Source organism: Phyllobates terribilis, unplaced genomic scaffold, assembly GCF_046119375.1.
Source record: "Phyllobates terribilis strain yellow unplaced genomic scaffold, ASM4611937v1 Scaffold_244__1_contigs__length_2968133, whole genome shotgun sequence".
Classification (NCBI taxonomy): domain Eukaryota; kingdom Metazoa; phylum Chordata; class Amphibia; order Anura; family Dendrobatidae; genus Phyllobates; species Phyllobates terribilis.
The window spans coordinates 1,169,059-1,241,147 of NW_027363004.1; the positions used below are offsets into that span (position 1 = coordinate 1,169,059).

At 49.2% G+C, this 72,089-nt stretch overlaps 1 protein-coding gene across 1 annotated transcript; it reads left to right on the plus strand.

Moving 5' to 3' along the window:
- Positions 1-24,892: 24,892 nt before the first annotated feature.
- Positions 24,893-52,520, plus strand: LOC141217699 (protein kinase C-like 1). The gene is made up of 2 exons (XM_073665836.1): positions 24,893-24,983; positions 52,263-52,520. The coding sequence occupies exons 1-2, from the start codon at positions 24,978-24,980 to the stop codon at positions 52,518-52,520; spliced, it is 264 nt and encodes an 87-aa protein (XP_073521937.1). The 5' UTR covers positions 24,893-24,977.
- Positions 52,521-72,089: the final 19,569 nt, after the last annotated feature.

The following is a 72,089-nucleotide window of genomic DNA, read 5'->3' on the forward strand; positions in this document are numbered from 1 at the left end:
AGAAGTCTGACATAGTCAACGCCTAGAGACGATGGTACAGGAGTATCTCCAAGTAAACATTGAAGCCATGACTGTGTCACTGGACCCTTGCTCTTTTTGGGCTTCCAATCTGGATAAATAGCCGGAGCTTGCCACTTACGCCTTGGAGATCTTGTCATGCCCCGCAGCCAGCGTTCTGTCTGAACGTGTGTTCAGCGCTGCTGGTGGTGTGCTGACAGATAAGCGCACGGGGCTCTCCACTGATAATGTAGACAGACTCACGTTCATAAAGATGAACAAATCATGGATCCGAAACGACTTTTCTACCCCTGTGTCATGCTGGGGAGAGTAAAAGCTTGATGATTTGTTAAAATCACCTCACCAACCGTTATAAGCTTTCAAATTACTAATCATGTTTATCTGTATCTTGGCTGGAAAATAATTTGGGCCTTGTAGCTGTGTGCAGTACTGATTCTATTAGACCATCTATACTAAGCTCCACCAGCTTTCAAATTAATAATAATTTTTTGCTGCATCTAGCCCGGAAAATAATTTTGGGGCTCCGAGATGCGCAAGACACATGAGTGCCTTCTTGCTGCACTACCTGCAACATGACCCTCAGATTGTCAGATTTCGAAATAATCCTGACTACTGGGTTGCCACACTCTTAGATCCCCCACACTCTACGATCAACCTTTTCATTTTAATAAAGAGCAAAAAAATGGTCATTTTTGAAATTATAAGCATTAGCCGGTTATTACAAACTGTAATCAAACAGTTTTCAGCTCAAAACTTTATTCTAGGTGATGTTACATTTGCACATAGGACCCCTTGTTCGAAAGGAGCTTCTGAACTCTCTCGTCCATTGAATTTGTCAGGTTTTGGATGGTTTCTGCTTCAATTGTTTTGCATGAGGACAGAATACCCTCCCAGAGCTGTTGCTTAGATGTGAACTGCCTCCCGCCATCATAGACACTCCTTTTGATGATGCTCCAGAGGTTCTCAATGGGGTTGAGGTCAGGGGAGCATGGGGGTCACACCATAAGTTTGTCCCCTTTTATGCCCATATCAGCCAGAGATGCAGATGTGTTATGTGCAGCATGAGACGGTGCATTATCATGCATGAAAATGATCTTGCTGCGGAATACACGGTTCTTCTTCTTGAACCATGGCAGGAAGTGCTGTTTGAGAAACTCCACATACATTATGGAGTTCATATTTACCCCTTCAGGGATCCTAAAGGGGCCGACAATCTCTCTCCCCATGATTCCAGCCCAAAACATTACTCCACCTCCTCCTTGTTGGCGCCGTAGCCGTGTTTGCATGGGGTGTCCATCAACCAGCCATCCTCCACTCCATCCATCTGGACCATCGAGCGTTGCACGGCACTCATCGGTGAACAAAACAGTTTTGAAGTCCGTCTTCATGTATTGTTTGGCCCACTGTAGCCCTTTCTGCTTGTGTACATTAGATAGAGGAGGTCGACAGGATAACTTACGCACAGCTGCAAACCTCTGAAGGACCCTGCATCTTGTTCGGGGGACGTTGGAGGCACCAGCAGCTTCAAAAACTTGTCTGCTGCTATGACGAGGCTTTTTTGCCGCTGCTCTTTTAACCTGACGTAATTGCCTGTAGGAAAGAGTCCTCAATTTTCCCTTATCAGCATGCACACGTGTGTACTGTGAATCAGCTACATACTTCTTGATTATGCGATGATCAGGATGAAGTGTCTTAGCAATGTTGATTGTAGTCATGCCTTGACCTAAACACTCCACAATTTGTTGCTTCTCAGCAGCCGACACATCCTTTTTCTTTCCCATTTTGGCAGAAAATGTAGGCTGCTTAATAATGTGGGACAGCCTTCTTAAGAAGTCTTGCCTTTCATTGGACACCCCTGCCAAACTAATTAGCACAGGTGTCTGCAATTGCTTACAGTGATATAAAGAGCCCTGACACACATCACCATCAATGAGTTTAACTGACAAACAAACAAATTCTTCCCTTATCACTCCTAAACACTTTTTGCATAATAATTTGGAACACAGTGTACATGTGCTTTTCCACAAAACACCAGTGGTTCACCTAGTGAATCTTACAGTTCTAACTTGCCAACCGTGGTCTGTATGGAGTTGTTCAATAAAGGGCCCAAAATTAAGATAACATAGACGGGAGAGGTCTCTATGAATACGAATTCCTAAGTATTTGATACCCTGTGAGGGACAGGCAAAGGGAAAGTTGGACTGAATGGAATCCTGTATGGATTTGAGGAGGGAGACATCGAGGGCCTCAGACTTCGCTGCATTGATTTTAAAATTTGACCATGTAACAAAGTGATCGATTTCAGCCATAACAGCAGGGATGGATATATGTGATTGAGTGCTATATACTAGGACATCATGAGCAAATGCAGAGCACTTGTACTCTGTGCCTGCCACCTCAATCCACCTGATATTGGGGTTATGGCGAATTGATGAGAGCAGGTGCTCCATCACTAGGATGTATAAGAGAGGGGACAGAGGACGTCCCTGCCTTGTCCCATTGGTGATTATGAAAGGTGATGAAAATGTTCCATTCATCTTCAGCCTAGGTGACGTATTGCGATACCGGGCTGTGATTTTGCCTATGAAAGGGTCCCCTAGATCCCTACCCCAAGCTTTTTAAGAGAATAATATATGGCGTGCCAGGAGACTCTATGGAATGCTTTCTCAGCATCCAACGAGAGTATCTAATTACAAATTTTTAACTGTATCTAGCCCAGGAAATACTTTGGACCTAGTAGCAATGTCTGCTAGTCAGCTTATTATCCCAACTGTTAAGCAAGCTGCACCACCTGTAGTTTGGACACTTAATTTTTTCAAAGGAAATGCTTCGGGCCCCCGGGACACTCAGTGAAAAGCATCGGGGAGGCACCCCAAGGCATAGGGGCTGGGACTGGCGGTAGGACGCTTTGCGGTGGACCGCCAAGCTCAATCCTTATAAAAGCTTTTTAACTGTAGCAGCTTTAGTGGACGCTACTGGAGCTGGAATTACGCGGCTGCTGGCATCAGACTTGCCCTCCAATAGATCCTTGTAAAAGGATTTAAAGTGTGCTCATTCAAATTACAGAGACAATTTAAATTAAAAAGCTTAGACCTGCCTCCACCGCAGGGGGGCTCGCTCGAGCCACCAGAGGACAGGCACCAGTATTGGGAGAGGGGGGGCTGGCCGTCAGGTTCCACCGCAGCTCTGGCGCAAACCCCGCGACACGGAGGTCGCACGGGCAGGAACGGACTGGCCGTGTTAGCTTCGCATTTTTGGGGTTTTAGAAGGGCATGACATGCCTATATCTGTGTCTCCCCCTCCTTTTACTCCTCCACCTCTTTTCTTTTCGCATGACTATATGTACTTGTCACTTTTACATGTGTGTGTTGTGTCCTCTGAGCAGTTTGTCAGCTTTTGGACACCTTTTGAAGGTGTTTTCTACGTGTTTCTATGTGTTTTTGTTTGCCTGCCATTGGTTTTAACGGTGTTCGAAGGTGTTCGGCGAACATACAGGTGTTCGACGAACCGAACTCTAACACTACGGGGGTGGCTCAACACTACTTTTCAGATCATATATGGAGAACCTAATGGTAAACCCTGGATAAATGAAGCTTGTGACCTGGTTCCTGTTCCCCACTAGGTTTCTGGCACTTCTGATAAGACAGACGAGCAGCAGTACCCCGACACTGAGAAGTTTGTTCCCTACAATCCTGCAGGTAACTTTTCCACACTTTGCTGTACCTATTGCCTGCCATTAGCCACTGGCCTTTACATTTAATTTTGAGCATCAGAATCAATTCTAATACTTGCATCTGAAGCTGGATGGGGTTAGTGAATTTGTCACCAGGATTTTGCTGCCCCATCTGAGAGCAGGGTGATTTAGGAGCAGAGACCCTGATTACAGTGATGGATCGCTTGGTGCAGTTGAGAGTAAGGCTATGCTCCCATGCTGTGGAAATGAAGCAGAAATTTTCTGCTTCATTTCTGCATGTCCTCTCCCGGATAAACGCATGTGGAATTCCGCACGCGTTTATCATGCTTTTATCGTGCAATTTCCACATGCGGAATTGCCTTGAGTTTTTAATTGTACTGCAAAGGCAATTCCGCTTGCGGAAACGCAAAATGAATGAACATGCTGCGGATTTTTCCCCGCAGCAAAATCGCTGCGGAAAAAAACGCAGCATGGGCATTGAACTTGCGTAATCACATTGGGGACCATGGGGGGCGGATAACATAGCGTTAAACAAGCCTTTACGCTGCGGAAATTCTGCAGCATATCCGCTTGAAAAACGCTACGTGGGCACATACCCTAACTGTGTCTGCTGCAGATCTACAAATTCTCTGAATGCTGGGCTCTGTATAACCCCACCCACACCACTGATATGCAGAAAGCTACCAATGCACAGTGTACAGAGCTATTCATCAGTTGTGGGGACAGGGTTGGACTACATGGCAGCAGCTTTACTAGTCCTCTGGTGGCAGTCTCCTGCTGGTGGAGGATCACTTATCAAAACTACATCAGTCAGCCCAGAGAGCAACACGTCGCTGGAATTGGGGATCTTTGTCCCCACGTTGTGCTGTGCTCAGATCAGGTGGCAAGAAACCTGGTGACATTCCCTTTGTCAGGCAAAATGTATTTTTGTCCTAGTTTTAAAAATGTTGAAAGGACAGCCAGAGATGTCTTATATCTCCGCCCCCTGTTCACTTGGAAGGGACCTCCATAGAACTCTACTCTTGCTTCCCCCAAACAAGGAATTTTTATAACCGCCATAAACCTCAGCCCAGGGCAAGCATACTGGTATACACTGGATTTCCCCTCCAAAGCCCTATTGTGTAACTGTACAAACTTTTAATGTCAAGTTTAATAATGCACATGACGGTCACAAACACATGGACCACATTTTTGGGATGCTCGCCTTTTTCCAGTTATGATGGTGTATCTTTCATAACTGGGAAACCACCAGAAACCTAGGAAATGGTTTCTGAGCTTCTGAACGTCATAGAAATATCATATTTGATATCAATCTACGTCAATATTGGTGACGGCAAACTTTCCTTTGGAAGTGCATTGAGGTGAAGGGTGCATTGCTGGAAAAGGGGAAAAAAACAGAACAAAACCTCTTTAAATCTCTTAATTTGCAAGTGTGAACGAGCTGAGTGTGACCAGAGCATAAGTGCGAACGAAAGTAAGTGTGTGACTTATTTTTCAGTGACTTGGATTCAGGAAGTTTGGAAGGGAGGACTTTGGACTGAATTGCTGTCTGCATTTCATTAATTCTTTGCTTTTCTTTTTACTTAACATTCTGTCTATTGCAATCCCCATTAGGAAATGAGCTCCATTATTGACAATGCTATCCAGTGTACATCTTGCCACATGTATGCAATCCTGAACAGCCGGTCGTGGTTGCTTACTGCTGCGTGAGATGTGAGCACGTTGTGCTTTTGGAAGCCCAGATACTGGATCTAAATGAGCAGCTGGCAACACTGAGATCCATTGACAACATGGAAAGGAGTCTGCTGCTCACTGAGCAGCATCTCACTGGGGTAGATGTGGGGGAGGGTGGTAGTCTGGAGCTGCAGGACAGTGAGGCCGTTAGTTGGGTGACAGTTAGAAGGGGGGGTAGAGGGAAGAGTGCAAGGGAGGCTAGTCCTGATCTGGCAAGTTTGCAAAGTTGGCAGATGAGGGGAGTGACGGTACAGGGGTAGCACTGCTGCAGCAAGGCATGTCCCCTGAAAGCCGGAGGAGTGTTTGCTCCAGTAAAGAGGGAAATAGGAGAGTAGGGCAGGCCAGGCAGGTGCTGGTAGTGTTGGACTCAATTATTAGGGGAACAGATAGGGCAATCTGTCACAAAGACAGGGATCATCAAACAGTGTGCTGCCTACCTGGCGCTCAAGTCCGGCACATCGCTGATCGGGTTGACAGATTACTGGGAGGGGCTGGTGAGGACCCAGCGGTCATGGTGCACATTGGCACAAATGACAAAGTTAGAGGTAGGTGGAAGGTCCTTAAAGATGATTTCAGGGAATTAGGCTGCAAGCTGAAAGCAAGGACCTCCAAGGTGGTATTCTCTGAAATACTTCCGGTACCGCGTGCCACGCCAGAGAGGCAATGGGAGATAAATAAGTGGCTCAAGAACTGGTGTAGGAAGGAGGGATTTGGGTTCCTGGAGAACTGGGCCGACTTCTCAGTTGGCTACAGACTCTATACTAGGGACCGGCTGCACCTTAATGGGGAGGGTGCAGCTGTGCTGGGGGAGAAAATGGGTAGAAGGTTGGAGGAGTGTTTAAACTAGGGATTGGGGGGGAGGGTGTTCATTTTATAGGTGGGGAAGATAGTGCAGATAGTGACCTGGGCACAAATAAATTGGGGGTGGGGTTAGAACAGCCAATAAAGTAAGAAGGAATAGAGGTACAGAGAGATACATAAAATGCATGTACACTAATGCCAGAAGCCTCACCAACAAAATGGAGGAATTAGAATTAATTTTGTTGGAAAATAATTATGACATGGTAGGAATATCTGATACGTGGCTGGACGAGAGCCATGACTGGGCAGTTAATTTACAGGGCTATAGTCTGTTCAGAAATGACCGTACAAACAAGCGAGGGGGGGTGTGTTTATATGTAAAATCATCCTTAAAACCTGTCTTGTGGGAGGATATATGTGAATCTAATGAAAATGTAGAGTCCCTGTGGGTGGAGATAAGGGGAGGGGGAAAAAATAATAAATTACTGATAGGGGTTGGTCTCCAAAAATAATGGAAGTAGCAGAGAATATCCTCGTAAAGCAAATAGATGAAGCAGCGACTCAAGGAGAAGTCATTATTATGGGAGACTTCAACTACCCTGAAATACATTGGGGGACAGAAACATGTAGTTCAAGCAAAGGTAATAGGTTTTGACAACTATGAGAGACAATTACCTTTCACAACTGGTTCAGGACCCAACAAGAAGGGGGGCACTGCTAGACCTAATATTAACCAATAGGCCAGACCGCATATCAAATATACGAGTTGGGGGTCACTTGGGTAATAGTGATCACAAAATAATACGTTTTCATGTAACCTTTAATAAGATGTGTAGTAGAGGGGTTACAAGGACACTAAACTTCAGGAAGGCTAATTTCCAACGGTTGAGAGATGATCTTAGTGCAATAAACTGGGACGATATCCTGAGATATAAAGCTACACAAAGCAAATGGGAGACGTTTATTAACATCCTGAATAGTACCTGTGCACAATATATACCCTTTGGGAATAAACATGCTAGAAATAGGAGGAAACCACTATGGCTAAATAGAGCTGTAAGGGGCGCAATAAGTGACAAAAAGAAAGCATTTAGAGAACTAAAGCAAGTAGGTGGTGATGAGGCATTAAATAAATATAGAAAATTAAATAAATTATGTAAAAAGCAAATCAAGGCAGCAAAGATTGAGGCAGAGAGAATCATTGCCAGAGAAAGTAAAAATAACCCCAAAATATTCTTTAACTACATAAATAGTAAAAAACTAAAAAATAATAATGTTGGCCCCCTTTAAAAATAGTCTGGGTGAAATGGTGGATGAGGATAAGGAAAAAGCCAATATGCTAAATGATTTTTTTTCAACCGTATTTACACAAGAAAATCGCATGACAGAAAACATGATTAGTGATAACAAAAATTCTCCATTAAATGTCACTAGCTTAACCCAGCAGGAAGAACGGCGGCGTCTAAAAATCACTAAAGTTGACAAATCCCCGGGCCCAGATGGGATACACCCGCGAGTACTGCAGGAATTAAGTAACGTCATAGATAGACCATTATTTTTAATCTTTAAAGATTCAATAATAACAGGGTCCACAGGACTGGCGTATAGCAAATGTGGTGCCAATATTCAAAAAGGGGACAAAAACTGAACTTGGAAATTATAGGCCAGTAAGCTTAACCTCTACTGTGTGTAAAATCCTGGAGGGTTTCCTAAGAGATGCTATAATAGAGTATCTGAAGAAGAATAACCTCATGACCCAATATCAACATGGGTTTACGAGGGACCGTTCCTGTCAAACTAATCTGATCAGTTTTTATGAGGAGGCAAGTCCGGGACTGGACCAAGGAAATGCAGTGGATGTTGTGTATATGGACTCTTCAAAAGCTTTTGATACGGTTCCACACAAAAGGTTGATACATAAAATGAGAACAATGGGGATAGGGGAAAATATATGTATGTGGGTTAAGAATTGGCTCAGTGATGGGAAACAAAGGGTGGTTATTAATGGAAAACACTCAGACTGGGTCTCAGTTAACAGTGGGGTACCACAGGGGTCAGTATTGGGCCCCCTTCTTTTTAACATTTATTAATGACCTTGTAGGGGGCATACAGAGGAATATTTCAATATTTGCAGATGACACTAAACTCTGCAGGGTAATCAATACAGAGGAGGACAATTTTATATTACAGGAGGATCTATGTAAACTAGAAGCTTGGGCTGATAAATGACAAATGAGCTTTAATGGGGATAAATGTAAGGTAATGCACTTGGGCAGAGGAAATAAAATGTATAATTATATGCTTAATTGTAAAACACTGGGCAAAACTGTAACTGAAAAAGACCTGGGTGTATTGGTGGATGACAAGCTCACGTTTAGTGGCCAGTGTCAGGCAGCTGCTGCAAAGGCAAATAAAATAATGGGATGCATTAAAAGAGGCATAGATGCTCACGAGGAGAACATAATTTTACCTCTATACAAGTCACTAGTGCGACCACACTTAGAATACTGTGTACAGTTCTGGTCTCCGGTGTATAAGAAAGACATAGCTGAACTAGAGCGGGTGCAGAGAAGAGCGACCAAGGTTATTAGAGGACTGGGGGGTCTGCAATACCAAGACAGGTTATTACACTTGGGGTTATTTACTGTGGAAAAAAGAAATGCTTAGAGGTGATCTTATTACTATGTACAAGTATATGAGGGGACAGTACAAAGACCTTTCTACTGATCTTTTTACTCTGAGGCCTGAGACGGGGACAAGGGGGCATCTTCTACGTCTGGAGGAAAGAAGGTTTAATCATAATCACAGACGGGGATTCTTTACTGTAAGAGCAGTGAGACTATGGAACTCTCTGCCGCATGATGTTGAAACGAGTGATTCACTTTTTAAATTTAAGAAGGGCATGGATGCCTTTCTTGAAAAGTATAATATTATAGGTTATAAATACTAGATTCCTTGATAGGGCGTTGATCCAGGGAACTAGTCTGATTGTCGTATGGAGTCGGGAAGGAATTTTTTTCCCCAATGTGGAGCTTAGTGTTTTCCACATGGTTTTTTTTGCCTTCCTCTGGATCAACATGTTAGGCTATGGGTTGAACTAGATGGACTTAGTCTTCCTTCAACCTTAAAAAAAAAAAATAAAAAAAATGATGTATTCATCTTGGATGTGGGCCCCCCCCCATACCAAGATATGGAAGATGAAGGATTTTTATGTCTTGTGCAGCTGGGTGGGTTCACAAAACAGAGCCCCGTGTGAGGTAAACAACATGGGTGTGTCCTAGTGTTTTGCCTCCTTACTAAAAACCAGAACGTCCATGTTGGCTCATTCCAACCCAGGGACGTCAGATGCAAGCACTCCTCGTTGCGTGGAGGAATCACACCTAATTTCCGGGGAGCCGTCACCGCCACAGAATCTGAGACCATCACCTCGTGGCGCAGGTTTTGCTATTATTTACCCCTTTTATTTTAATAACTGTTTTATGCATATATGTAAATTGTCTCTTTTATAATATCTTGTATATCTTTTGTAAACACTGCCAACTTTCGGGAGTAAATTATTATTTACCAGCTTCGTTCTTCTTGTCCTATGTCGAGCAAACACGTTCCTCACCCGCTAATTCACGTTACCTAACGGGTACCCAATCCACCTGTTAAGAGATCGGTGGTGGCAGCATACGGTGTATTTATGTGATATTGTGGTTGAGGGTGGTGGGATTTAGGTATATATACGTTCCTGGACTGAACTGGTGGTATATATACGTCCTGTCACATCACGAGCCACAATAGTCGACATAAATGAGAGCAGCTGCGCCCTGTCGCTTATCCTCAGTCAATACCGTGTTTGACCAGCAGGATAAGGGGGCGCCAGAGGGCTGCAAAGTCTGACTAAGTTTTCCTGACACCCTTTAAATGCAGTTTAGGGCCATCTCTGTTGCACTCTTACTCTCTATTAGCTGCAGTGTCCCATCTGCCTAATGCTGCCACAGATCTCATGGCTGCAGTATCCAGATCTTCAGCAACTTGCTGACATCGTGTCAGTTAATCCAATGAGTGTTTGCAGTGACAGCAATGTCTGTTAGCTGGGTTTCTGATGTTGCTCAGTTGTGGAGGAGACAAGACAGATGTCAGTGTGGTGTTCGGAGGCTCCTGAGGCCCCTGCACATGACCTCATGAGTGCCAGAGATCCAGCATGTGATCTTGTGGTCTTGGGCTCCAGTATACAGGTGGGACTTTGCAGCTATTTGGGGGGGCGGGGGAGAAGGGCACAACACTGACGTGTGCAGTGAAGGTGGTTAAAGTTCATTGACGCTAGATGACTCATTTTGGTGCATTGACCCCATAGGCAAACTAGGAATGTCAAAGAACCAATCAAGAACAACCGAACAAAATTGTCAAATTATGCATAAATAGGAAATTAAAAAACCTATAATAAATACACGGTTAAGTAAGACACCATAGAGACAGGCACTCACACCAATGTACATACAATAGTTAAAATAGAAAAATATAGAATAGATGTATACTACCAGGAGTAGTTCTAGAACCGCCCACCAGGGGTAGTTCTAGAAGCGCCCACCAGGAGCAGTATTAGAACCGCACACTAGAAGAAGTTCTAGAACCGATCATGGCACCAGGGGTAGTTCTAGAACCGCCCTCCAGGGGGTAGTTATAGAAGCGCATAACGGCATTAGGGGTAGTTCTAGTACTGCACACTAGGAGGACTGCTAGAACCGCCCACCAAGGGTAGTTCTAAAAGCGCCCACCGGAAGTTCTAGAATCGCTCACGGCACTGGGGGTGGTTCTAGAACTGGACACTAGGAGTAGTTCTAGTAGCGCCCACGAGGGTAGTTCTAGTAGCGCCCACGAGGGTAGTTCTAGTAGCGCCCACGAGGGTAGTTCTAGTAGCGCCCACGAGGGTAGTTCTAGTAGCGCCCACCAGGGGTAGTTCTAGAAGCGCCCACAAGGGGAAGTTCTAGAAGCGCCCATCGGCACCAGGGGTAGTCCTAGAAGCGCCCATCGGCACCAGGGGTAGTCCTAGAAGCGCCCATCGGCACCAGAGGTATTTCTAGAACCGTACACCAGGAACGAGGGTAGTTCTAGAAGCGCCCTCATGGGGTAGTTCTAGAAGTGCCCACCGGCACCAGGGGTAGTTCTATAACTGCTCACTAGGAGTACTTCTGGAACTGCCCACCAGGGGTAGTTCTGGAACTGCCCACCAGGGGTAGTTCTGGGACTGCCCACCAGGGGTAGTTCTGGGACTGCCCACCAGGGGTAGTTCTGGGACTGCCCACCAGGGGTAGTTCTGGGACTGCCCACCAGGGGTAGTTCTGGGACTGCCCACCAGGGGTAGTTCTGGGACTGCCCACCAGAGGTAGTTCTAGTAGCGCCTACAGACACCAGGGGTAGTTCTAGTAGCGCCTACAGACACCAGGGGTAGTTCTAGTAGCGCCTACAGACACCAAGGGTAGTTCTAGTAGAGCCTACAGACACCAGGGGTAGTTCTAGAAGTGCCCACCAGGGGTAGTTCTAGAAGTGCCCACCAGGGGTAGTTCTAGAAGTGCCCACCAGGGGTAGTTCTAGAAGTGCCCACCAGGGGTAGTTCTAGAAGTGCCCACCAGGGGTAGTTCTAGAACCACCCATCGGCACCAGGGGTAGTTCTAGAACCGCACACTAGAAGTTCTAGAACAGCTCATGGCACTGGGGGTAGTTCTAGAACCGCCCACCAGGGGTAGTTCTAGAAGAACACACCGGCACCAGGGGTAGTTCTAGTACTGCACACTAGAAGTACTTCTAGAAGCGTCCACCGTCACCAGGGGTAGTTCGAGAACTGCACATTAGGAGTACTTCTAGAACCGCCCACCAGGGGTAATTCTAAAAGCGCACACCAGGAACAGTATTAGAACCGCACACTAGAAGTTCTAGATCCGCTCACGGCTCTGCGGGTAGTTCTAGAACTGCACACTAAGAGTACTTCTAGAAGCGCCCATGAGGGGTAGTTCTAGAAGCGCCCATGAGGGGTAGTTCTAGAAGCGCCCATGAGGGGTAGTTCTAGTAGCGCCCGCCAGAGGTACTATTAGAAGAGCCCGCCAGTGGTACTTCTAGAAGCGCCCGCCAGTGGTACCTCTAGAAGCGCCCGCCAGGGGTACTTCTAGAAGCGCCCGCCAGGGGTACTTCTAGAAGCGCCCGCCAGGGGTACTTCTAGAAGCGCCCGCCAGGGGTACTTCTAGAAGCGCCCGCCAGGGGTAGTTTTAGAAGCGCCCGCCAGGGATATGACGCGCCCCCTGGGCCTGTGTTGTGCATGGGAGCCCGGAACCGGGCCTGTTGTAGAATGCTGGGGGTTGTAGTGTCCGTGTGGCGGTGACCCGGTCCGTGCCCACGGTGGTCAAACCAGTGGCAGTCTTAATGTATAGCAAATGTCCGACTACGCCACCCGTGGATTGCGGTCAGTGGGGACCTCCGCTGCGCTGCCGACCGCTGAGGCTGATGTTGTTTGCGCAGCCGAGTATGGGATAACTCCCCATGGGAGAAGTATTGCCTCAGGGCAGCTAATGTGAGAGATGATGGGAGTGATGGTGTGAGGGTCCCAGTGCTAATGGTGCTGGTGCGGCAAGGAATCACAGAGACGTGAGGTGCAGTTCAGGGTCTTTACTGATGGTACAAGGCAGACCCTCCCGGGAGTACTGGCTAGTATAAGGGGCCTGGTCAGTCTGCGAGCAAGCAGGAGTTCCCCTGGCCAGGTGGAGTTGTAGGCCTCCCCGTTTATCTGCACTCTTCCTGGCTACCTTGCTGTCAGCGGTTTCAAGTAGCCCACGTCCCTGAGTATACCGTGTGGTGCTCACCCGTATGGCTGGTGACTTGGGGCCTTCTGTTAGCCTCCGCTCCTGGATGGCGGCGCTGGTCCCTTCTTTGTGACTGAGCCTCCGGGCTTCTATGGCCAGAGGACCTGGAATCCCCTGCCGGCTGGTTTCTGCTGCTGGGTATATATCAGTCCCCACAGCCTCGGACTCCTGTGTCCGGTTTTAGTAACTTCAGCCAGGGCGAGCTATATCTCTGCTCACAGCCCCTGGCCTTCAGCTGCTGCTCCTACAGAGCTCCTGGTTCTTACTTCCCCTCTCCAGGCTCTGACTCCTCTGCTTGTTCTGCAGGCTCTGTCTCTGTCTTCACTCACTAATCCCACCCCAGACCCAGTTTATAAGGGAAGATTCCTCCCCTCCCAGGTCTGGGCGGACCGTGTTGCATGCTTAGGGCTCCTGACCAGAGAAACCTCCCACTTGCTCTCAGACATAATATCTCTATTACTGTGGCAACCAGACCCCTGGGGTGTCACATTCCCCCCTAGTAAATTTTAGTACTCCGGGACTAAACATATTTTTAAAGAAACATAAATACAGGGTATAAACAATAATACGATAACATATTTACAAGAAGCTTTAGTTCTTTAAAGGTCACGGCGTGTCCGCAACCGGGTGTCCATTTCACCCAAGGTGAAGTTTGTGAAACAAGAGGGTGTCCATGTCACCCAAGGTGAAACTTTAAGCGAAGTAGGGGACCTGTCCAAAGCAAACCCCTTGCGTTGGCCCTGGGCGTGGCTGCAAGGCTGGAGCTAGCTACTTTGGGCCGCAAGTAGGCCACGCCAGACAGGTTTTCTCTTCCGCGGCCGTCTTCACAAGAGGCACCAAGGTGCAACTATCTACAAGAATGTTTCGGTTATCCAGTGTCCATAACCTGTTAGTCCAAATAAATCTGCAGGGTAACTGAGAAACATAATTAATAACAGGCAACAAACATAAACCATAAACAGTTAACAGATAAATTCACAGTGCATTAGTTTAGATTATCCAGCGAGCGGGCATCTGACCTCTAGTGACTCTAGTGGTCCTACGGAGCTCACTAACTGGTTCTGCACTACAGGATGTAGGAGGTGTTATGGGTAAGCTGGGCAGCTGTCTGCGCACTCTTTGGCTCACTAGGGGCACGGCAGGCTCACTACTAGCAGAGGGTTGATCCTCCTGTACTGCTGGTGTGGACTCTTCTGCCTCTTGGGCCGGCTGCTCTTCCAGCTCTACCGGTTCCTCTGTAGGCACTTGCGGGGCTGGCTGGAGAAAGGTGAGGACGGGTACCACGACAGCGCCGTTTACTTGTGTCCAAGACCGGGGGAAGTCTCCGAGTACGGTACTGATCATTTCTTCCCTTTCCTCTGCGGGTTGAGGGTTTTCTTGATCTTCTTCAGGGCTTTGCAGCTGCTCGGGACACTTCTTCAGGTGGTCTCTGGAGACAATGGCTGTGGTTTCTCCATCCTTACTGATTACGCAGATTTTTGGGTTCTCATGGCTTGATGGCAGTACGGTGTACGGGTCCTTCTCCCACTGGTCGTCCAACTTGTGGAGCCGCCTCTTCAAGACCTGCTCTCCAGGTACCAGGGGAACAGCGGGAGCATACTGGTTATAAGCCTTCTCTTGCCTTTCTCTAGCTTGAGACAGACTTCGCTCGACGCTCTCCTGTACTTTCCGATACTGCTGCTGCCGTTCTGTATCCCAGTCTGCCTCTGGCGAGGTGTCCTCAGGCGTCAGGACTCCCATATCCATGTCAATAGGCAGCTTACCAGGTCTTGCTCTCATTAGGTAAGCCGGGGTACAGTTGGTGGAACCTACAGGGATGTGGTTATACAGGTTCACCAGATCGGGCAGTTTCTCAGGCCACAGACTGCGTTCTTCCAGGGGCAACGTTTTTAGCAGATCTATCACCACCTGGTTCATCTTCTCACAGAGTCCATTGGTTTGAGGGTGATAGGGCGTTGTTCTTATCTTCTTGCAGCCATACAGGTTGCAGAACTCCTGGAAGACCTCCGCTTCGAAGGCTGGTCCTTGGTCTGTCAACACTTGGTCCGGGTACCCGTGTGGACGGCAGAAGTGCTGCTGGAAGGCTCTAGCTGCTGTTTGAGCCGTTAAGTCCTTGACCGGGACCACCACCAGGAACCGGGAGTAATGATCTACGATTGTGAGGGCGTAGACATACCCAGATCTGCTTGGAGCCAGTTTCACATGGTCCAGGGCTACCAGTTCCAGTGGCTGTCTGGTGATGGGCTGCAGGGGAGTCTTCTGGCTGGCTCGGTCTTTTCTTCTCAGGTGGCACGGGCCACAGTCTCTGCACCACCTCTCGATGGCTCCTCTCATGCCTACCCAGTAGAACCGTTCACGCAACAAGAACTCCAGCTTCTTCCATCCGAAATGCCCTGCTCCATTGTGGTATGCCTCCAGAACCATAGCCGCGTCTCGTCTTGGGGCCACTACCTGCCAGGTCAACTCATGTGTTCGAGAGTTAACCATTCTCCGGCACAGCTTCTCCCTGTAGAGGAACAGCTTACTTTTCTCCTTCCACAGTTGCTTGGTCTCCTCCGGAGCATCTGGGTCAAGACGGGCATCGGCCTGGGTCAGTATTTCCTTCACCAAATGGACTGCGGGATCACTGTCTTGCGTCTCCGCCCAGTTGTAGTGGGGCAAGGGATTGAACGTCACGGAGCGCCTGTCCTTCACACGGTGGGAATACAGGGTAATCCCATGACGGTGGAACGCAGGGAGCTCAACTTCTTCTGGATCTTCCCCTACGTCCGGTAAGTTTGGCATTCTAGACAGGGCATCCGCGTTGGCATTTGAGCGTCCTGCCCGGTATTTGATGGTGAATTCAAAGTTGGACAGGCGGGCCATCCATCTCTGTTCCAGGGCACCGAGCCTTGCAGTGTCCAGGTGTGTCAACGGGTTGTTATCCGTGTACACGGTGAATTTGGAGGAGGCAAGGTAATGCTTGAAACGTTCGGTCACTGCCTACACTACTGCCAGGAACTCCAGCTTGAATGAGCTATAATTCTCAGGGTTCCTCTCCGTGGGCCGTAGCTTTCGGCTGGCGTAAGCGATTACCCGTTCTTTCCCTTGCTGGATCTGGGACAGTACGGCTCCTAGCCCGATGTTGCTTGCGTTCGTGTGGAGGATAAAGGGCTGGCTGTAGTCTGGATATGCCAGGATTTCATCCCCCGTGAGGGCCATCTTCAGCTGGCAGAAGGACTCCTCTTCCAGCTTTTCCCACCTAAAGGGCGGCTTCTGGTTTTTGGCTTTCCGAGATTGACCTATCAGGAGGTCCTGCATAGGGGCTGCCATTTTGGTGAAACCGGGAATGAATCTTCGGTAGTAGCCTACCAACCCGAGGAACTGCCGCACTTCCTTTATGCTGGAGGGTCTTGGCCAGTCCTTAATCACTGTGATCTTATCAGTGTCAGGAGCTACTCCGTCAGCACTCACCACGTGTCCCAGGTATTGCACCTTTGGTTTCAGGAGGTGACACTTGGAGGGTTTCACCTTTAGGCCGTAGTTTGCCAGAGCTTCAAACACTTCTGGCAGGTGTTTCAGGTGGTCCTCGTAGGTCTTGGAATAGACGATGACATCGTCCAGGTATAACAGGACCGTCTCAAAGTTCCGGTGTCCCAGACAGCATTCCATCAACCGTTGGAAAGTTCCTGGTGCGTTGCAGAGCCCGAACGGCATACAGTTAAATTCGCTGAGACCCATCGGGGTGGTGAATGCGGTCTTCTCCCGGTCCGCCTCTGCTACAGGAACCTGCCAGTACCCGCTAGTGAGATCCAAAGTAGAGAAGAAGTTAGCAGATTTTAATGCAGCTAAGGACTCTTCTATCCTTGGTAATGGGTACGCATCTTTGTGTGTGATACGGTTGACCTTCCTGTAGTCTACACACATTCTCATGGTGTTGTCTTTCTTTTTCACTAAGACTAGTGGAGCTGCCCAGGGGCTACAGCTGTCCCTGATTACCCCAGCCTCCTTCATGTCTCTAAGCATCCCCTTGGCGTGTTGGTAGTGTGCCGGGGGTACGGGTCGGTATCTCTCCTTTATGAGAGGATGGTCTCCCGTGGGGATGTGGTGTTCTACCCCCTTTACTCGCCCGAAGTCTAGCGGGTGTTTACTAAACACTCTCTCGTACACTCGAACCACCCGATCACTCCCTCACACCAAAAACAGGGAGTCTGAGTCAGTACCCAAATGCAGTTGCTGACACCAGTCCTCCATTGGTTTCTTTGAGCCGTTACCTTCCTCTGGTTGAGATGGAGGCAAGGGTTCCACGGCCTGTACAGAGTTCTGGTTGATGGTGAACAATTTGGCTAGCGTGGCATACCGGGGCAGGTGTACTTCTTTCTCCCCGATATTTATGATGCGGACGGGCACCCTCCCATGGCGTACATCGACCACCCCCCCGTGCTGTCAAAATGGTGGGCCTACTGTCTGAGTAGACGGGTTCTACCATTGCTTGGTAGTCTCTACCTCTTAGACCAATAGCTGCCCGGCACCAAATCATCATCTCACTTTTTGGGGGCATGGCAATAGGGAACGGGTCGCACATTCTCACGCTACCTATCTCACCACCAGATAGTTCCACCTGTTGCCGCTTCATTAGTGCCCGGATCTCTTTTTGGAGCACACGCTGCTGGCCGGAACTGGCGTTCTTGGCAACCTGCTGTAAAATGAGAATCACCTCTGCAAGACAATTTTCAATCACATTACTTCCCAAGGTTATTCTAGGGTGACTCTCATGACGGTCTATGTCCACTATAATCAGTCCTTGTGCCGCCAGTTCGACTTTACCGATCTTAATGGTCACCTCTTTGAATCCCACCTGCGGCACGGGCTGACCATTGCTGGCGATGATACTCAGGTCGTCATCTGGGTAGCGGGTTATGTCCGAGTCATTCCAGTACTGTTTAAAGAGCACGTACGGGATGGTGGTCACCTGTGACCCAGTGTCTAGTAGGGCACTCATAGGAATGCCATCCAGTACCACAGGCAAGATTGGACGTCCCCCTACATATTTATCACGCCAGTTTGATGGGCCTGATGGTCTTATGCCTGGGGGTTGGCCCTCTACCCCAGGTTGTGCCCGTTTAAATGACAGTACCTTGCCACATGTCCGGGTTGATTGCAGCGGCGGCAGATGGGTCGTCCGTCCTCGTTGTATCTGTCGCTGGGTCTTCCTCTGGCCGGTGGGGTCCTCCTCAGTCGGCGCCACGGGACGTCCTCCAGTCCGGATGCCAGCTGGATCTTTCCTGGAGAAGAGACCTGTAAAGACTGCACAGTTCTGGTTAGCGCGGCAACGCTCTTAGGCAGCTCTTGGACCTGATGGTGCAGGTCTGTAGTCGGGTTATTGTTCAAAGCCTGCGCATCAGCTCCCACAGGCCCTGCAGACAAGGGCGCCGTCTCCTGGTGGTAAGTGATAGCAGGGCGCCTGTGGGTCACAGCGCCACCTGGTGCCGGTTCTCCGAGCACCCGGATGGCTCTGTCCTTGAACTGTACAAAGTCCAGGTCAGAGTCCTGTAAGGCCATTGCCCGCAACTGGGTTCGGTGGGCATTGCACAGTAGACCCTCAATAAATTGTTCAGTCAACAGCTTATCTTCATTTCCCACGCTGTCAGGGTCTGCCTGCTTAATGGCTCTCAGGGCCTCTTGTAGGTTTAGAGCATAGTCTCTTATACTCTCATGTGCCCGCTGTTTACACCCGTAAAATCTGAGCTTTATTTCGGCTGAGGTGCGGGTATCAAATGTGTCTTTCAGCCGGGCTAGTATTTCTCTGACAGTCCTCTTCTTCCCAGGTGGCCAGGACTTTACCTCCCTTTGGGCTGCTCGATTAATTGGGCCACCAGGATGCTCACTTTTTGCTCTTCTGTGAGGGGGTACACCTGGAAGAGGCTATCCAGTCTTTCGCTAAAGTCATTTAGAGTATGTGACTCCCCTGAGTACTGGGGTAGCCAGGTTGCCCCCGGGATATAGGGCATAGTGAATGGCATGACTGCTGCAGCGGTTGCGCTGGCGGTGGCTGTGGCAGTGGAGCTCCCCTCGGTATCCGGCATCCTCCTCCCCCCTAGTGGACCGTGGCCTACCTTGCGATGCTCTTCTTCCGTAGGCCGCGGCTCCGCAGTCAATCGTCGGGGTTGAGGACCTGGCGTCGCGCTCCGATGACGTCAGCGTCGCTCTTCCTCCCTTCCAGGACCTTGCGCAGCGTCAGAGCGTGGGGCGGAGCTTCGGCGTCCACGCCCCTCTTCTTCCCGTGCGGCGTCCCGAAGATGGCGTCCGAAGGCGGGAAGCAGCTGCGGATGGCGGGAAGAAGGCAGAAGACGGCGGGAAACGGTCCAAGATGGCGTCTGATGGCGGGAATCGGCTCCGGATGGCGGGAAACGACTCCGGACGGCGGGAAACTTAACCACAGGTAAGTATAAAAGTCTCTTTTTCAGTCACGCAGTATCCAGTGGTTGCGGGCACGAAATCCTGCCGACTATGCCAAAGTTGACGCGCCCCCTGGGCCTGGGTTGTGCATGGGAACCCGGAACCGGGCCTGTTGTAGAATGATGGGGGTTGTAGTGTCCGTGTGGCTGTGACCCGGTCCGTGCCCAGGGTGGTCAAACCAGTGGCAGTCTTAATGTATAGCAAATGTCCGACTACGCCACCCGTGGATTGCGGTCAGTGGGGACCTCCGCTGCGCTGCCGACCGCTGAGGCTGATGTTGTTTGCGCAGCCGAGTATGGGATAACTCCCCACGGGAGAAGTATTGCCTCAGGGCAGCTAATGTGAGAGATGATGGGAGTGATGGTGTGAGGGTCCCAGTGCTAATGGTGCTGGTGCGGCAAGGAATCACAGAGACGTGAGGTGCAGTTCAGGGTCTTTACTGATGGTACAAGGCAGACCCTCCCGGGAGTACTGGCTAGTATAAGGGGCCTGGTCAGTCTGCGAGCAAGCAGGAGTTCCCCTGGCCAGGTGGAGTTGTAGGCCTCCCCGTTTATCTGCACTCTTCCTGGCTACCTTGCTGTCAGCGGTTACAAGTAGCCCACGTCCCTGAGTATACCGTGTGGTGCTCACCCGTATGGCTGGTGACTTGGGGCCTTCTGTTAGCCTCCGCTCCTGGATGGCGGCGCTGGTCCCTTCTTTGTGACTGAGCCTCCGGGCTTCTATGGCCAGAGGACCTGGAATCCCCTGCCGGCTGGTTTCTGCTGCTGGGTATATATCAGTCCCCACAGCCTCGGACTCCTGTGTCCGGTTTTAGTAACTTCAGCCAGGGCGAGCTATATCTCTGCTCACAGCCCCTGGCCTTCAGCTGCTGCTCCTACAGAGCTCCTGGTTCTTACTTCCCCTCTCCAGGCTCTGACTCCTCTGCTTGTTCTGCAGGCTCTGTCTCTGTCTTCACTCACTAATCCCACCCCAGACCCAGTTTATAAGGGAAGATTCCTCCCCTCCCAGGTCTGGGCGGACCATGTTGCATGCTTAGGGCTCCTGACCAGAGAAACCTCCCACTTGCTCTCAGACATAATATCTCTATTACTGTGGCAACCAGACCCCTGGGGTGTCACAGATACTTCTAGAAGCGCCCGCCAGGGGTAGTTCTGGAAGCGCCCGCCAGGGGTAGTTCTAGGAGCTCCCGCCAGGGGTAGTTCTACAACCGTGCACCGGCACCAGGGGTAGTTCTAGGAGCGCCCACCAGGGGTAGTTCTAGAAGCACCCACCAGGAGTAGTTCTAGAACTGCTCACTAGGAGTACTTCTAGAACCACCCACAAAGTGTAGTTCTAGAAGTCTCCACAGTCAACAGGGGTAGTTCTAGAACCGCCCATCGGAGTAGTGCTAGAACTGCACACCAAGGGTTGTTCTACAAGTGCACACGAGGGGTAGTTCTACAAGCGCCCACCAGCACCAGTAGTTTCAGAACCACCCACCATGGGTAGTACTAGAACTGCCCACCAGAGGTAGTATTAGAAGCGCCCACAATGGGTAGTTCAAGAACTGCATACTAGGAGTACTAATAGAACCGCCCACCATGGGTAGTTCTAGAAGCGTCCACCAGGAGCAGTATTAGAACCGCACACTAGAAGAAGTTCTAGAACTGATCATGGCACCAGGGGTAGTTCTAGAACCGCCCACCAGGGGTAGTTCTAGAAGCACACACCGGCACCAGGGGTAGTTCTAGTACTGCACACGAGGGGTAGTTCTAGTATCACCCACGAGGGGTAGTTCTAGTATCACCCACGAGGGGTAGTTCTAGTAGCGCCCACGAGGGGTAGTTCTAGTAGCGCCCACGAGGGGTAGTTCTAGAAGCGCCACGGGGGGTAGTTCTAGGAGCGCCTGCCAGGGGTAGTTCTACAACCGCGCACCGGCACCAGGGGGTAGTTCTAGGAGCGCACACCAGGGGTAGTTCTAGAACTGCAAACTAGGAGTAGTTCTAGAAGCGCCCACCGGCACCAGGGGTAGTTCTAGAACTGCTCACTAGGAGTACGTATAGAACCACCCACAATCGGTAGTACTGGAAGCGTCCACCAGGGGTAGTTCTAGAAGCCTCCACCGTCAACAGGGGTAGTTCTAGAACTGCACACCAAAGGTTGTTATGCAAACGCACACGAGGGGTAGTTCTACAAGCGCCCATCAGCACCAGTAGTTTCAGAACCACCCACCATGGGTAGTACTAGAACTGCCCACCAGAGGTAGTTTTAGAAGCGTCCACCAGGAGCAGTATTAGAACCGCGCACTAGAAGAAGTTCTAGAACTGATCATGGCACCAGGGGTAGTTCTAGAACCGCCCACCAGGGGTAGTTCTAGAAGCACACACCGGCACCAGGGGTAGTTCTAGTACTGCACACGAGGGGTAGTTCTAGAAGCGCACACTAGGAGAACTAATAGAACCGCCCACAATGGGTAGCTCAAGAACAGCAAACTAGGAGTACTAATAGAACCGCTCATGAGGGGTAGTTCTAGAAGCTCCCACCTGACGTAGTTACCGCTCACGGCATCGGGGTAGTTCTGTCCCGGTGGGCAGAGGCGGGCCCCGATCGCCTGTCCCGGTGGGCAGAGGCGGGCCCCGATCGCCTGTCCCGGTGGGCAGAGGCGGGCCCCGATCGCCTGTCCCGGTGGGCAGAGGCGGGCCCCGATCGCCTGTCCCGGTGGGCAGAGGCGGGCCCCGATCGCCTGTCCCGGTGGGCAGAGGCGGGCCCCGATCGCCTGTCCCGGTGGGCAGAGGCGGGCCCCGATCCGATTTCAAAGGTATAAAAATTTAAGACGCGGAAGTAGCATTTAATCATTTCGCCATATAAAAATGTTAAATTATTGAACCCATAATATTAGCTCCATAGCAATTATTTACCCCTTTAATAACCATATAACATACCCAAATAATGATTTTAAAAAATAATCAAAATCTTCTTTGTTCTCTAAACTTTTGTCAATAAAAACATGAGCTTCACTCACACAAACTAAATCCTCATTTTGCTTTACCAATAGGAAAATATTTGGCCACAGGAAATAGTGGGAAACGAGTTATTTTCTTTGTTGCAAAATGAAATAAAATAAAATGTTTTCACCACTAAGATAAAAACAAACTATACAACTATATATTTATCATATGTCTGGAATGTGGAGAGAAACAAAATCTGTGTTGGGATGAAATGAGATAAAAGCAATTCCACTATTGTCTTTTAAGGATTTGTTTTTAGATTATAATATAATTCTCCAGGTCATTGAGATAACCGCAATACCAAACTCAAGGTGTTTTATCTCCCACGGTGGTTAAACAACTATGTAACAACACTAAAGAAATTGGTTTGGGTCACCATATTCTGAGACCTTTTACATTTTTTTTTCTGTTGATGGACCTTTGTGAGGGCGTGATTTTGCGTAGCTTTTATTGATACAATTTTGGGGTATATTAAAAGGTTTGCCCAGGTTTGGGGCGCCATCTGCAGTCAGACTTGTGGCTCCTTAAAGTGCACAGTGTGCGAGCGGACAGAATTTCTCTAGTACTGGCGCCGCAAGATTGCAATTTGCATACACGCTATCACGTGCCGACTGGATGTGTTCAGCCTCTCTCAATACAAGTGAATTGATCCGTTTTTGATACCTTTTTGGGTTGCATTAAATGTCATTGCTTTTGATTGTGTTTTTTTGTGAAGAAGAGCATTTCATTTTTTGTTTTGGGGGGTATTTTAACATAATGGTTGAAGTATAATTTAAACGTTCATATTTTTCAAAACTTTTTCAATTTTTACTTTATTTTTAAGTTAACTTAGTGGACTTGTGATCATTTAACCCCTTATACTATATTTTGTATTATTGCAGTATATACATGTAGTTTAATTGACATTCTCTTGTGAAGCCGAGCTTTATAGGAGTACTAAGATGGCAGTGATTGAATCCTTCTTTAAGGCCCCTGACTGCCATGGTAAATCTTCGGCAATCACTTCTATGGGGCGATGGGAAGAGGTACATGAGTGAAGTAGCTACCAGGACACTTAAATGCCCCTGTTAGTGATTAACCATGGTATTGACTGAACGGCAGCATTTAATGCTCCCTCCCTCCTGCATCTGACACAGCGGGCACGATGACGACACTTCATCGCACTCCATGCTGTGTCAGATAGTGTAGCTGCTGAGGTGAGTATATGCGCTGCAGAGACTGAAGCAGTGGGGGAACAAGGAGCGGTGAGTATTGTATTTTTCTTAAATAAAATCAGTGAGTACGTGGTGCCCATAATACTGGAAAACTGTGGGCTGCATTTTACCCTATGGGGGGTGGGGGGGGGTTGAGCTTCACCCTATGGGGGGGTGGGGTTGCGTTTTACCCTATGGGCGGGTGCATATTACTGTGAGGAGGACCATGGGGAAGTGAATTATGCTCTGTGGAGGACTATAGTGAGTATTTTATTGTATGGAGGATTATGGTGGCGTGTTATACTATGGGGGGCCATTATAATATTTGAAGGGTTGTGTGGGGCCATTATACAGTATGCAAGCAATTATACAGTGTTAAGGTTTGTGTGGGGTCCATCATGCTTGGATTGAAGTGAATATCCAGCTCCAGTAAAAAAAACAAATGGATTGTTGTGACACCATTTAGCTGTAGTTGGGGGTTTGGAAGGTGTAGAAAATGTGCAACACCGAACGCGTTTTGAACACTCTGCATGTTCTTAGACTCCTCTTTTGTGCATCTTCCAAACCCCCAACTACACCTAAATGGTGTCACAACAATGCCATTGTTTCAATCGTTCTTATAAAGACTTTTTTTGTACTGGATTTGGATGCACCTTGCTTCTACATCTGGCAGAGACTGGATCCTGTGCTTCGTTATATGGAACCCGCTGGGAATCCTTCAAGGGTGAGCTGAATATTACTCTGACCTATGTGGTGTCCATCATACTGTTTGGAGGGCTAGTGCAGACTATTGTACAGTGTGGGGCCTTTATACTGTATGTAGGCCCATTACACTGCATGGAGGGCTGTACACTGCATGGAGGGCTGTGTGGGGGTCAAAGTTGGGGGATTACTGTGTTGTGGTCACCTTACTTTGCCTTGGGAGTTGAGGGGGGGGGGGCACAGTTTGATGACCCTACTGTACATGTGGAGGTTAAGGTAGAGGAATTCACCATGGGGGGTATCATACTGTTTTTGGGGGGCACTTTTGTTGGCATCATACGTTATGGTGGCAATGAGAGGGGAATCTAGGACTTCAGCAGGAGGAAAATTACTATGTAAAGGCTGGAAAGTTGTGACACTGACAAATATAATTGTTTTATTCATTTCTTTTGAAGGGAGAGACCTCAACTCAAACTTCTGCTATGGGCCCGATGATTTCTATGTACGCCCCTGCCCCACGGCATCAATATACGCGCACAGCACTGCTACAGCAATACACAGAATTAACAAAATGAAGGTGAGTGACCCCCTAACCTATTAGCCCCCTGTGCAGCTGCTCTGGTTGCACCAATGATATCCACTTAGTCTAGTAAAATCTGTCATCCCTCATCAAAGCTGAGCAACAAACTCTCCTAGTTACCCATAGCAATCAGAGATTAAAAGGGTATTCCCATCTCCAAGATCCTATCCCAATATGTAGTAGGTGTAATAATAATATTAGCAAAAACCTCCAATTAGAAATGTAGAATAGTTTTTCTGCTTCGCTGTGTCTCTTCCCTCATGTGCAGGCATTGCAGGACCTTAGGTATCCATGGTTACGACCACTAGCAACTAGATAACTGGTGGTTGTAAGCATGGATATCTAATATTATTATTATTATTACACCTACTACATATTGGGAGAGGATTTTGGAGATGGGAATACCCCTTTAATAAAAGCTGAGCTCTGACTGGTTGCTATGGGTAACAAGAATAGTTGTAATGTTGCTACATAATCTACATAATTTCTCCCCTTTCTCATCAGTCAGGTGGATGTGACGGGGTCCTGGGTCTCCTCCTCCGCTTCCATCCGCTCAGTCTTGTCATGGCTCAGTGAAGGCTAAGAAGCGGGTTATTCTGTTCTTGGCTTTCTCCTGTCCCTGTTCTCCAATCGATTCTTCTTGCCTTCCTTGTGGTTTCTAAGCTCCTGTGTGTCTCCTCTCACCTGCGCTTCTGTGTATATAGGCGCCTGCCATTGTGATGTCATCGCTATGTCATAAATTCCACATTCCGGCACCTCCCATTGTGATGTCATCGTTGTCATAGATTCCACATTCCGGCACCTCCCATTGTGATGTCATCGTTGTCATAGATTCCACATTCCGGCACCTGCCATTATGATGTCATCGCTATGTCATAGATTCCACATTCCGGCACCTGCCATTGTGATGTCATCGCTATGTCGCCATGCTTCCACATGCTGGTATGTGCCTCTGTGATATCACAGCTTTGGCCAATATGGCTGTAGTCCTGGGGCAGCATAAGTCACATGACTGGTACAAGTCATATGGTTCAGGACATTGCAGTCCAATTGAAGAAATCATTGCTTGATTACAATCCGGTTTTCCACACCATTTACCTCACACACATTATTTACACCAGTGCATTATTAATGGCCGTACAGAAGTAGGCCTCAAAAAGGCTGGGTTTATTGAGGTCCTGACAAGACCAGGTAATGAAGGGTTTATTACAGGGTTTGATATGGAGGTTGGATGTGGAACTAGGAATGTGATAGGCTGGTGGAGTTATAGTGAGATTTATATAATAGGAGGGCAGCCATCTTTGGCGTGACATTCAGCGCTGGCTTCACTTTCCTCTCCTACAGACAACATTGACATCTGGAGGAAGTGGGAGAGCAGCTGCAGCGGTCAATTCCTCCAAAGTACGAGAGAGTGAAGATGACTCGCCCCCTGGGCCGCATGGGGAACCCGGAGCCGGGCCTCTGGTGGGATGCTGGGGGTGGTAGTCTCAGTGTGGCGGCGACCCGGTCCGTGGCTCAGGGTGGTCAAACCAGTGGCAGTCTTAGTGTAATAACAAATGTCCGACTACGCCACCCGTGGATTGCGGTCAGTGGGGACCGCCGCTGTGCTGCAGGCCGCTGAGGCTGATGTTGTAAGCGCAGCCAAGTATGGGATAACTCCCCACGGGAGAAGTATTGCCTCAGGGCAGCTAGTGTGGATGATGGGAGTGATGGTGTGAGCGTCCCAGTACTAATGGTGCTGGTGCGGCGATGAAACACAGAGACGTGTGGTGCAGTTCAGGGTCTTTACTGATGGTATAGAGCAGACCTTCCCGGGAGTACTGGTTAGCAGTAGAGGCCTGGTCAGTCTGTGAGCAAGCAGGATCTCCCCCTGGCCAGGTGGAGTTGTAGGCCTCCCCGTCTATCTGCACTCTTTCCTGGCTACCTTGCTCTATGCGGGTAGAAGTAGCCCACGTCCCTGAGTATACTGTGTGGTGCTCACCCTTATGGCCGGTGACTTGGGGCCTTCTGTTAGCCTCCGCTCCACGACGGCGGTGCTGGTCCCTTAGTGTCTTCAGCCAAGGCGAGCTATCTAGCTTCCAGCCTCTGGCACTCACTCCTGCTCCTACAGAGCTCTTGCTGTATCTTTCCCTCTCCAAGCTCTGACTCACCTAATCCCGCCCCAGACCCAGTTTATAAGGGCAGATTCCTCCCCTCCCAGGTCTGGGCGGGCAGTGTTGCATGCTTAGGGCTCCTGACCAGAGAAACCTCCCACTTGCTCTCAGACATAATATTTCTATTACTGTGGCAACCAGACCCCTGGGGTGCCACATTCCCCTCTAGTAAATTTTAGTACTCCGGGACTAAACACATTTTTAAAGAAACATAAATACAAGGGTATAAACGATAATACAATAACATATTTACAAGAAGCTTTAGTTCTTTAAAGGTCACGGCGTGTCCGCAACCGGGTGTCCATATCACCCAAGGTGAAGTTTGTGAAACAAGAGGGTGTCCATGTCACCCAAGGTGAAGCTTTAAGCGAAGTAGGGGACCTGTCCAAAGCAAACCCCTTGCGTTGGCCTTGGGCGTGGCTGCAAGGCTGAAGCTAGCTACTTTGGGCCGCAAGGAGGCCACGCCAGACAGGTTTTCTCTTCTGCGGCCACAGTGTGCAACTATCTACAAGATTGTTTCGGTTATCCAGCGTCCATAACCTGTTAGTCCAAATAAATCTGCAGGGTAACTGAGAAACATAATTAATAACAGGCAACAACAAAAACCATAAACATTTTCAAGAAACAGGTAAATTTACAGTGCATTACTTTATATTTTCCAGCGAGCGGGCATCTGACCTCTAGTGACTCTAGTGGACCTACGGAGCTCACTAACTGGTCCTGCACTACAGGGTGTAGGATGTGTTATGGGTAAGCTGGGCAGCTGTCTGCGCACTCTTTGGCTCACTAGGGGCATGGCAGGCTCACTACTAGCAGAGGGTTGATCCTCCTGCGCTGCTGGTGTGGACTCTTCTGCCTCCTGGGCTGGCTGCTCTTCCAGCTCTACCTGGTCTTCTGTAGGCACTTGAGGGGCTGGCTGGAGAAAGGTGAGGACGGGCACCACGATAGCGTTGTTTACTTGTGTCCAGGACCGGGGAAAGTCTCAGAGTACGGTGCTGATCATTTCCTCCTTTTCCTCTACGGGTTGAGGGTCTTCCTGATCTTCATCCGTGTTTTGCAACTTCTCGGGGCACTTTTTCAGGTGGTCTCTGGAGACAGTGGCTGTGGTCTCTCCTCCATCCTTGCTGATGACGTACACCTTTGGATTATTGTGGCTTGAGGGCAGTACGGTGTTCGGGTCCTTTTTCCACTGGTCGTCCAACTTATGGAGCCGCCTTTTTCTTTTCAAGACCTGCTCTCCAGGTACCAGGGGAACAGCGGGAGCATGTTGGTTATAAGTCCTCTCCTGCCTTTCTCTTGATTGACAGAGACTTCGCTCGACGCTCTCCTGTACTTTCCGATACTGCTGCTGCCGTTCTGTATCCCAGTCTGCCTCTGGCGAGGTGTCCTCAGGCGTCAGGACTCCCATATCCATGTCAATAGGCAGCTTACCAGGTCTTGCTCTCATTAGGTAAGCCGGGGTACAGTTGGTGGAACCTACTGGGATGTGGTTGTACAGGTCCACCAGATCGGGCAGTTTCTCAGGCCACAGGCTGCGTTCTTCCAGGGGCAATGTTTTTAGCAGATCTATCACCACCTGGTTCATCTTTTCGCAGAGTCCGTTGGTCTGCGGGTGATAGGGCGTTGTTCTTATCTCCTTGCAGCCATACAGGTTGCAGAACTCCTGGAAGACCTCTGCTTCCAAGGCTGGTCCTTGGTCTGTCAACACTTGCTCCGGGTACCCGTGTGGACGGCTGAAGTGCTGCTGGAAGGCTCTAGCTGCTGTTTGAGCCGTTAAGTCCTTGACGGGAACCACCACCAGGAACCGGGAGTAGTGATCTACGATTGTGAGGGTGTAGACATACCCAGATCTGCTTGGAGCCAGTTTCACATGGTCCAGGGCTACCAGTTCCAGTGGCTGTCTGGTGATGATGGGCTGCAGGGGAGTCTTCTGGCTGGCACGGTCCTTTCTTCTTAGGTTGCACGGGCCACAGTCTCTGCACCACCTCTCGATGGCTCCTCTCATGCCTACCCAGTAGAACCGTTCACGCAACAAGTACTCCAGCTTCTTCCATCCAAAATGTCCTGCTCCGTTGTGGTATGCCTCCAGAACCATAGCCGCGTCTTGTCTTGGGACCACTACCTGCCAGGTCAACTCATGTGTTCGAGAATTAACCATTCTTCGGCACAGCTTCTCCCTGTAGAGGAACAGCTTACTTTTCTCCTTCCACAGTTGCTTGGTCTCCTCCGGAGTGTCTGGGTCAAGACGGGCATCGGCCTGTGTCAGCATTTCCTTCACCAGACGGACTGCGGGATCACTGTCTTGCGTTTCCGCCCAGCTGTAGTGGGGCAAGGGATTGAATGTCACAGAGCGCCTGCCCTTCACACGGTGGGAATACAGGGTAATCCCAAGACGGTGGAACGCAGGGAGCTCGACTTCTTCTGGATCTTCCCCTACATCCGGTAAGTTTGGCATTCTAGACAGGGCATCCGCGTTGGCATTTGAGCGTCCCGCCCGGTATTTGATGGTGAATTCATAGTTGGACAGGCGGGCCATCCATCTCTGCTCCAGGGCACCGAGCCTTGCAGTGTCCAGGTGTGTCAACGGGTTGTTATCCGTGTACACGGTGAACTTGGAAGAGGCAAGGTAATGCTTGAAACGTTCGGTCACTGCCCACACCACTGCCAGGAACTCCAGCTTGAATCAGCTATAATTATCAGGGTTCCTCTCCGTGGGCCGTAGCTTTCGGCTGGCGTAAGCGATTACCCGTTCTTTCCCCTGCTGGATCTGGGACAGTACGGCTCCTAGCCCGATGTTGCTTGCGTCCGTGTGGAGGATAAAGGGCTGGTTGTAATCAGGGTACGCCAGGATTTCATCCCCCGTGAGGGCCATCTTCAGCTGGCAGAAGGACTCCTCTTCCAGCTTTTCCCACCTGAAGGGCGGCTTCTGGTTTTTAGCTTTCCGAGATTGACCTATCAGGAGGTCCTGCATAGGGGCTGCCATTTTGGTGAAACCGGGAATGAATCTTCGGTAGTAGCCTACCAACCCGAGGAACTGCCGCACTTCCTTTATGCTGGAGGGTCTTGGCCAGTCTTTAATCACGGTGATCTTATCGGGGTCGGGAGCCACTCCGTCAGCACTCACCACGTGTCCCAGGTATTGCACCTTTGGTTTCAGGAGGTGACACTTGGAGGGTTTCACCTTTAGGCCGTAGCTTGCCAGGGCATCAAACACTTCTGCCAGGTGTTTCAGGTGGTCCTCGTAAGTCTTGGAATAAACGATGGCATCGTCCAGGTATAATAGGACCGTCTCAAAGTTCCGGTGTCCCAGACAGCATTCCATCAACCATTGGAAGGTTCCTGGTGCCTTGCAGAGCCCGAACGGCATACAGTTAAATTTGCTGAGACCCATTGGGGTGGTGAATGCGGTCTTCTCCCGGTCCGCCTCTGCCACAGGAACCTGCCAGTACCCGCTAGTGAGGTCCAAAGTAGAGAAGAAGTTAGCAGATTTTAATGCAGCTAAGGACTCTTCTATCCTTGGTAACGGGTACGCATCTTTGTGTGTGATATGGTTGACCTTCCTGTAGTCTACACACATTCTCATGGTGTTGTCTTTCTTTTTCACTAAGACTAGTGGAGCTGCCCAGGGGCTACAGCTGTCCCTAATTACCCCAGCCTCCTTCATGTCCTTTAACATCCCCTTGGCGTGCTGATAGTGTGCAGGGGGTACGGGTCGGTAACTCTCCTTTATGGGAGGATGGTCTGCCGTGGGGATGTGATGTTCTACCCCCTTTACTCGCCCAAAGTCTAGCGGGTGTTTGCTAAACACTCTCTCGTACTCCTGAACCACCCGGTAGACTCCCTGTTTTTGGTGTGAGGGAGTGGAGTCAGTACCCAAATGCAGTTGCTGACACCAGTCCTCCATTGGTTTCTTTGAGCCGTTACCTTCCTCTGGTTGAGATGGAGGCAAGGGTTCCACGGCCTGTACAGAGTTCTGGTTTATGGTGAACAATTTGGCTAGCGTGGCATACCGGGGCAGGTATACTTCTCTCTCCCCGATATTTATGATGCGGACGGGCACCCTCCCATGACGTACATCGACCACCCCCCGTGCTGTCAAAATGGTGGGCCTACTGTCTGAGTAGACGGTTTCTACCATTGCTTGGTAGTCTCTACCTCTTAGACCAATAGCTGCCCGGCACCAAATCATCATCTCACTTTTTGGGGGCATGGCAATAGGGAACGGGTCACACATTCTCACGCTACCTATCTCACCACCAGATAGTTCCACTTGTTGCTGCTTCATCAGTGCCCGGATCTCTTTTTGGAGCACACGCTGCTGGCTGGAACTGGCGTTCTTGGCAACCTGCTGCAAAATAAGAATCCCCTCTGCAAGACAGTTTTCAATTACGTTAGTACCTAGGGTTATTTTTGGGTGACTCTAGCGACGGTCAATGTCCACAATGATCAGTCCTTGTGCCGGCAGTTCAACTTTACCGACCTTGATGTTCACTTCTTTAAATCCTATCTGTGGCACGGGCTGACCATTGCTGGCGATAATGCTCAGGTCGTCATCTGGGTAGCCGGTTATGTCCGAGTCATTCCAGTACCGCTTGAAGAGCACGTACGAGATGTTGGTGACCCGTGACCCGGTGTCCAGTAGGGCACTCATAGGAATGCCGTCCAGTACCACAGGCAAGACCGGACATCCCCCTACGTACTTGTCACGCCAGTTCGATGGGCCTGATGATCTTAGGCCTGGGGGTTGGCCTTCTACCCCAGGTTGTGCCCGTTTAAATGACCGTACATTGCCATATGTCCGGGTTGATTGCAGTGGCGACAGATGGGTCGTCCGTCCTCGTTGTACCTGTCGCTGGGTCTCCCTCTGGCCGATGGGGTCCTCCTCAGTCGGCGCCACGGGACGTCCTCCGTTCCAGATGCCAGCTGGATCTTTCCTGGAGAAGAGACCTGTAAAGACTGCACAGTTCTGGTTAGCGCGGCAACGCTCTTAGTCAGCTCTTGGACCTGATGGTGCAGGTCTGTAGTCGGGTTATTGTTCAAAGCCTGCGCATCAGCTCCCACAGGCCCTGCAGACAAGGGCGCCGCGTCCTGGTGATAAGTGATAGCAGGGCACCTGTGGGTCACAGCGCCACCTGGTGCCGGTTCTCCGAGCACCCGGATGGCTCTGTCCTTGAACTGTACAAAGTCCAGGTCAGGGTCCTGTAAGGCCATTGCCCGCAACTGGGTTCGGTGGGCATTGCACAGTAGACCCTCAATAAATTGTTCGGTCAACAGCTTGTCTTCATTTCCCACGCTGTCAGGGTCTGCCTGCTTAATGGCTCTCAGGGCCTCTTGTAGGTTTAGAGCATAGTCTTATACTTTCATGTGCCCGTTGTTTGCACCCGTAAAATCTGAGCTTTATTTTGGCTGAGGTTCGGGTATCAAATGTGTCTTTCAGCCGGGCTAGTATTTCTCTGACAGTCCTCTTCTTCCCAGGTGACCAGGACTTTACCTCCCTTTGGGCTGCCCCGATTAACTGGGCCTCCAGGATGCTTACTTTTTGCTCTTCCGTGAGGGGGTATACCTGGAAGAGGCTATCCAATCTTTCCCTAAAGTCACTTAGGGTATGTGACTCCCCTGAGTACTGGGGTAGCCAGGTTGCCCCCGGGATATAGGGCATGGTGAATGGCATGACCGCTGCAGCGGTTGCGCTGGCGGCCGGTGTGGCGGTGGAGCTCCCCTCGGTATCCAACATCCTTCTACCCCCCTAGTGGACCGTGGCCTACCTTGCGATGCTCTTCTTCCGTAGGCCGCGGCTCCGCAGTCAATCGTCGGGGTAGAGGACCTGGCGTCGCACTTCGATGACGTCAGCGTCGCTCTTCCTCCCTTCCAGGACGTTGCGCAGCGTCAGTGCGTGGGGTGGAGCTTCGGCTCTCGCGCGCTTTCGGCGTCCACGTCCCTCTTCTTCCCGTGCGGCGTCCCGAAGATGGCGTCCGATGGCGGGAAGTGGCTGCGGATGGCGGGAAGACTGCAGAAGATGGCGGGAAACGACCCAAGATGGCGTCCGATGGCGGGAAACTACTCCGGTCGGCGGGAAACTTCACCACAGGTAAGTACAAAAGTCTTTTTCAGGCACGCAGTACCCGGTGGTTGCGGGCACGAAATCCTGCCGACTACGCCAAAGTTGACTCGCCCCCTGGGCCGCATGGGGAACCCGGAGCCGGGCCTCTGGTGGGATGCTAGTTGTGGTAGTCTCAGTGTGGCGGCGACCCGGTCCGTGGCTCAGGGTGGTCAAACCAGTGGCAGTCTTAGTGTAATAACAAATGTCCGACTACGCCACAGGGCAGCTAGTGTGGATGATGGGAGTGATGGTGTGAACGTCCCAGTACTAAGGTGTTGGTGCGGCGACGTGTGGTGCAGTTCAGGGTCTTTACTGATGGTATAGAGCAGACCCTCCCGGGAGTACTGGTTAGCAGTAGAGGCCTGGTCAGTCTGTGAGCAAGCAGGATCTCCCCCTGGCCAGGTGGAATTGTAGGCCTCCCCGTCTATCTGCACTCTTTCCTGTCTACCTTGCTCTATGCGGGTAGAAATAGCCCACGTCCCTGAGTATACCGTGTGGTGCTCACCCGTATGGCCGGTGACTTGGGGCCTTCTGTTAGCCTCCGCTCCACGACGGCGGTGCTGGTCCCTTGCTTGTGACCGTGCCTCCGGGCTTCTAAGGCCAGAGGACCTGGAATCCCCTGCCGGTTGGATTCTGCTGCTGGACCTGGATGTCCCCACAGCCTCGGACTCCGTGTCCGAGTTTAGTGTCTTCAGCCAAGGTGAGCTATCTAGCTTCCAGCCTCTGGCACTCAATCCTGCTCCTACAGAGCTCTTGCTGTATCTTTCCCTCTCCAAGCTCTGACTCACCTAATCCCGCCCCAGACCCAGTTTATAAGGGCAGATTCCTCCCCTCCCAGGTCTGGGCGGGCAGTGTTGCATGCTTAGGGCTCCTGACCAGAGAAACCTCCCACTTGCTCTCAGACATAATAATTCTATTACTGTGGCAACCAGACCCCTGGGGTGCCACATTGACACCTCTGATTGGCCGCAGGGATTGCGGACCCCGGGAGAGCCAGTGCTGACACTGCTGGAATGGCACAGAGTAGAATAGTTATTATTTTACTGAGGGGAAACAGTGATTGAGAAGTTGTCTGAATAGTGGAAAAGCCTTTTAAGTTTGGGGGTGGCGCGTTCTCATGAAGCCTCAGCGCCACCTGATGGTGTTTAGGTTTTCTACAATAGGGGGCTAGTTAATGTTGTGACTTCATTGCCACCTGCTGGTCATTCAGTGCAATGCAGAAGAGTTTACTTTATTATTATTATTTTTCATTATTGCAGGCTTCATCAGAGGTCGTTAATCCAGAAGATACTTTGCATCAGGTCCTCAGAGTGCCCAGAGTCAGTTAGGATGGACCATTAGTGGGTTGTGGTGATGACCTCCGGTGAGACATGCCAGTTACACGCTTTCACACCTCACGTACGGTAACCTGAGTACATCTTTTAGGCCACCGGGTGTTGCAGTTGGGACAACAGTGTGAGGGGCCTGTAGCAGCATGGTCTGTTAGGGTTGATGATGCGGAAGGATGTGTTGGGACTTGGCCAGTGGCAGCAGAGACTGTTACCAAAAATAGGCTTGTCCGTCTGCAACAAAGTCTGACTTGGGAGCGTGTGTGTATGCTTTCAAGGACCATTAGGGCCTCATTTAAAAAATGGAAGTTAAAAATATTTGGAAAAGGAAAACTGCAGCTATATCTACTTTACTGCCTCTTGAGTGTTTCATCACTGAAATGTGGGAGCAGGGAAAAAGCATAGGGAGGTGGAGGGTGAGCAATGTAGGAGGCACTTTTGGAAATTGGCTACAGGCATTTATTATTCTCGGCAGGGTGCTAGGTGAGGAGAATCCTGAGCACTGTTCAGATCTGTTCTGTAGTGATAAGCTAACGTGCTCCGATAAGGCGTTATCCGAGTATTCTCGGGTGCTAAGAGTATCTTCGGCGTGCTTGAAAAATATGTTTGCGTCACCGCGGCTGCATGTCTCACGGCTGTTAGACTGCCGCAATACATGCTGGGCTTGCCAGTTTGTGTGCAGCCGCGGCGGTGTGAACATATTATTAGAGCACGCAAAAGATAATCTGTTAGCACCCGAGCATGCTCAGATGACACCTTATCCAAGCACGTCTGCGCAACACTACTGTTCTGTTATCTTGATGCAAATTGGGAGGATTATAGTGTGTATAATAATGATGATGGCCACTGGATGCCATACCATAATGATACTGGCCACTGGATGCCATGCCATAATGATACTGGTCACTGGATGCCATGCCATAATGAAACTGGCCACTGGATGCCATACCGTAATGATACTGGCCACTGGATGCCATACCGTAATGATACTGGCCACTGGATGCCATACCATAAAGATACTGGCCAATGGATGCCATACCATAATGATACTGGCCAATAGATGCCATACCATAATGATACTGGCCACTGGATGCCATACCATAATGATACTGGCCAATGGATGCCATACCATAATGATACTGGCCATTGGATGAGCTTGAGAGCAGAAGTCGGTGCAGACTTCTGGACAAACCAGGTCTTCATAGGTAATTGAATAAAATGGAGGTTAATTTAGAATAAACTTACAATTAAAAAAGGTATAGATAAGGCTAAGATATAAAAAAAACTTCTACAGAAACCTCTAGGAATGAGCAGTGGGTCGGCCTTCTTGCAAAAGGGTGAAGTATATAAATGTAAATTTCTCTCATGCATGTGTAGCACCCTGAGGATTCGGCTGCTACAGGGGTATTGCACCTCAAGCCAGAGGTGTGGTATTCCACTCCCGGGTAAGGATGGAGTGTGGAACTGAGCTCAGTAGGCTGCATACACTACATACATCCCATTTCCGGGGGACAGATCAACGGTACTCCCACCAGTTTATGTGCAGGTACGATAGTGTCTGTCCCTGGCTGGAGTGGGAGGGGGGTGGAACATCCCAGTAGTGTAGGGGCAGATAGGGGGAGCAGTCTGGGTAAAGCTAGGAGCTCATTGGGTGCTGGTCACCTGAGCTCACACATAGAGGGAGTATATAAGGTGGGAACCATCTTAGATCAGGGTCAGACAGGCAGACAGCTACTAGTCAGTCTGTTGTAGAGGGTCAAGCAGTCCTGAAAGAAGGAAGAGAGAGAGGAGTCAGAAGGACCCAGAGGGGAAGAAGAGGGAACCCCAAGAGCCCAAATACAAGCAACAGGGTGAAGGGTTGGCACAAGGGTACCGGATCCCAAGCTGGTGGAGGGCACTAATCCTCAGCCAGAGACCGGAGGTTGTGGGCAGGATCTGCCACGACCCCCCACTATATCCACCCGAAAGGCAGACCAAGTATAGGGTCAGGGAACCCAGAGGAGGTGTACCCACCAAGAGACCCGAGGGAGCCGGACATAGGTGGATCCCTGGTGGGGAAGGCCAGAGAAAAGGAACGTCAGAAAGGGAGCTCAGGATCACGCTCCAGAATTACCTGGGGGTTGGCCGAGTCCAGGACCTGGTGGACGCAGCACGGCTCGGGCGGTCACTCAAGGCCGGAGTGACCAGAACAACAGCAGTAAGTAAACACCCTGAACTGCACAGCCCGACTCTGAGTCTTAATACCATCCTCACTGCACCACCACAACCACCACCCTCTACAACTGACCCCCTGAGGCTATACCCCTCCCGTTGGGGGTTATACCACCAGAAGCTGCACACACACCACCAGCCTCAGCGGACCCTGCTGCAGCAGCGGCCGTATTGACCGCAAATCAACGGGTGGCGTAGTCGACACGAAAGAACATCCAGCAACATCTGTAGGACTGCCACACACTGAGCTTGACACCCTGGGTACGGACCGGGTCACCGCCACTCGGAGACTACAACCCCCATCTGATCCGGCTCCGGGTATCCCCCAAACAATACTGGCCCAGGGGGCGCGTCAACTTTGGCGTAGTCGGCAGGATAACGTGCCCGCAACAACCGGGTACTGCGTGCCTGAAGAAAAGTTCACCGTTACCTTAAAAAGAAGTCTCCCGCCGGTTCCGGAGGGTCCCCGCCAACGGACCCCATCACAGGTCGTTTCCCGCCGGTTGTCCGCCATTTGCAGCTTTTTCCCGCCATTTCCAAAGATTTCCCGCCTTGGAAGAGCGGACGCCATTATGGGCGTGCCAGAGGGTGGCAAGAGGCCACCTCCCATCGTGGGCCAGGTCGAAGAATGGCGCCAAAAGCGGAAACCGCGCCCACCAACAGAGACTGTGATGCTGGAAGTGTCCATCAGCGTAAGAGAACTGCCCCTGGAACTGACAATCACAAAGTTGCCCCGGGACCACCCTCAATGTGGGCGGAGACTGAACAAAAGAACGAAGATGGGTGCAGCCTGGAGGAGTCTGGAGAGAGCGCACCCGGAGACAAGAAGTCTGGAGAGGACTCCGGAGAAAGCGTACCCGGAGATGGAGGGAGAGACAGGCAGCACCGACCCAGTGGTCAGGAGCCTGCTGCAAGCAACAACCCCACTAGGCTTAGTGGAGATCCTGGCACAGCTCCCCCGAGACCGGGAGTGTGCACAGACCGCGCTGGAGGGCCTCGCACGGAGGATGGCCCAGGTGCAGCAAGACACGCTGACGGAGTGGAGCCGTGAGATGGCCCAGCAGACCGGAACCCGTCAGCGGAGCACGCCACCCGAGACGAGGAGACAGACCGCCTCTGAGGATGGTGCAGGAGGAGTGAAGGCCGGAGACGGCGCCGAGGAGGGAGCTGAACGGACGGAGGCAGGTAAAGGGGACGTCTCTACCCCGAGCCGAGAAACCGTGTACCTGTCCCAGCTCCCCGTCGCAGAGCCCGAAATTCCCCCTGCCGTGCCCGTCGCTGCATCGTCACCGTGCCGGACTAGGCCTCAAGCAGAAGCCGCGGCCGCGACCCCTGTGACGTCACACGCCTCGACCCTGAGCGCGACCAAACAGGAAATACCAACGGCCTGGTCGCAAGGTCTAGTACCTCCGGGCGCCGCAATTCCAACAGCGCCCCCTACCTCCGCGGAGCCACCGGCCTGGTCGCAGGGCCGAGTACCCCCGGGCGCCGCCGTCCTTACAGTGCCCTTTACCTTTAGGGTGCCCCAAGCCTGGTCGCAAGGCCTGGTCAACCCGGGCGCCGCTACCATCAACGCGCCCTCAACATCTCGAGTGCCGCACCTGGGCGAAGATCTATTTGCCAAGCACACGTGCCCGGATGGGCAGCCCTTTGTATGGCCCCAGGAGTACTACCAACTGGAACTCCGAAGAGCAAGGCCCCTGTGCGAGCCTCTGATTCCGGCTCCGAAGCCCGTCAGGAGAACCCCGCTCCCGCTAGAAGAAGCACAATTCGAGTGGAACCCCACCGGAGGAGACCTCATGGGGTTCACTCAAGAAACGCGGGCAGCTGCAGCAGAGCGAGTGGAGTGCTGCCGCCAGCAGTTGGCAGACTTCGAGCGAGAACGGAAAGAGAGGCGGATCCGAGAGCAGCGGCTGCAAGAACAGAGCGCAGGGCAGAAGAGCCGGACCAGGAGGAACCCCCGTGCAGCTCATGGTCCCCGTACCACCGGGACTGTGATTAAATTCAACCTGCAGCATGGGTGGGGCTTCATAAGAGACCATCATACCCCCGGCGACGTCTTTGTAACCCGCAGAGACGTAGAGAGCCATCTGCCGGAGGGACACAGAGGTCGTGACCTGTACGTAGGGGACGAGGTCACGTTCACCCGGCACAAGTGTGCCAAAGGACCCTACGCCCTCCATGTACACCGGCTGACGGAGGAGGAGCTACGGTGTGAGGAGGAGCAAGAGGACCCGGACGGGTCTGAAGATAAAGAAGGAGCAGGAGGACGCCGTCGTTAAAGTACGGTAAAGAGACTGTAAATAGTTACCCGCCGGGGTACAGTGAACTGTTGCTGCTTTAAATATGTCCCCGTTGGGACAAGTTTAAACTGTTACCCGTATTTCCCTTAATCCAACTGACCGAGGACTGAGAGCGGTCATTCCTTCCTTATACCTGGCCGAGGACTGAGAGCGGCCATACTTTCCCCTGTATTTAGTTGCGCTTTCTAAGGCGCCCCCTACCGGTTTTATAGGAAACTGTTGTTTTTCTTGAAGAGACTGTCGCACTTTACCCGGTCACAAGTTGCACCGTGGCCGGAGGAACAAGAATGTTATTTATGAAAAGTTTATGCTGATATATATACTGTTTTATATGTTTATGTTTTATGGAAAAAAATTTGTATGTTTTGGATGTTTATTCTCTTACAGCCCGAGGACGTGCTGTGATTTACCAGGGGGGAATGTAGCACCCTGAGGATTCGGCTGCTACAGGGGTATTGCACCTCAAGCCAGAGGTGTGGTATTCCACTCCCGGGTAAGGATGGAGTGTGGAACTGAGCTCAGTAGGCTGCATACACTACATACATCCCATTTCCGGGGGACAGATCAACGGTACTCCCACCAGTTTATGTGCAGGTACGATAGTGTCTGTCCCTGGCTGGAGTGGGAGGGGGGTGGGACATCCCAGTAGTGTAGGGGCAGATAGGGGGAGCAGTCTGGGTAAAGCTAGGAGCTCATTGGGTGCTGGTCACCTGAGCTCACACATAGAGGGAGTATATAAGGTGGGAACCATCTTAGATCAGGGTCAGACAGGCAGACAGCTACTAGTCAGTCTGTTGTAGAGGGTCAAGCAGTCCTGAAAGAAGGAAGAGAGAGAGGAGTCAGAAGGACCCAGAGGGGAAGAAGAGGGAACCCCAAGAGCCCAAATACAAGCAACAGGGTGAAGGGTTGGCACAAGGGTACCGGATCCCAAGCTGGTGGAGGGCACTAATCCTCAGCCAGAGACCGGAGGTTGTGGGCAGGATCTGCCACGACCCCCCACTATATCCACCCGAAAGGCAGACCAAGTATAGGGTCAGGGAACCCAGAGGAGGTGTACCCACCAAGAGACCCGAGGGAGCCGGACATAGGTGGATCCCTGGTGGGGAAGGCCAGAGAAAAGGAACGTCAGAAAGGGAGCTCAGGATCACGCTCCAGAATTACCTGGGGGTTGGCCGAGTCCAGGACCTGGTGGACGCAGCACGGCTCGGGCGGTCACTCAAGGCCGGAGTGACCAGAACAACAGCAGTAAGTAAACACCCTGAACTGCACAGCCCGACTCTGAGTCTTAATACCATCCTCACTGCACCACCACAACCACCACCCTCTACAACTGACCCCCTGAGGCTATACCCCTCCCGTTGGGGGTTATACCACCAGAAGCTGCACACACACCACCAGCCTCAGCGGACCCTGCTGCAGCAGCGGCCGTATTGACCGCAAATCAACGGGTGGCGTAGTCGACACGAAAGAACATCCAGCAACATCTGTAGGACTGCCACACACTGAGCTTGACACCCTGGGCACGGACCGGGTCACCGCCACTCGGAGACTACAACCCCCATCTGATCCGGCTCCGGGTATCCCCCAAACAACACTGGCCCAGGGGGCGCGTCACATGGAGTTTCCACGCACGCCCAGACAATATAATGAAATGACATGGAAATCTGTATTCCAAGCAAAACATCCATATTCACAGGTGATTAGAATGAGAGAAAAATGTATTTTGAATAATAGTTACAGTTCAGAGATGGAGATGAGACATAAATTGTGTATACAGGACCCCTATGAATGAGAGAGGGACCTACTCTGTTACAGAAGAGTGCAGTATCTAAACCAAAGTTCTGGCTCACAGTAACAAAGTTTCCATGCATGTTCAGATTAAACATTACAATTCTTAGTTCTCAAGGATAAGTCTGTTGCAGGAGACCTCCAGACACCTGGTTTCTGTGAGTACATTTTATCCATAGAATAACATGGTACAGAACTTTCTAACAATATCTGCAGGCTCAGCCTTGATTTCCTTTACAGAAACAAAACATGATTTACTAAAGCTAGACTATATCAGACGTATCACAAGTAATATAACATATTGGAATATTATGGATTATAATTACTGTATTGATTATTTTCTTTATTAGAAATATTTAAAGTAAAATATAATTAGTTCTTAAGCATAAATCTGACAAGGAGGCTTCCAGGCGGTTTGTTTTTGGAAGAATATCTGATCTATAGAGCAATGTCTTACAGAACCTTCTGACCATATCTGCAAGCTTAGCACAGAGGCAGATCTGTTTTCCGGCACCCGGAGCAGGAATTCAGTTTGGCGCCCCCCACACACACCGCTCATGCAGTTTGAATAGTAGTCATGTGACCGCTCATCTACGATTTGCTTTTTGACAGTCACGTGACTACCTACTCTTCCTAATTCTCTCAATTTCAGTCAAAAACTACAGCCTACAGGCTAGTTGTCACATAACCGTAAGTATGAAAATCACATACGAGTGGTCATGTGGTGTCTGCTGGACCCAGCTAGCAGAGCTGAATCCTGACATTGAGTATATTACACGCTGTTAGGATTGGGCATGCTACAGTACTTAATTGTATAATTAAAAGGGTTGTCCAGGTTTGTGAATAAAGTCGGAAGAACTCTAGGTGACTGCAGACTTCTGAATACTCGCAGCGCATGCACTGCACACTTTCACCTTTCCTCCAGTACAGGAGAATCCTGAAAGGTCATGTGAGTCCAAGTATGAGATTTTCATATTTCTGGCCACATTCCAACTAAACGTGACCAGCCTCACTCAAGTAATTTGTATAGAATGAGGCCACGCATGTCTAGTCGGCATGTGACCATTAGAGATGAGCGGTGTTCGAATCGAACTGTTCGCCAATCTCAAATTCGAGTGGTTTTGGGCGGTGTTCGAGCCGTTCGACGAACCCGAACGATTTGAAAAAAATCCGGCTGTTCGAGGTTACGTTCGATAACTGTTCGTGCACCCAAATCATAACTGGATTTTTTCTCAGTAATGCTGATAATGTTAATACACAGTTTGAGTGTACAGCGGGGTGGGGGGAGGGGCAGGGGATGGATCTCTGCAGGAATAATGAAGATCTCCATTTTTTTTTTCTCTTTCCCGCATTTACAGTGGGGAGGTGCAATCTATCAGCAGCGCACACACGGAGCGAACTGCTTTTTTTCACACAAGCAAGGGCATGTGTCATTGGCTGTGTATGTCACATGTCCTTGCCCTGTAAGACCCAGCCATTTTCCCCGTCGCCACCATTTTCTCACTGCTGCTGCTGTTAGCGCTATATTGTGTAACTGAATTGCAAGCAAATTTTCTCTTAAATAGACAGAAAGGTTTAGGGAGTAGGGACTAGTTTGTAATTGCAGCCCTTTTGAGGGTTAGATTACATCAGTTCCTATCACTTTTTGCCAGGCAGGTCTGTGCCAGTGCTGTGAAAGTGTTTTTGACAGCATTTGGCTAAATCTAGCTAAACAAATCCTTTGGGCCTATTGCAGTGTGTTAGGCAGTGGAGTAGCCTATCTGTGTTGCAAGCTACACCACCTGTGTATGTAATACTCATTTTTTACTGCACCTACCCAAGTAAAACCTTTTGGGCCTGTAGCAGTGTGTGGTACTCAATCTATTAGGCCATCTATACTAAGCTCCACCAGCTTTCAAATTACTAATAATTTTTAGCTGCATCTTGCCTGGAAAATAATTTTGGGCATAGCAGTAGTGTGTGGTAATCATTGTATTAGGCCATCTATACCAAGCTCCACCAGCTTTGAAATTAATAATAATTTTTAGCTGCATCTAGCCCGGAAAATAATTTTTCTTCCCAATAGTGGTAGCAATAGAAATATGGGGCGCGCGCCTGGCTAACAAAAATATACGCTTCATAACAAAAAACACCAGCCTAGAGCACTGCATTAATAAGATGGCATTATCGTCTCTCCCAGTGCTAGGCCAACTACGCCGGCTAGCATTCCTGTGCCTAAAACACAATGTATGGGTCCGCGCTAGCCACGATGCTGAGGGGTCTAAAGCTGCTGTTAACGCTTTATCACAATTCAATTGGCAGATTTTCACAGAGCTCCTCCCCAGCGCCCACCCATCGGGCAACAGTTGCCCACCCTCCCTATGGGATCTAGTGGCGAATAGTTGATGCCATTAATCAGAGCGTCAGTTGCCCCGTCGACGTGGCAAGCATACGGTAAGGCATGGGAAGAGTGGACACGACTAGTAGCAGGCAGACGGGTTGACCAATGTGAACAAGCCAGATTACAAGTCACCATAGAATTTCTCCACCAGCTAATGATGAGGGGCTTTTCAGGGGCGTCAGCGCAGCGGTGTCTGACCGGAGTAGCATTTCACTTCCAACTACTGAATTGAGGAGATGTGACAAAGAGATTCATCATCAGACAATCCATAAAAGGGTGGAAAAGGGGTCAGCCAAGTCAGGAGTGTAGACGTCCCATCCCGTGTCAGTAAAACTGATTTCTCACATCACATCCCTAACACCATTAACATGACACTCACAATTTGAAGCAACACTACTGTCTACTGCATTTGCGATCGCCTTCTTCGGGGCGCTATGTATAAGCGAATTAGTCCCTCAATCCAAAATTACCACCAGTGGAGGCTTATTACACCAGGACGTAGTCATAGCCAATAATGCTATACGTCTACGCATACGCCAATCGAAAACGGTTCCAGCAGGCAGGGGCACTTGGGTACTTCTACAACCCACAAACGGTACACTGAGTCGGGTAACAATAGTAAAAACATATATAACCATCAGATCACAAAGTAATTTCTTCCTATCACACATTGATGGAATGCCATTATCAAGATACCAGTTCCAAGCTATATTTAATAAATGCATAACATCCGCAGGGAATCACCCCAAAGATTATGGGACACACTCATTCCGCATAGCCGCGGCCACGGAAGCAGCAAGAGCAGGACTGTCAGAAACGGAAGTTCAGAGGATAGGGAGATGGCGTCCACGTGTTTGGCGAGATACATAAGACCGGACTTGTTATCCTAACGTGGTTTGTTTCTTCTACAGGTGACGCTAAGTCAACAGTGTGGGTGATAGGCCACTCGTATATATATTGGGCAGAAAAAAGGGCGAAAGTCCACCCAGGCGGGAGGAAATTAGAGTTTCATAACACATATTTCAACTGCAGAGGTATTAGAGGCCTGCTATGGCCACAGGTACTAATGGAGGTAATCAAGGTAGGGAGAGAGGCAAGAGGTCTGGTCATCTTAGTTATACAGGCCAGGGGAAACGACCTAGGTCATCACAAGAGCGCATAACTAATGGCAATAATGAAACTAGACACTGAGCGCTTCAGAGAATTTTTCACAAAACTAGCTATAGTATGGTCAGAGATTGTGCCGATAGCGGTGTGGCAAGGTGCGCGAGACATCACGGCCATCGAACGGACAAGGCGGGTAATAAATATTCGGATGGCAAAATTTAGAAGCGACAGAGGCGGTGTAGTGATACGACACCGACAACTGGAAGGAGATAAAGCAGGCCTCATACGGCCCGACGGTGTTCACTTAATGGATATTGGACTAGACATATTCCTGTCAGGACTCCAGGACGGAGTGGAACAAGCGTTAAGAGTGATGGGTGGGGGTCAGAGTCCTGCATACGAGTACGCAGGATCCTCCGTGGCCTGGAAATAGAAAGGACATGTTGGAGAGTTACATTTGTTGGCCAACTTGCCAGAGTGGAGACCCAGGGCATGCTGCAACAAGCTGAATTATTTTAGAAATAAAATGCCTTTCTAATGGAATGAGTATAAAGAGTTAATAAAGCTGTGACCGATCCTCACCCATCCAGTTGTAAGAGTTACATTATTGTATCGTCAAGGAAAGGGGGGCGGTAGGGGGGCTGAGCGTCTGGGTTTGGTTGGGGGTCCCCACAGTCTGCCTAGGCTAGATGCATTTAAAAATTCTTATTAGATACACAGGCGGTGCAGCTTGCTTCGCAGCTGGGCTACTACGCCCAAAGTATTGCCTAGGCTAGATGCAGTTAAAAATTCTACGCTGACTAGCAGACACAGAAGCTTTGGAGCAGACCTCTGAGTAAACAGCTCTTCACACTCAACCATCTGTGTTACCCCAAGCCATAATGTATGTAGTTTCTCACAGTTAAAAGGGGGGGGGGAGCGACCCAACCCACCTGGAATTGACGATGCCAACGTCACGTAAGACACAGCAAGGGGACTCAAAAAAGAGTCTCCATTTTTTCCCAAAATTGTGGCACAGACACCACTTAACCCTAGAACGCATACCTGGGGCCTCGCAGGCCCGCCCTGTTAATTGTTTTCTATTTTCTGCAAGATTACTTCAGTTAGAATTTTGAAACTCTAGGTATTCTTCATGTATATAGTTGTTTGTCATTTGAGTTTGAGTTATTCCATGTTATTTGCACACGGGCCTGAAAGGTCCCAGGTATGTGAAAGTGTAGATTTTTATGGTCATGCGTTCTAGGGTTAAGTGGCATCAATTGCCCCACAGTTGCTTAAAATGGTTGGTGAGGTGATTTTACGAAATCCTCAAGCTTTTAGTCTCCCCAGGATGACACAGGGGTAGAAAAGTCCTTGCGAATCCATGATTTGTTCATCTTTATGAACGTGAGTCTGTCTACATTCTCAGTGAACAGCCGTGTGCGCTTATCTGTCAGCACACCACCAGCAGCGCTGAACACACGTTCAGAGAGAACGCTGGCTGCAGGGCATGACAAGATATCCAAGGCGTGAGTGGCGAGCTCCAGCCATTTTTCCAGATTGGAATCCCAAAATGAACAAGAGTCCAGTGACAGTCATGGCTTCGATGTTCACTTGGAGATACTCCTGTACCATCCTCTCTAGGCGTTGACTATGTGTCAGACTTCTTGTCTCCTGTGGCCTTGCAAAGGATGGTCTAAAAAAGTGGTGAAACTATTCCACAAAATTGCTGTTACCAGTAGATACTGTGTTACTGTTACGGTTTGAGTGATGAAGACTCGACAGTCCCACGGTTGGCAAGTTAGAACTGTGAGATTCACTATGTGCACCACTGGTGTTTTGTGGAAAAGCGCATGTAAGATTCTGCAACAGAGTCTGCAGATACTCCTGCATGCGTAAATCCCTTTTTATGGCAGGAATTATTTCGGCAAATTTACTTTTGTACCGGGGATCTAAGAGTGTGGCAACCCAGTAGTCGGGATTACTTCGAATTCTGACAATCCGAGGGTCATGTTGCAGGTAGTGCAGCAAGAAGGCACTCATGTGTCTTGCGCATCCAGGAGGACAAAGTCCTTGTTGTGTTGGTAGCGAGGTAACAATCATGCTTCCTTCCTCTGCCCTCTCCCCCCAACCTCGCACAACAGAAATGTGATCAAGGTCTCCCTCATCTGATGAGTCTTCCATGCCCATCGCCAGTTCGTCCTCCACTTCTTCCTCGGCTCCTGCACCTTCCTCAACAGTTTGGCTGCTACCATGCGCCCTGGTTAATCCCTCTCCCCCACCCTCCCATGCCTGCTGCCTTGGTGCTGCCGACCGTCTGGACCTTGGAGATGTTATCCCTTCCGCAAACCAATCCTCTACTTCCTCCACCTCCTCTTGTCCCACCACCTGACTCTGAATTCTGTTTAATGTGTGCTCCAGCATGTAAATCACCGGAATAGTCATGCTAATAATGGCATCGTCGTCAGCACTAAACATCTTCGTAGCCATTTCAAAACTGTGCAGAAGGGTGTGTGGCGCCCCTGAGGGTTCAGTCGCCACAGAGTTACTGCATCTCACCCAGAGGTGTGGTATCTCACCCTCAGGTAAGGAAGGAGTATGGCTCGGGACCCTAACACCTGCATCCAACACATACCCGCAGTGGGTGTAGGGTGAGATTACTCCTAAGGGAGAGCACAGTCCCAGGTCCCTAGCTGGCGGGAGGGTCCTATATAGTGGGTGCTTAGGGGAGCAGCTTAGGGGAGCACATGACAGGGAGAGTATAAATAGGAAGCCATCTTAGAAAGAGCAAGCCAGTCAGAGGAGGAAAAGTGACAGGAGCAGAGGCTCTGCGCCGGAGGCGGGCCTAGCCTGGGAGGCCCAGGACTGAAGGAGAGAAGAGAGGAGTGGGAGCAGGAAGGCTCCAGGAACCGAAGGGACCCTAGGGGTACGGGCCGTGCAGAAGGCCACCTGTACTCCCGCTGCTACCAGGAGGTAGAGGGGTCAGGCCAGATAAGGGGAACCGGTCCCTCAACTAGCGGAGAAACAGCAAGGCTCAACTAGAAACCGGAGGCTGCAGCATTTCATTTACTGCAGGCCAAAGTCCACACCAGTCTCACTAAGAAGGTAGCCACATAGGACCCAGGGGACGGAACACACGTCGCCCGCCAAGGCCCGAGGATACCGGATAGAAGTGTCACTGGGTGTGAGGTGCAGGGAGAAGGCCAGAGAAAGGACACACAGAAGGGGGTCCTGCTAAGTACCCCAGAGCTATCTGGGGGTGGACTGAGCCCCTCACTGAGTATGCACAGCACAACGGGGGAGATTGCTCTGGTACCTGTAATCTGGACTGCAACAACTGTGAGTAAAGATCTTGGGACTGCATCACATGGACTCTGTGTTCATTACTGACTCCCTGCCCTACAACTACCATCATCCACCCACACTGCCCTGAAGCTACACTCTTCCTGTGGGGAGTAATAATACCATTGCTGCAAAACCACCAGCTTCAGAGGACTGTTCCGCAGCAGCGGCCCCTTTTGCCGCACTCCAGAGGTGGCGTAGTCGGACATTATAAAACCCATATATACAAATTACCCTTGGATTGACCGCCCTGGGTCACCGCCACAGTGACTACAACCCCCAGCGTCTACCGGCCCGGCTCCGGGTACCCCACGGCCCAGGGGGCGCGTCAACTTCATAGGTCCCTGATCTGAGACCACTCCTGCAGCGTGATTTGCCCCACCTCTGGATCTCGTTGGCCCAGGCTATACGTCAGAACGTATTGCACCAGGGCTTGTCGGTGCTGCCACAGTCGCTGCAACATGTGCAGAGTTGAATTCCACCGTGTCGGCACATCGCATTTCAGCCGGTGAACTGGCAGGCCCAACGACTTCTGTAGAGATGTAAGTCGTTGAGCTGCGGGATGCGAACGGCGGAAGTGAGCACACAGCGACCGTGCCGTCTGCAGAAGGCCATCTAGTCCGGGATAGTGGGCTAAAAATTGATGGACAACCAGGTTCAACATGTGAGCCATACAAGGCACGTGTGTGACATTGCCCCGGCGAAGGGCCGCACCCAGGTTTGCAGCATTGTCGCACACGGCCTTCCCTGGTTTCAGGTCCAGTGGAGACAACCATTCATGAAACTGGGTCTCCAGAGCTGACGACAACTCCTCAGCTGTGTGACTCACATTTCCCAGACATTTCAAAGTGAACACTGATGCCATTGAGCCCTGCTGCCAGCATAGTAAGGAGGTGTGCAGGATTCTTTCTGTGCAGTTAGAAAGCAGGTGGCATTACCAGACAGGCTTTGGGTGCAGGTGGAGGACCGAGAGGAGGTTGAGGAGGCAGAAGCAGTGGAGGAACTTCGAGATAAAGAGGATTGACGCACAACTCGTGGGGATGGTAAGACTTGGACAGCAGCCCCTTGTCCTGCTGTCACCATAGTTACCCAGTGCCCAGTCAGCGACATGTAATGCCCCTGTCCATGCCTACTTGTCCAAGTGTCTGTGGTGAAATGCACCCTGTCACACACAGAGTTTCTCAAAGAAGCGGTGATGTTGTGTGCGACATGCTGGTGGAGAGCAGGCACACCTTTCTTTGAGAAGTAGTGCCGACTGGGCATCTGGTACTGGGGCACTGCGACGGACATAAGGTCTTGAAAATCCTCTGTGTCCTCCAGGCGGAAAGGCAGCATTTCTGTAGCCAACAGCTTGCAGATGGTGAAATTCAACCTCTTAGCTTTGTCATGGCTAGGAGGAAATGGTCTTTTACTTTTCCACATCTGAGGAACCGAGGGCTGGCTGTTGTGCTTAGACGGGGTTGAGTAGGGTGTCCCCGGCAAACTGCCGGTCTGTGAGGAAGATGCAGGCGGACATGTTAGGTTGCCTTGATCCAAAGGTGGTACTCTCGATGTCGGAGAGCGCTCAACACCAGCAGGTGTTTCCACTTCCCAATGAACTGACGACCTGCCAATCACACTGGCTGTTGCGGGTAAAGAGGTGGCAGGTCTACGTCCAAAAACATGTGTGACTGCTGTCCCCCCAGTCACAGAGGATGAAGAGGCTGCGGATGCACAAGATGGGGCAGACAGTGGTTGGCCCGGCCCGCTAGGCCGCATTGTAGCACAGTGAGCTTCCCACTGTAACTTATGCTTCATATCCATGTGACGGTACATGCATGAAGTACTCAAACTATGGATTTTTTGGCCTCTACTTAGCTTTTGGTGACAAATATTACAGATAACACGAGTTGGGTCATCCTTATCGATCTGAAAAAATGCCCAGGCTATGCAAGGCTTAGAGCCCATGCGACCTGAAGAGCCACTACGACTTGTGGTCAGAGGCAGAGTTGTGGTTGAGGATGCAGTTGTTGACGTGCTTCCAGTACTACGTCTCTGTCCAGGAAGGCGCAACCTAACCTCATCGTCAATAGCATCTGTGATGCCCCGCTGCTCTTGGTATCACAGATCCTAGAAGAGTGCATTGATGGAACCCTCCACAAGAGGCCCCCATAAACATTCACACATCTCCACCTTCCACCTCAGACCACCAGAGGGAGCCCGTTAGGGATATAAATAGGGAAGGTGGAGCTAGGCAGTTCAGTTCTTCTGAAGAGTTCCTGCAGTAGAGAAGCCTAAGAGAGGTCAGTCTGCAGTGGAGCTCAGTCTAGTCTAGAGAACTCAGTTAATAGTTCAGCAGTGGAGCACGAGGCTCCTGCTCGCTAGATTCAGGGAGCCCAGTTAGAGCTTAAGGTGTGCCGGCGCCATAAGATCGGTGAAGCGCGGCAAGCTGCCGTTAGTGTGTATAGCCTAGTGAGGGCCCGAGTAGGCCGAAGGCGAGTGGCGAGTTAGTACATAAGGGGCAGAGGAGCTTAACCAGCTCACCCCGAAGCATTTACCGGACACCGGATCCGAGCTTACCGGGATCTCTATGACCCAGTAAGGCATAACTGGAATCCCTGGAGAACTACAAGTCCCAGGATCGCTAAGGTGCTGATACGTAACAGAGCCAGGAGACGCTTAGGCCCCGCATACTGGGAGCGTGAACTCCAAGAGAAGGCCCTACCACAAGGTCAGCCAGCGCAGGACAGAGACAAAGTTAGGCCTAGCTCCAGGCAGGTCAGAAACTTACTACGCAGAGGCAAGAAACAGGAGGCCCTACACCCGCTCATTGGGGAGGATCCTGATATGCACCCTTCACCCTACAGTGCTCCGGGATGTGCCTGAATTTCCACCAGTAAAAGGTACTGAAGTGACTACCGTGTCCGTTCCCGTTCTTGCTCTGACCCAGCTGGGTCTTGCCTGTCCTGCATTCCCCCTGCATACGCTGCCCTGAGACCTAGCTCCACCTGTGGGGAGCTATACCATCGAGCTGCCTTATCACGGGCCTCAGTGGACTGCTGCAGCGCTGGTGCTTCTCACCAGATACCACAGGTGGCGTCACGAACTCTTATAAAATTAACAATTATCCACCCTTTTAAAGAGTGACCCCAGGGTACGGGCCAGGGAGCTGACCACCGCGACATCCCCAAAGCCAGGCAAAGGCCCGGGTACCGAGTCATCCCCATCCCCTGGGCTAGTCACATCCTCCTCCACCTCCTCTGCTGACCTCATCGACTAGCTGACTGTGGGTTGACAGGAAGTGGGATCTCCAACCTCGTCATCATCACCCTGTGTGTTCTCACACCCGTCGTCCTCAGAGCCAACCTCTTCCTGCCCTGACCGAAAAGTCAAGTTGTCGCTCCAATCAGATATTTGAGTCTCATCATCGTCTTCATCATTGTCTCCACCAACAGGAGTTACAGTTTGGGAACGAGGGTCTACATTATGCTCAGAACCTTCTTCATCAGGTCCTGGATCCAACTTATAAAGATTCTGGGCATCAGTGCAGATCATTTCCTCGTCTGGATTAACCGAAGCTCTGGAGCAGACCTCCGTTTCCCAGGCTATAGTATGAGTAAACAGCTGTGCAGACTCAACCATCTGTGTTACCCCATACTCAGACGGGCAGCTGGAGACTTGGGAGCTGTGAGGAAGCAAGTGCGATTGGGGTGACACCTCTGAGGACTGGAGTATTTGTGATGTTGAAGTTGAGGTGGAGGAGAGCCCACTTGAAGGAGCACTTGATATCCGTTGAAGCACCTGCTGTTTTTGTGCCTCATCTGGAATTTGTAGCGATGGGCATGTCCGTAAGAAAGGGATCTTATCACATTGTCCACGAAAAGAAGTCGACATCTTAGTTTGGCTGGAAGATGGTCTTTCTTCTGCAGATGTTACTCCCCCCTCCCCCCCCACCGCGGGGGGGCTCGACCCACCAGCGGACAGGCACCAGTATTGGGAGAGGGGGTCTGGCCGTCAGGGTCCACCTCGGCTCTGGCACAAACCCGGCGACACGGAGGTGGCACGGGCAGGAACGGACTGGCCGTGTCGGCTTCGCACTTTTTTGGTTTTAGAAGGGCATGACATGCCTATATCTGTGTCTCCCCCTCCTTTTACTCCTCCACCTCTTTTCTTTTCGCATGACTATATGTACTTGTCACTTTTCCATATGTTAGTTATGTCTTCTGAGCAGTTTGTCAGCTTTTGGACACCGTTGAAGGTGTTTTCTATGTGTTTCTATGTGTTTTTGTTTGCCTGCTATTGGTTTTAATGGTTTTCGAAGGTGTTTGTCGAACAGTTCGTCGAACAGTTCGGCGAACATACGGGTGTTCGACTAACCGAACTCGAAGACTACGGGGGTGGCTCAACACTAATCCTTACCTCGGAGAGGAGATACCACACCTCATTAAAGAGATGCAGTACCCCTGTGGCGACAGAACCCTCAGGGGCGCCACATTACCATCAGACTCTCTCACCACTCAGCCCACCCGTTTCTTGTGCAGTGATAAACCAGCTGTTCTCCACCTCCCATACACATTTTCTAAGCATTCCCTATTTCTTTCTTCAGGTGGTCCTGACATCAGTCCCCAGCCGAAACATCTTTATGGCTGTAAAAATGATCAAGAAAAAGAAGGTGAAGGAAAACATCCTTATGAGAGAGCGGCGGATACTCCTCGCGGCCCGAGACTGCCCATTCTTATGTCACCTCTATACCGCACAGCAGTCTCGGAAGCTGGCGTATTTCATCACGGAGTATCTGTCCGGCGGCAGCCTCGAGGCTTTGATTGACATGTGCGGCTGCCTGAACATCGACAGCGTAAGGTGAGTATGAGGAAGATATACGAAAAAGAGAGCAGAGGGGTGAAAATAAAAGCAGAGGTGGAGATGTAGCTGGGAGAGGACTGGCAGGTCATGTAGCCCAGGAGGGAAGGAGGTATCAGCGATGACATTGATACTACACTCTGTTCTCTCCATCAGATTCTACACAGCAGAGATTGTATGTGGTCTCCAGTTCCTCCACGGACACAACATCGTCCACCGGTAAGCACAACTTTCCTCCTTCTCTCTGTCCCCTCTACATGCTCAAAAAATTGCCCCCAACTTTCCTGGGCTCCTGTCTGCCTAGTCCATCTGATCTTGCAGTGACCCATTTTCCATCTCCTGTATCATGGGGTAGATTTCTTATTATGTTTTCTTATTTCATTGCAGAGATATTAAGCCAGTAAACATCATGTTGGATGCCGATGGCCACATCCGTGTAGTTGACCTGGGGCTTGCCCAAGATGGGGTCACCTCCTCCAAAAACATCTCAGGAGTGACGGGCACTTTCCACTTCATGGCCCCTGAGGTGCTTCTCAAAAAAGGATATGGCACAGCAGTGGATTGGTGGAGCCTGGGGATTGTGGTGTCCAAGATGGCAACAGGACGCTCCCCATTTTACACCGGCTCTTCCAGCAAAATGGCTTACACAGCGATAACCAGAGGAGAGCCTGAAATTCCATCTTGGCTTGATGCTGACTTGAAAGCTCTTATCAAGAAGCTGCTGTGCAAAAATCCTGAGAAACGATTGGATGTGTGCGGGAACATCAGAGAGCATCCATTCTTTACCAACATCGGCTGGGAGGATCTAGAGAAAAGGAGAGCAAAGCCGCCATTCGTACCATTCAGGCCAGTTCTGGACAACCATCAGCTACAGTGGCCGGAGGATAAGAAAGCCTTTAACCCCATGGCCGGATTCAATTATGGGTCATCAAGCTGGGCCCGGTAAGATCATCCTCTGTGAGGATAAATCCCATCAAATGTTCTTCTCACCTTGTGGCCATTATGACCATCTTTGTCTTCTCCCACTGTTTCTGTCAATGACTATGTCTCTGTCATTCTTAGGTGGATGAGAATATCTGGGCTGTGAAAGAATCCACGACCATCTGGTGAGTGACCGCTGTACACACAGGACACCGATCATTAGATGTGTACATTATATCTGATGTTACATAGGGGAATGGTTCATTATAATGACCATTCCTCTAAGATAACAGAAGATCCAGGAGCTAGAAGTTATTGAAATGTCTTCCTCTTATGTCTTGCAGGATGAACCCGTGCCAACTGCCCAGAACTTCTTGCCTCCTGACCCGTACCTCACATCTCTGCTGCTGTTTGTCACCTCGGCTGCCCTAGAACATCATGTCTCTCATTAACACCTTCATGTCGGACCACTGCCATCGTGTCGCTGCACCAGGCCCTTGACTTGGCCTCCTCCAATCCATGGCTGGCATCTGAGATCCCTCCAGCCCGAAGGTCTTCTGCGCCCCAGGAGCGGCCTGTGCTAAGTTTCCATCTGGTGAGTTCAGGAACAATAGTATAATATTGGCCATTATCCCTGAACTTACCTCAGCGCAGGCCGGGTAAGTACTGCACCCATCATCCATCACATCCACAGTACATGATAGGTGTAGACCCTACACTACACTACAGGTATAGGCACACAAACATAGACACATAGGACGTAGATAGAGATTTCGGCTTTTGATCCTGGGATTTAATCTGATCGCCATATTTGGGGTCAGGAAGGAATTTTCCCCCCTAATATGAGGATAATTGGCCCATTCCTCATAGGGGGTTTTCGCCTTCCTCTGGATCTACACGGCCTTAAATAGGTTTAGTAATATATCAATAAGTAGATTCACACATAAGTAGTGCAAAAAAATAAGTTTAAAAAAATAAAATTCAAAAATAGTTTATTTTACACAAACCAAAAACATTTTTAGTCTAAATATATAACAATTAAAAAATGTAAATATATTTTTTAAAAATCTCACTTCCATTACACACAGGGAGGTACGAGCCTTTGATCCTGGGATTTAATCTGATCGCCATATTTGGGGTCAGGAAGGAATTTTTCCCCCGTCATGAGAATAATTGGCCCATTTCTCACCTGTGGTTTTCGCCTTCCTCTAGATCAACACGGCCCATAGATAGGTTTAGTAAAATAGAAGAAATAAGTAGGTTCTTATATTTATAATGAAAAAATATCTGAAAAAATAATTTATTTTTTGGTTTAAGAAAAATTAGTTAAAATAAATATAAAAATAAATTACTCCAAAAATTGAAAATAATTAAATATTTAAATAAAAAATGTACACTTACGTATCACACATTAGCTATGAGCCGTTGATCCTGGGATTCATCCCGATCGTCATATTTGGGATCAGGAAGGAATTTTTCACCTTCTTCTGGATCAACACGGCCTTAAATAGATATAAACTGACAGTTATATAAGTAATTCCCATATTAATGGCTTATTATAAATACATAAAAACATTTTAAAGTATAGGCAGATTTTCAGATAATGTATAATATATACCGTAGCTCTGAACTTAAATAAGGAAAAGATAAATAGTTTAATACATTTTTTAGAAATTAATTTAATTTCGGTCTCAGCCCTTGATCCTGGGATTTATTCTGATCGCCATATTTGGGGTCAGGAAGGAATTTTCCCCCCTGATATGAGGACAATTGGCTTATTCCTCACAGGGGGTTTTCGCCTTCCTCTGGATCAACGCGGCCCATAAATAGGATTATTCTGATAGAAGAATAATTTACACATATACATGATGCTATAACATATAATAACCCCATATATAAATAAAATCTTTCGTTTACCCCCTACATCGTTGTTCTTGTTTTTATTCCATCGGTCGTCCATGTAGTGAATGTGGGTTTCGCCCCTGAGTCTTGATGGGGTCGTACGGTCTCATGTAAGGTTTCTCCATATGGGTCAGAGGTGAAACCCCAATGTGCTGCGGATAAAGACCAAACTGATCCCTTCTGCAGTAAGCGAGTACCCGGCAGCAGGTGCTGAATTTCCCTACAGCGCCTCCCAAGACAGAAATTAAGTATTACAAGTGATTCTCTGTAATCACTGGGCTGTACCTGGAAATCTAGTGTTTGGTCCTCCAGGGCAGGAGACGCTGTTTGGTGGTCGTTTTCATTCTGACTAATGGATGAGAATACAGAACTTCAGATTCCCATAAAATGCCATTTGGATATTGAGTTTTCTACAGCTGCCGCTCACTATACACAGAGCGGTGATTGAAGCCGCGCAGGCGCCGCCCCTGTGACTGACAGAGAGAGGCTGCTGGGTGACATAAAGTTAATTTCCTCCTGGCAGCGGGCTCTCAGTGCAGGCACCGCACAGTGTCACAATGCTATTACTTGCAGATTTACCCCATATCTGCAGGTTAATAGTGTTATATTACATGACAGGTTCCCTTAAACCCATGATGTAGTTTTGTCCCAGGTCTCTAAGGCCTGTATGAAACCGACTGAGTAGTAGAGCTCACATCATATGTAGCAGATGCCGGCTGTGCTACACAGCCAAAAACTGCCTGTAACTGCAGCAACCAGAGCTCGCTCCGATCGCTGAGGTTTATCCATCTAAATGCCTTTGTCAATCACTGAATGGCGATTGCAGGGAGCTGATGGGTTACTGACGCGCCCCCTGGGGCTGTGGGGTACTCGGTAGCTGGGCCGGTTGGTGCTCGGGATGTCACGGTGGCAGTGACCCGGTCCGTGGCCCCGGGTAGTCAAATTAAAGGATAAGTAAAAGGGGAATAAAGTTTTTTTAGAGATAATGTTTGTGACGCCACCTGTGGTATGCGGCTATATCGGGCCGCCGCTGTGGTGCAGATCCACTGGAGCTGATGGTGACGCAGTAGAGTTGGTTCAGCTCTCCACAGGCAGAGCTAAGCCCCAGGGCAGAATAAGATGAATTTTGAAGGTAGATGTTGTTGGTGCGGTGTAATGCAGGTGATGGCGCAGCAATTATTCAAGGACACAGTGGGGTGCAGTCTTCAGGTTTTACTCACAGTTGTTAAGTTCCTCAGGTTACAGTCACCAGTGTGCAACTGTTATGTTCTGCTACCAGAGCTAAGGAAAGAGAGGAGATCTGTCCCTACGATAGAACTCAGCTTGATCCCTACGATGTAACAGGGAACCTGATCCTGCAATCAGACCTGCTAAAGTCCTCAGCTAGTCTGTACGGAGACCTATAGATGTGGGGAAGGAATCCCTACAAGTACTAGGGACTGGGAGCAAAATGGACACCTCCTAACAGAAATAGTAGCAGACAGACGAACAAACAATATATATAGAACACAGAGGTCCGAAGACCAAGCAAACTAACAGAGTAAGATACTGAGCACCGGCTAGCTAAAGAGTAGTAATACAATGAAGTCCAGCAAAGCCAGAAGGGCGGAGCAGGACCAAATAGGCCAACAAGGCCATGTGACCAGCAATAGAAAAAACCTAAGAGCAAGGTTCTAACAGCAACTTCCCACGTCGCCCTGTCCCCTCCAGGGTAGTGATCCAGCAAACTCTAAGGTACCTCAGGAGCACTTGGACGGGACCCCGTTCTATGTACCTTTCCTGGTCGTCTCACGGCGCTGGTTCTCACCCTCCTACCCTGCGCCTCACAATCAGTGTCCCAAGCCAGTGGCCTCGGGCCTTGTCGGGCGACTTGCAATCTCCTGTACCCTATGTGGCCACCTTTTCAGCGATATAATTGAGAATTTTGGCTGCAACACCTTGCAAATGCTGCAGCCTCCGGTTGGCTAGCTGAACCTGGTTGTTCTCCACTAGTGTGGGGCTGGTACCCCTCTGCGGCCTGATCCCTCCACGTCAGCATGAATTCGGGCGCACGGGTGGCTTCCTGCACTCACCGTGCCGCTGGGATCCCTTCTGTCTCTGGAGCCTTTCTCTCGCTGCTCCCGTCTTCTCTCACTCTCCTCCTGGGCCTCTCTTACTAGGTCCGACTCCTCTCTCTCCTAACTTGCTCTCCTGAGCGGAGTTCCTCCTGAGCTCCCACTCCCAACTGAGCTCCTCTCTGTACTGTCCGCTTCTAGATGGTTCCCCTTGTCTTTTATACTCTTTCTGTCTGTGCTCCCCTGAACGTCTTCCTCCACCCACCTCCTCTACCTGGTTACACCCTCCAGCTAGGGACCAGGGACTGCTCTCCCTTAGGATCAATCTCGCCCTTCCCTACTGTAGTGGAGAGTATTGGATGTGGGTGTGTGGGTCCCGGGTAGTACTCCGTCCTTACCTGAGTGTGGAGTACCACACCTCTGGGTGAGATGCAGTACCTCTGTGGCAACTGGACCCGCAGGGGCGCCACATTACCATGGCAGCCGGTAAGTTTAGTGTAAGCAATTGAACAATTGCAGGTTGAGATCCCCTAGTGGTACAAAAAAAGTAGAAATAAAAAGATGGGAACCTGTCACGTGAAAAAACAGGGTTAATCTGCAGGTTAATAGCGTTCTGAACCTGTCTGGCCCTGGCATTTAGAGCCCCGCTGCCGGGAGGAAATTATGTGTATTCCTCCTGGCAGCGGTCAGCTTCCAGTCATAGGTGCGGTGGCGCGGGTACAGTCACTGCTCTGTACATAGAGAGTGGCGCCTCCAGCACTGACTGTCGTCCGGTCGTACTGCTGAGCTGCTGTCAATCAATGCCGGGGGGTGCGGTTACACCAGTGCCGGGAGGAATAAAGCTTCCTCCTGGCAGCGGGGCTAAAAGTGCGGGCGCCGAGCAAGTTCAGAGTAACCCCACATCTGCAGGTTGATAGCGTTTTTTCACATGATAGGTTCCATTTAAAAAATAAAAATGTATAAAAAACTGCACCTCCTTTGTCCCCATTCAAAAATGGAAAAATTTTAAAAAAAATTGATATCGTCATGACTAAAAAAAAGTCCGATCTATCGAAATATTAAATTATTCAGACAATATGTTAAACATGAAGAAGGAAAAAAAAAAAGTTATGGCTCTGGGAAGAAGGGGAGCAAAAAACGAAAACGCAAAAATGGAAAAACCCAAGGTGGTGAAGGGGTTAAAAGCATCAGCTCCCAGCGAAAAATAACCAAGACCTCACTCCGCTCCATGAGCGGAAAGATGCAGGTCTCAGAATATGGAGGAACAAACAATTTAAGGTTCTGAATTATATTTTAACCACTAAAATATAAAGAAACGTCATAAGGGTATGTTCACATGTTCAGTAATTGCAGCAGAAAAACCCACTGCAAATATTGGAGTATTATTTTCCGTCCTATAACAGAACCCAGAGGGTCCCCTTGCTTCCATTTGTATCAGACATACTGATAGGGAATGTAGATTGTGAGCCCTGATGGGGACAGCGCCCAGAATGTCTGTAAATTGTCTGAATTGTAAAGAGCTGCAGAATATGTTGGCGCTATATAAATAAAAAGATTATTAGTTATGCAAAGGGTTGAAAAAACGCAGCATGTGAACATAGCCTAATAACTGTTCTTAAAAATAAACTATTATCACTTCTATTTTTAAAGCTTTTTACTCTGCGGCATATTTTCCACACCTGCCTAAAACTTTTGCACAGTACTGTATATGAGATGATTTTACAAAAAGATGCAGTATTTTTTGATAGTATGATACAAATCACTCTTGCTATGTGACTCCCTATTTCTTAATTTAAGAATCCATGTAGTAATTTGCATTTCGACCTCTAGATGGTGACACCTGAATACTGCAGTGACAATATCTCCAAAATATCCTAGGTCAGTGATGGCGAACCTTTTACAGACCGAGAGCCCAAACTGCAACCCAAAACCCACTTATTTATCCCATAGTGCCAACACGGTCATTTAACCAGAATACTGAGGTTTTAGTTTAGAAAAACAACTCCTACATAGAGCAGGCGAGGGGAACCGAAAGCAGCCACAAACAGGAGCAGGGGCATGAGTCTGCAGATAGAAAAAATATGCTCCCCCTTCCATCCTGGTATGTTTGCCCATCCTTGTATATATGCTCCCCCATCCTTGTATATATGTTGCTCCCCTATCCTTGTATATATGTTGCTCCCCTATCCTTGTATATATGCTGCTCCCCCATCCTTGTATATATGCTGCTCCCCCATCCTTGTATATATGCTGCTCCCTCATCCTTGTATATATGCTGCTCCCTCATCCTTGTATATATGCTGCTCCCTCATCCTTGTAGATATGCTGCTCACTAGTGTTGAGCGATACCTTCCGATATCAGGAAATATCGGATCGGATTGGATCGGACCGATACCCAAAAAGTATCGGATATCGCCGATTCCGGTACCGGAAACCAATGCAAGTCAATGGGACACAAATATCGGAATGAAAATAAACCCTTTCTTTCCTTGTAGGTTAATTCTACATGAAGGAAAACAATTAACAATATTGTAGAATGTTTTGGGGGAGGTGGTTGCCCAAATCGATGGGAACAGTGCTCACAGTGAAATATGAAAAGCCGGCAATTCAGCAGCGGCATACAACGGTACCCGACAATTTATAACAGAAAGAATAGAGCTTCACACATAGATTAGATAGATAGAAACATGTCAGTCACATATATATGAAGTACAGTGACAGTATTGCATACTGTACTTGTCATTTAGTGTAAAGGATTTATTTAAAAAAATATTAGTGTTTTAATGCACTGTCTCTTTAAAAAAGCCGGCCTGCAATTCAGCATCTGTACCCGACAATTTAGAATAGAAAGAATAGAGCATCACACATAGATTAGATACATAGAAACATGTCAGTCACATATATAAGAAGTACAGTGATAGTGTTGATTACTGTACTTGTCATTTAGTGTTAAAATAAAGGATTTATTTAAAAAAAATTGGCGTGGGGTTCCCCCTAATTTTAGTCTCTAGCGAAGGTTAAGCAGACTGCTGGGGCAGATGTTTGAAGCCTGGGAAGGGGGTAATACCCACGGAGCTTCCCAGGCTACTAATATCAGCCCCCAGCTGAATACCTAGCCTTTACTAGCTATTAAAATGGGGGACCCCCCCCCAAAAAATGACGTGGGGTCCCCCCTATTTTAATAGCTAGCAAAGGCTCGGCAGACAGCTGGGGGCTGATTTTAATAGCCCAGGAAGGGTGCCATGAATATTGGCCCCCTCCCAGGCTAGAAACACCAGCCGTCAGCCGCCCCAGAAATGGCGCATCCATAGGATGCGCCAATTCTGGCACTTAGCCTCGCTCTTCCCACTGCCCTGTAGCGGTGGCAGTGGGGTAATAGGGCTGGGGTTGATGTCAGCTTATAATGCCAGCTGACATCAAGCCCAGGTTAGTAATGGAGAGGCGTCTATAAGACACCCCCATTACTAACTCCATAGTCAAAGTTAAAAAAAACACAAACACCCAGAATAAAGTCCTTTAATTGAAATAAACACACAATTCTTTATTGTTCTAAATTAAACCATACTTACCGTCACACCCATTCCAGCTGAAGCCAACGATCTCCTGCAATAAAAATAAAATAATAAAGCAACATCATCCTTACCTTCCCATGGTTCCCAGGACGGCTCGAGCTCTGCTACATCGAGATGACAGGCTGGATCACAGCATAAAGCTGCCATCCAGCCTGTCATCCCGCGGACACTGAGAAGCGCAGGCATGCTTGCGCTCCTCAGTGTCTGGCTGTGACGGCATCCAGATGAGCCGACAATGAACTCAGCTCACCTCATGCACGTCACTGACAGCGTGGGAGAATTCCCCTGCACATGCGGTGACCGTGAGAGACTCGGCTCATCTGGATGCCGTCACAGCCTGACACTGAGGAGCGCAAGCATGCCTGCGCTTCTCAGTGTCCGCGGGATGACAGGCTGGATGGCAGCATTCTGCAGGTCCAGCCTGTCATCTCGATGTAGCAGAGCTGAAGCTGTCCTGGGAACCATGGAAAGGTAAGGATGAGGTTGGTTTATTATTTTTCATTTATTGCAGGAGATCGTTGGCTTCAGCTGGAATGGGCGTGATGGTAAGTATGGTTTAATTTAGAACAATAAAGAATTGTGTGTTTATTTCAATTAAAGGACTTTATTCTGGGTGTTGTGTTTTTTTTTTTAAATACTTTACTAGAAATTCATGGCGGTCATGTCTAATATTGGCGTGACCCCATGAATTTCGGGCTTAGGGCCAGCTGATAATGTCAAGCTGGCCCTAACCCCTTTATTATCCAGTGAGCCACCGCACCAGGGCCCTGGATGAGTTGGGTACAGCGCCAGAAGATGGCGCTTCTATGAACGTGCCATCTTCCGGGGTGGCTGCGGACTGCAATTTGCAGCGGTGGGGGGGGGCAGAAAGCTTGGGCCTCCCTGCTCTGCAGATTCCAGCCCCCAGCTGCCTAGTTGTACCTGGCTGGACACAAAAATAGGGAGAAGCCCCACGTATTTTTTTTTTTTATTATTTCATAAAATTCATGGAATAATTAAGAAAAAAAGGGCTTCCCTATATTGTTGTGTCCGGCCAGGTACAAATAGGCAGCTGGTGGTTGGGGGCAGCCCGTTCCTGCCTGCTGTACCTGGCTGGACACAAATATAGGGCGAAGCCCCACATCAATTTTTTTTTAATTATTTCATGAATTTCCTGGGGGCTGATATTAATAGCCCAGGAAGGGTGCCATGAATATTGGCCCCCTCCCAGGCTAGAAACACCAGCCGTCAGCCACCCCAGAAATGGCGCATCCATAGGATGCGCCAATTCTGGCACTTAGCCTCGCTCTTCCACGCTGCCCTGGTGCGGTGGCAGGGGGTAATAGTGGTGGGGTTCATGTCAGAGCCAGCTGCCATGAAGCCCAGGTTAGTAATGATGGGCGTCTATAAGACACCCCCATTACTAACCTACAAAGTGTTAAAAAGAAAAACACACACTACACCCAGAAAAAAATAATTTATTTGAAATAAAACACACCATTTTATTTAATTCTTAGTTTACTATAAAAAATAGTTACCTGTCCACGTTCCTGCGCTGATCTCCCATGCACAGCTGTCACATCTGGAGACGGTGACAGCAGTGCATGGCTGCTGTAAGCTCACGCTGCCGGGAACACGTCCGCTCCCGGCAGCGGGAGCCACTGACTGAGGTCACGGGAGTGCATTCAGTCAGCGCAGCTCCGGAGACCTCCTTTACGGCACTGCTGTACCGCGGGAATTTCTCACGATACAGCAGGGCCGTAAAGGAGCTGACTGGAGCAGCGCTGCCTCAACTCCGGCGAACCCACTTATGCAATGACGGGGCTGCTTTACGGCCCCGTCATTCTAGCGGCGGCAGCGGTTCAGAGCGGTCACATTCTATGTGGCTGCTCTAAACTGGAGATCATCGTGGGACACTCGTGGACTACTACGGAGGGGTAAGGATAAGGTTGTGGTTTATTATTTTAGATTTTATTACAGGAGATCGATGGCTTCGGGGAATTAGGTGTCTAGGTGAGTATAGGTGTAATTTTTTATTTTTTACTTTATTTTAGGTGGCGATCGGCGGGGACAGGTAATGTATAAACTAATTTATTGTAGGTAACCACTGGCCACCAATGACATGTATTTAAATTTTATTGGGGACACAGTAGGGCAATTTAAATAGCAGGATCAGGCTGATGGGAACTACTGCTCCCATCGAGCTGATCCTGCTGGCACGAGTGGACGGGGGACAGACATAGGCCGATGGGAGTAGTAGTGTCACATCGGCCTATGTCTGCCTGCACGCACACCCCCCAGACATCGCATAGACACCGCGCACACACCCGCAGACATCGCACAGACACCGCGCAGACATCGCACAGACACCGCGCACACACCCGCAGACATCGCACAGACACCACGCACACCCGCAGACATCGCACAGACACCCCGCACACACTCGCAGACATCGCACAGACACCCCGCACACACCCGCAGACATAGCACAAACACCGAACACACCCGCAGACATAGCACAAACACCGAACACACCCACAGACATCGCACAGACACCGCACACACTCGCAGACATCGCACAGACACCGCGCACACACCCGCAGACACCGCACACACTCGCAGACATCGCACAGACACCGCACACACACTAATCATGACGGGCTGATGGTCTGGGAGGTGAGTCTGACCTGTGCGGCCGTGGGAAAGTTCATGTGAGTTCATACAATGCAGTCAAGCATGAACTCACATGAACCCTCTGAGGGCACCGCGGCTACTTCAAATGAACAGCTGATCGGCATCACCTGATACCTCAGCTGTTGATTTGAAATAACCGGCGGGAAAGCGCAGCACAGAACGGGAAAGCCGGCGGTGAAGTCTTTTCACTGCCGGCTTCCCCGCCCGGGTCCTTCGCTCCCCGCTCCTTGGTGCTGCGCTCCCCGCCCTGTCCTAACTTACGATTGGGATGGGAGATTGCGAGGGGAGCGGAGGATCGGGGTGGGAGGCTGCGGGGAAGCAGTATGGGGCTGTGTGATTGTTTAAAAACCGCCGGCTTTTAAACAATCAGGAGAATTCTCTCACGCTGGGATGGCATTCTGATGACAGGCTGGATCGCAGCTGAGCGCTGCCATCCAGCTTGTCATCCTTCAGAGACACTGCAGAGCGCAGGCATTATGGGAACTTCCGATTCCGGTATTCGATATTGTAAAAGTATCGGAATTAAGTATCGGAATTCCGATACCGCGAATATCGGCCGATACCCGATATTTCAGTATCGGAATGCTCAACACTACTGCTCACCCATTCTTGTATGTATGCTACCCCCCATCCTTGTATATATCCTGCTACCCCCCATCCTTGTTTATATGCTGCTCCCCCATCCTTGTATATATACTGCTCCCCCATCCTTGTATATATCCTGCTTCCCCATCCTTGTATATATGCTTCTCCCCCATCCTTGTATGTGCTCCCCCAAATCCTTGTATATATGCTGCTCCCCCAAATCCTTGTATATATGCTGCTCCCCCATCCTTGTATATATACTGCTCCCCCATCCTTGTATATATCCTGCTTCCCCATCCTTGTATATATGCTTCTCCCCCATCCTTGTATGTGCTCCCCCAAATCCTTGTATATATGCTGCTCCCCCATACTTGTATATATGCTGCTCCCTATCCTTGTGACTCGCCCCCTGGGCCGTGGGGTACTCGGAACCGGGCTTCAGGGCAATGCTGGGAGTAGTGGTGGCGACCCGGTCCCGTGGCTCAGGGTGGTCAGACCATTTGTAGTCTACTATGTGCTTTAGGTAATGTCCGACTACGCCACCCGTGGATTGCGGCTATTAGGAACCACCGCTGCAAGGCAGACCGCTGAGGCTGATTGTGTATGCAGCTGAGGTAGTGTAACTCCCCACGGGAAGAGTGCAGCCCCAGGGCAGTGTAGTGAATGGTGCGGGTGATGGTGCAGGGAGTCCCAGTACCGTTAGTGCTGGCGAAGCAAAAAGCACAAAGACAACGTGTTGCAGTCCAGGGTCTTTCACTCACAGTTCGTATATTCCCAGTCACTTCTGTCAGCAATGACCGCCCGAGCCGTGCTGCGTCCACCAGGTGAGGGGCTCGGTCAACCCCCAGGTAGTTCAGGAACATGGCACAGAACCCCCTTCCATCCTTTCTCTGGCCTGCCCCACCAGTGACCAACTTTTGTCCAGCTACCGCGGATCTGCGCGGGTAAACGTGGGCCCCGTTCCCCGCTGTCCTATATGGTGCCTTCCTAGCAGGTTTGGTGAGGTGTCGCACCAATAAATGATCACGACCTCCAGTCTTTGGCTGAGGGTAGTTTCTCCTCCACCAACTTGGGATCCGGTACCCTTAATCTGCCTGACCCTTCACCCGGTATTCTCATGGGCTCTTAGGGTCCCTTCTGCCTTCTTGTTTGAGCCCTTCTACACTTTGGGTACTTCTCTTTTCTTTGCTGTTCCTTTCTGTTTCTGTTCCTTCCTTCTGGCTCCGGCCTTCACCCTAGGCCTGCCTCGTGGAGCTGGGCCCAGACTGAGCCACAGCCTCCTGTCAGCCCTCTCTGGCTGAACTCCTTCTCTCACTGAACTCAACCACCCAGAACTAAGATGGTGCCCACCTTATATACCCTTCCCTAGTGTGTGAGCTCAGGTGACCAGCAACCAATGAGCTCCTACCTATGCTCAGGAACCGTCCCCTCCTGCTCCTACATCACTGGGTTCCCCCCCCCCTCTCCACTCCAGCCAGGGACATGGTCTGTCGTGCCTGCATTACTGTACTAATGGGAGCACCGTTGAGCTGTCCCTCGGAAATGGGGTGTGTGTGATGCATGCTGCTAACTGAGCCCTGGTCCATACTCCATCCTTACCCGGGAGTGGAATATCACACCTCTGGCAGAGGTGCAATACCCCTGTAGCGGCCGAACCCTTAGGGCGCTACACTTGTATATATGCTGCTCCCTCATCCTTGTGTATATGCTGCTACCCCATCCTTGTATATATCCTGCTTCCCCATCCTTGTATATATGCTGCTTGCCTATCCTTGTATATATTCTGCTTCCCTATCCTTGTATATATGCTGCTCCCCCATCCTTGTATATATCCTGCTTCCTCATCCTTGTATATATGCTGCCCCCCATCCTTGTATATATCCTGCATCCACATCCTTGTATATATCCTGCTTCCCCATCCTTGTATATATCCTGCTTCCCTATCCTTGTATATATGCTGCTTCCCTATCCTTGTATATATGCTGCTCCCCATCCTTGTATATATCCTGCTTCCCCATCCTTGTATATATGCTGCTCCCCCATCCTTGTATATATGCTGCTCCCCCATCCTTGTATATATGCTGCTCCCCCATCCTTGTATATATGCTGCTCCCTATCCTTGTATATATGCTGCTTCCCCATCCTTGTATATCTGCTGCTCCCTATCCTTGTATATATGCTGCTCCCCCATCCTTGTATATATGCTGCCCCCCATCCTTGTATATATGTTGCCCCCCATCCTTGTATATATGTTGCCCCCCATCCTTGTATATATGCTGCCCCCCATCCTTGTATATATGCTGCCCCCCATCCTTGTATATATCCTGCTCCCCCATCCTTGTATATATGTTGCTCCCCCATCCTTGTATATATGTTGCTCCCCCATCCTTGTATATATGTTGCTCCCCCATCCTTGTATATATGTTGCTCCCCCATCCTTGTATATATGCTGCTCCCCCATCCTTGTATATATGCTGCTCCCCCATCCTTGTATATATGCTGCTCCCCCATCCTTGTATATATGCTGCTTCCCCATCCTTGTATATATGCTGCTCCCTATCCTTGTATATATGCTGCTCCCTATCCTTGTATATATGCTGCCCCCCATCCTTGTATATATCCTGCTCCCCCATCCTTGTATATATCCTGCTCCCCCATCCTTGTATATATGTTGCTCCCTCATCCTTGTATATATGTTGCTCCCCCATCCTTGTATATATGTTGCTCCCCCATCCTTGTATATATGTTGCTCCCCCATCCTTGTATATATGCTGCTCCCCCATCCTTGTATGTGCTCCCCCCCATCCTTGAATATATGCTTCTCCCCCATCCTTGTCGGAACAAAGAGGAATCTGCTACTAGTGAAAAGTTTCTGTGTTTTCTTATTAGGAGTTTTCTTTGGAGAAGGCGATGCATACCATGGAAGAAATGTGGGACTCCATATCCTTTAATACCAGTCCCTATCGAGAATCTGGCGTTTCTATTCTATCAGCAGTGGATGAATTCCAAACCACTCTGGATGACCAAATTGTGAAGACTCAGACAATGAGGGGATCGCCTTTCATCAAGCCCTATGAGAAAGAAATCAAGGTATAAAATATTCACTTGCTTATTAGCAGAAGCTAAGGTTTCATTAGGATCTCCGAGGCTAAAGTTACATGCGGCTCCAGCTTACATGTAAAGGGGATGGTATCAAGGAGTCTCACCAAACTTTCCCTACAAATGTCCAACAATTCAGAATTCATATCCATTGATAATTTATCTTCTAAAATGATAGCATTTTTTTCTCTCATTTTCATTTTATGTGTAATTAACTTTTTGCTCTCCTCCTTTAAGCAATGGGAGGAACGACTGATAAGGATCCAGGAAACCATTGACGAATGGCTGAAGGTGCAGGCCCAGTGGCTTTATCTAGACCCCATCTTCTCTTCTGAGGACATCATGCAGCAAATGCCTGAAGAAGGACGCTTATTCCAGACTGTGGACAGAAACTGGAGAGAGATCATGAAACATTGCGTTAAAGACCCGAAGGTAAATGGATGCTTCATGGTGGACTGATACAAGAAAGCACGGTCATCTTGCATCCAGGATTGATGTTTTCCAAGAGTCCGTGTCCTGATGCTTCCATCACAAGGATCCCGGGTTATGGGGCTCCGCACTGCCTGGACTCCAGCCTCCCGCATCTTCTATTTTCTATCCAAATAGGTTCTAACTTTTTTTTTAATATGAACTATTGGCACAATAGTCAATGAATGTGACCTTTTTTCAGTCTCTATAACTATATAATGGAATCTTACTTATGGGCTATCTACTTTGTTTTAGGCTTTAAGCGCCACTTCTCTGACCGGACTTCTGGAAAAACTTCAGGACAGCAATGTGCTTCTGGATAAAATCATGAAAGGTCTGAATGCCTATCTGGAGAAGAAGAGGCTTTTTTCCCACGGTATAGTCCTTTCACTTGTTGCAATGATTCTATATACTCCTTAAAGAAATTTTTTTTTCTTATTTAAACCATTGAAATCATTTTTGTAATTGGATTTCATTAATAATTTTGCACTGTTTGCCTTCTATTGGCTCTGTGTTGCGCTGGCTATTGGACTTATTTTTAATCTGTCTTTTTTCAGCTCCTCTTAGCCGATTTATGACCACAGATCACATCAAAGCTGAATGTACAGGAAACAAAAAGCCTAACGGTGCAACATTTTTAATGAAACTGAATTGTCGCAAATACTCGCAATTAAATAGGTATTCCCATCTCCAAGATCCTATCCCAATATGTAGTAGGCGTAGTAATAATAATAATATTAGCAAATACCTCCAATTAGAAATGTAGTATAGTTCTTCTGATTCGCTATGTCGCTTTCCCCAGTTTCGGTATCCATGGTTACGACCACTCATATAGTGACAGTTATTTGCTAGTGGTCATAACCTAAGCTACTGCAATGCCCTGCACATGGGGTAAGCGACAAAGCAAATCAGAAGAACTATACTACACTTCTAATTGGAGGTTTTTGCTAATATTATTATTATTACACCTACTACATATTGGGGAAGAATCCTGGAGATGGGAATACCCATTTCAGTTAAATAAAAAAGTTCCCAAAGCTGGATAGCCCCTTTAAGCTAGCCATACGCATGAGATATGAGATACCCGTCGTCTGAATGGTAATTTGGCTATTTCTCCTGACTCCCACATATTCTGCTGAACAGTCATGTGTTTTTAATGGGGAGAGAGGAGAAAGTCGGTACTGGACACCTCCGGCAGCGGGTTATCTCCCCGGAGAACCAAAAGACCGGGTATTGAAATCCCATCTGCCCGATCCTTCTGGCCCTGACATCCTCTATCGGGGGAGAGTCAGGAGACCCCCATACACATCAGTGGGTAGGCCGGTCCTGCTGCAATCGTCAGGTTTAAACTATTTTAATCCAATGTGTATGGGGACTGAATCTTTACTTGAAAGCTTTGCTTTTCTATTTTCTCACATAGGCACTAATACAAATGGCGCCTGACCCAATACTTTAATGACATTTTTATCATATTGTGCATTTTCGCTTTAGCTTTTTCTTCCTGTCCAACGACAAAATGCTAGAAATTCTCTCTGAGACTAAAGATCCTCTCGGGTCCAACCACATCTAAAGAAGGGCTTTGAAGGCATCGCAAAGCTGGAGTTCCTTCCTAACCTGGACATCAAAGCCATGTACAGCACCGAGGGGGAACGCGTAGAGCTCATCCAGACCATCTCCACCTCCGAGGCTCGGGGGGCCGTGGAGAAGTGGCTCATCCAAGGGGAAGATGTCATGTTAAGGAGCGTGCATGATGTTATTGCTCGGTCACGAATGGTACGGATCTACCTACAGACCAAAAGCATTAATTGGAACTAATCTAGTACTTTTATATTTGTATAAGATTATTTGGCAGCAGTGAATGATTTGTGGATGATGTATCTCTTGCAATAGAGCCAGGTAGCAGATCTTCTACCTGCAATCGGTAGAAATGAATTTGCTAGATAATACTAGTAAGGTTGTCCCTCTCTTAAATGCTTCTGTCAACGTAATTTAACTGTTTTTTAAAAGGCATACCCTGAGACTGCAAGAAAAGACTGGGTGAGGGAATGGCCGGGACAGGTCGTGCTCTGTGTGTCTCAGATGTTCTGGACCAGTGAAGGGCATGAAGCTATCGGCAGTGGCCCAGAGGTACGGCATAAGCTCCTTTACTGATCAAGGTTGCTTCACTATAAAGTCATGGCCGGAAGTGTTGGCACCCTTGAAGTATTTTTCCATAAAATTATTGCAATTGCATGTGTATTTTTTGTTATACACATGTTTATTTCCTTTGTGTGTATTGGAACAACACAAAAAAAAACAGAGAAAGAAAGGCAAATTGGATATAATTTCACACAAAACCCCAAAAATGGGCCGGACAAAATTGTTGGCATCTTTCCAAAATTGTGGGTAAACAATTTTGTTTCAAGCATGTGATGCTCGTTCAAACTCACCTGTGACAAGTAAAAGGTGTGGGCAATATGAAAGTCACACCTGAAACCCGATACAAAGGGGAAAAGTTGACTCAATCTTTGCGTTGTTACGTGCCACACTAAGTAGGGAGAACAGAAAGAGGAAAAGAGAACTGTCTGAGGACTTGAGAACCAAAATTGTTGACCAATATCTTCTTATTGTGTTGTTCCAATACACACAAATTAAATAAACATGTGAACAACAAAACGTGTAATTGTAATAATTTTCTGGGAGAAATACATATATATACATTCATAGACAGACTTCATGTGTTCTCCTGCTAATAGACTGTCATACCCAGGGATGCAGCTTATAGGAGTTTCCAGGGGCGGATATACCATTGGTGCAACAGAGGTAAGGGGACCCACATTCACATCAAAAGATGCAAGCAGCTTCTTTCACAGTACGTTATTAGACTGCAAAGAGCCCATGTACTGTTCTTGCCCAGGGGTCTTCTCCTGGGGGTTGCAGTTGTACAGTGGCTCAATATCTTGAAGGTACCCAAAAGGCTCCATAGTATTGTTGGGATTTTGCATTGATTCATGCATCTTGTCTAGAGATGAGCAACTAAATTTGCAGGACCTTGGTCTAAGAGAGCAGGTTAGTAGTCTGTGGCTGTTGGATGGGAGCCTTGCTAACCGCCTCTTACATGCCGGCATCCCTGGCTCCTCTTTTGATTAGCCGGCCAGGCGTGATGTCATTTGTGCCTCACACCACAACTATGACATCGACATCAAAAGAGGAGCCGGAGATGCCGGTTCATGGAGCTCCGGTCCTGCGGCTGTGGAATACTGACCCGACTGTTGGACCAGAGTCCTGCAAATCCATTCGCTCATCTCTACTCTCGTCATATCTACCAATAAGGGAAGACATTGTATGGGATTTCCCATAATACCAGCATAAAATGAATCCATCTGCATTGAGTTTTCCATGCTGTTTGTGGCAGGGTTTTATAGAGGTACATCTGGGTATTTGGAGCTCTGGGTTCAATCCAGATCTCCAACTTCTATAAAGATATGTTGTAAAATTGTTGTGTACATTATAAAGTGCCTGCATATTGTGGAGTTCTCAATCTAGTCTGCAGCTTATAATCTGTATAGATTTCAGCCCCCTTGCAATATGTATGTTCTATGAATGTTTCTGCAGATGATTTCACAGTTACATCCTTCTTGTAGGGCCTGAAAAACTCCTATGATAATCTGCAGCTCCAGCTAAATGATATTGTGGAGCTTGTGCGAGGAGGCAAATTGTCCCAGCAGACTCGCAGCACATTGGGGGCTCTCGTCACCATAGAGGGGCACGCTCGTGACGTGGGCATGGAAATGATCCAAACAGGTTTGTGCAAACATCATGGCTGGCACCAAACTTTCCAATACCATGTTCTATTTATCATACACTACATGGAGAAAGGTATTGTGCCCCTCCACATTACACCTACAGGGGCTTTTATGGCCCCCTATTCTAAATCCATATACAGGATGTTAATATGGAGTCCGTCCCTCTACAGATATCACAGCTCAATATGCAGAGCACCTTCATACATTTCACCCCATTCCTATCTTCTTTCCATATCTATGTTATATTCCCCCCTCTTTTCTTTGAGTTTTCATAGGACACAATTGATCTTGTCACAGTAAAGCAATCTTGGGGTGTACTTACAATGACGTCTATGGGGCAGTAGTCATTTCTGCATATTGAGATGGTGGTCCCTATATAGGAATGTTTTTGCATCTGTAGGTGTCGGCGTCCCCTGTATATGACTCATTGCCACAATTGATATTCTTTATAGTCAGTGTTTTGGATGGCCTAGGTGCGGTGTGTAATATTTTCTATCAATGGTGTGTGTGCCCT